The sequence below is a fragment of the Mizuhopecten yessoensis genome, unplaced genomic scaffold, assembly GCF_002113885.1.
Source record: "Mizuhopecten yessoensis strain PY_sf001 unplaced genomic scaffold, ASM211388v2 scaffold9157, whole genome shotgun sequence".
Classification (NCBI taxonomy): domain Eukaryota; kingdom Metazoa; phylum Mollusca; class Bivalvia; order Pectinida; family Pectinidae; genus Mizuhopecten; species Mizuhopecten yessoensis.
Window position 1 is genome coordinate 1,620,700 of NW_018407907.1, and position 72,089 is coordinate 1,692,788.

Consider the following 72,089-nt stretch of genomic DNA (forward strand, 5'->3'; position numbering starts at 1 on the left):
CTGTCTTTTGTTACATACATGGAGGAGACTGGGCCATGCTCGGGTATGTACGATAGATGTACACATATCGGTCATATAAAGGGGGACGTCATGTTAACAAAACAATTGAAAATTAATATTTTTAATATTTTTCTTATAGATATGGTTTTGAATTTAATGTTCGTGAATAATGTCATATCGTGGTAATTTAATGTTTGCCAAATTTAATGTGGAAAGCAAAACGAGAGTTATGATAATCCGTGAAAAGTTGAAAAGATGAACAATATATCGTGTATAAATCGTTTTAAGTACTTTTATTACAAACAAAAGTTTGCGAAGATTTAAGGTATAACGATAAAGGTTACGTCAAAATATTTCAATTGTTGTATGAAAAGAGCTCTTGTTCTATCATCACAATGCACTCTTTATTGTTCTTTACTATTTTTTATGCCAGGATTTAAAATATTTCTTAATCTTTTATTAGACTTTTTCAGCTTTCTGATTAAATATCTATTCTTTGTTTTCTTTAAATTGGATGATTAAAGTATAATTTCTGATGTTTAAATTTCGATAAGGTTTGAGGTTTTTACCTATTCACTACGACATCCGACATCCAGCGTTATTGTTGTTTGGTATTTGTTGTTGTTGTTGTTAAGATTTGCTTATTTTTAGATGAAACACTAATTATGCTTTTTACTTCGCGAAATCTCGCTGATAAGGCTAGCAGGCAAGAGAACACAATAGACCAATGAAATGTATTTGTTGAATGAATTTAAAAGTAAAAGGTAAACATTCCTTGTTCTTACCTCCATTTATTATTGAAACGTTCGTACCATCCGTGTAAAGGCATCTAGTTAGATCCGAAATCAAATGAAACATTTCACATGTGTCGTATGAATTTACACAAAACTCTTCACAAATCTATACAAATAATCACCGTGTCTATACTGGCGATTATAACATGAAATCGGTCTCGAGTTCAAACCAAATTCCATGTTCTAATCGACAGTATAGCCACTCAAAACAACGTATTATCCCCTAAATAGTATATTAACATGACAACAGAATTCATAACGTACACATAATATATATGTATATCGCCGTGACTCGTTACACTTTATCGTTGAGTGTATGTGTTTTAATGCTTTAGGAGAGAGTCTTCAAGTTTTATGGCTCCTTACTTGGTAGAGAGTGGAATCGTAGTGATCCCAATCGGATATCAAAAGGCACCGGAAGGTAGGGAGATTCGTTAATCTGAACAGCTTTCTATCCTTATTAAATGTCCACACTAATTAAGTGAACGAACTAATGGAACAGGATATGAGAGTGATGAGTATTCTAAATTTTTGACTCCGTGGTGTAAAGCCTCATTAGCCAATAAATTGGTAAACAAATAAAAATAAATAAATAAGAATAGAGTTTTGTTTGGTTTGGTTTTATGGAGTTTAACGTCCTTTCAACAGTTCATGTCATTTAAGGACGTGCCTCTATATGTATAATGTATGCGTGTGTGCCAGAGGCAAGGTATTTTGGTGCATTTGCCTCCTTGTGAAAGCGCGAATCTGATGCCGACATGATAGTTTTACCGAAAGCGATTTTGTATTCTGTTATTCAATTAGGATTTAAAGAAAACTGTAACTGTATCCTTCTCTTGCAGTGGACATGCCGGAAATTGTAACAGAAATCAAGAAAGCTGTGTCATTCATTTTAAAGTGGGCCAAAAACCGTGGAACACGGTAGGTAACAATCAAATATTCAAATTGTAAAGCTTGATAATATTTATAAATAGTTCATTTCTTTTTTTATCATTTCTTCAATATTGCAATATTGCAAAGTACTGTTTCGACTTTATATTGACAAGATTATTGATACAAAGCTCCAGAGAAGAGTTAAAGGTAGTAGTGTCTACATGAGAATAATCGGATACATTTTAATTCCAATAGTTCCTATGTTAACACACGGAGACCAAGTTCACTATATATTTATATAGCCTGTACATTCTTATACACAGGGATAATATGAACATTTTTCATCATATTGGATACATTGTGACAAATGTCACTGGTCCGTTTGTCATGAATACTATATGACCTCTACCTTAACTTTATCTTTCGTACATTTGACAGATCTGTATATATAGGAGGTCACTGTGCCGGTGGACATCTTGCTGCTATGATGCTGGGGATTGACTGGACAAAAGAATGTGATATATCCAATGATTTACTTAAAGGTATAAATTGACATATCCGAATGGGTTCGTCTAACTTACTAACTCATCGTCCATTTACATTACCCCCTTGTCCCCCTACCATTTCCTTGCCCTGCACCCGCTCCTAAATGAATCCACTCCGAAAATAGGCTAACTTTTACCCTGGAGGTGATTTCAGATTTAAAAAAATAAAATAAAATACACATGTTTATAGTTGAACACTCATGTTGTTTGGTTTTGTTTTTGTGTTTTACGTCCTATTAACACCTATGGTCATTTAATTACGTACCAGGTTTTAATGGTGGAGGAAAGTCGGAAGTCCCGGAGAAGAACCACCAACCTACGGCAAGTACCTGGCGACAGCCCCACGTAGGCCTCGGACCCGCGACCCAGTGGTTGAGGGCTAGTGGCAGCAGAATGTCAGACGCCTTAACATACACTGAGAAAGCTCTAGAAACTCTGTCTTATAGTTTGTTAACATTCTACTTGTGATACTATTTTACCTACTTGCTGTATCCAACAGGTGGGATTCTGATATCGGGGATATTTGACGTTCGTCCGTTAGTTGACACTTATATCGGTGATCCGCTCAACCTGACACGGTAAGTGTTTTTAGAGAAACGTAAATAAAAGTAAGAAGGTAGCACAAAGAAATATCTTTAAGCAGATGCCTTGCGAAATAAAATGGAATTTAGTTTAAGCAGATTTTATTGCATATTACAACAAAAGGATTAAGCGCAAGTTATCACAACTTATTGATGCCTTTTCCCGATTGAATTACAAAACAATGCATGATAACGCAATAATCTAGCTGTAGATATAATTGACAAATTTTATAGAAGTAGAAATACTTGGAAGTAGGGCGTAGAATATTTTAGTAGATGGTTTTAGTATAGTCATATACACATGTATATATAATGACTTAACAATAGAATTGCGCCTCTGGCTTGCTCCTCACTTAGCACTGTTCACATACTTTCAATAAACAAATGTCCGGTCTCATTCCTGTGTCCATCACTGTAGTGACCACTCATGTCAGCCTGTAGATCATTCCTCGAATCACAGTATACTTTCTGTCAGGCAAGAGTTGCGCTATTTTGATATCATTATTTACTGTGAACATACGATTTTGAATTGTTAATATTCTACAAATGAACATCAAACAGAGAGAGAGAGAGATAGACTTTTTTTGTCCTGTCGCTTCGGAAGATGGTGAGTGTTTTTTTAAAAAAAAGAAAACGTTTACTTTCGAGAATATATAATTGCACCGCTTGACATATTTGTATATTTGAGTGCAAGTTAAGATTGTTGTCACCAAAAAGTAAGTGATTAGCAGATATATTTGGATACCAGTTCAGTTTGTTTATCATTTCTGTTCTTTTGTCCTGATATAGGGGGTTGAATCTAGCTATGGAGTTCACTAAGATATATTGACCATACACTACGTATTTCGTTTTATGCATGCTCTATTTTAGCGAGGTTGCGTGGGAGTGCAGTCCTTGCAAACACGTGGACACCATAGCTTCTCTAAGTAGAAATAGGACCTTAATTATTGTGATGGGAGGGAAGGACACACCTACCTTCAGACAACAAAGTAGTCAGTTCGCGGAGGTAAGTACCAAGAATGAACAGCATTACGGATAATCAAGGATTTTCATTTTGAAGCTTGTTCCTCAAATGATTTGTTTAGAATAGAAAATATGTTGTAGTTTACTATCTTTCACCTTGACTATGTATTCGTACTTTTATTTTTATTTTACGTCAAAATGTCACTTCACTGCTGTTTTGTTTTTTCGGGTATTTATTTTCATTTTTATTATTCGTTTTGTCTTGAAAAAAAACAATATAGCTTGGATTTCTTCAAGCACAGTTCATAATTAATAACAATTGAAAAAATGAATTAGTTGATACAACCAAACATGTAACATTTGCAGGATATCCACACCACTTTCAAAAACGCTCTAAATATAGATAATTAACTTGGTTAAAAGCATGACAATGGTATTAATGAATCATTTCTGGAAAAAAGCGAGGAAATTCTTTATAAAATAAATATATGACGAGATATATGAATAAATGAATAATTGTTCTGAGAGAGAAAACAAATTGCCACGCTCTTCACGGATTTGAACCAAGAATGCAGTCAACGTTTTTTTTGTTTGGCTTGCTGTGTTGTTGTCCCTTTTTAAAGTTTTTCTCACGTTTTTCTAGTAATTAGTTCATTCATTTCTTTGACTGTCTGGCTGGTATCTCATTTCATCACGTGACACTATCATATTAGTTCCAACTATCAAATATATTACCGATATAATATTATTGTTACAGCAACAATAATACAAGGTAAATTAACAAAAACATATATTATCATTAAATCATATGACAAACTCCCATCGTTTATATTATTATTGAATGACAAAACATGTTCACAGGCAATGAGGAAAAGGAAGGTGTCAGTAATTGTGAAGGACTTTGAGGAGTACGACCACTTCCAAATCAGCGAAAAATCTTGGTTTGAATATAAGGTATTGGGCAGAGCCATATAAGTGCATGCATACTGTAATTTTCTTGACTATCGCGAATCATTTATTTATTTTGTATTCGAGATCAAAGGCCATCGCTCGGTATCATACTTTGCAAATATTCTTGACACAGTCAAACAAGTGTATCAACTGAAGACTATAATGGATGATTTATTATACATATTTGCCCCACTGAGCATAACCGTATAAATCTAGATTTGTGCCCATACCTTCATGCAAGTTGATAAAGTAGACGTTCGGTGGCATCCCGCTTCATAATCATGAGAGGCGACTAATGTTGGAATCCCAGCAGGATATTTGCAATCCTTATCTTTTTCCTTTTCTACCTTTTTTACAATGCCCTTTTTGATCTACGTGTAGCCCTGTGTGACCTGAATGTTTTATTTAACCATTATAGTAAATAGGCCGTCAAGTTAAGATATAAAATTAAGTTCCCTGTCGCTTCTTCTTCATCTTCATCAAAATTTCACAAAAACATATATACAATTTCAAAATTAAATTAAATCGTTAGGTTTATGCACCTAAAAATATACATAAATTACTTGATATTTTCGTTTTATTTTGATTTCGTTAATGTCATCTCTGTTTCAGGAAATCACCAATGTAATGATGGCATAAAAGGGAAACCATGTTAACTTAAACCATTGGCAAACGTTGACAGAACATTTATATTCAAGTAGCGTGGAGAAGGTGATTCACTCCATTGCAAAACAAAATTTAAAAAAGCTGTTCCTTCATTACATTGAACATGCTTTTTTTGCTTGACAAAATGTTTGTGGTATTCAACATGAATATAGAATGTGTAGCTAGAACATGTATTGTTTATATATGTATTTATCATGACTGTTGCAATACTTAAAAGAGAGGTTGCCATCTAGGTGATTCTTATATTATTTTGATAAAGTAACAGGTAAAACCCTAATAAACAGCATACAGTAGCTTCATATAAATAATCATATTAGAAATATGCAAGTCCCGATTCAATTCTGTAATTCTACCTCATATATTGTTATTATATGTGTAGTTTTAGCTCTTTATCTCTTTGCATATTGCAAATAAATATCATGAACTTGCAAAAGTCTGTTTAAAGTTTCATTTTTTTTGTGCCTAGCACGCAACAACCCATTAATTATATCACCAGTCTGTCAAATTGTTAACAATGGATCTAACACTAAAATATATACTATTTTCTGATTATTGTTTTAATGGAGTTTGTTATCCCACAAGAGGACATTAACCAAACATATTCACACTTTCTGAGTATTGTTTTAATGGAGTTTGTTACCCATAATGGACATTGACCAAACATTTAGTTTTGTTTGGGAGGTAAATAAAATACAATTACAAAATAGTCATAAAGTGTGTTTTGCAGCGAATATGATAAGTAGTAAAAGAACTTTTGTTAACTTTGAAATTTACTACACGTCTTTTATTAGGTGTCGCAGAGAACACTTTTTTAGTTGCGCGGATATGACTTAAACATAAAAAATATATTTATACTACAATACCATTCACAAATGGACGCCCATAGTTTATACTCAGTAAAAGTTAACACACAAGACCCGCCCCCACCCCAAAAACAAATGAATACCATTACGTCAGAAAAAATAGACTTATAAAAAACATATGGATACAAAAAGACAAAAACAGGAATTGAGAAAAAAATGCACTCAACAAAATAGGTAGAGGTAAAACCAATTCCTATGGAGACACAGTGACTTACATTTCTTGCACATCAGACTTGAATATCACATATCGTACAAATTATATCCCGTGCTCGATCTGTCGATCTCGTCTGCTCGGTCTTGCACCGTTTCGTGCCATTTTACATCACATTTTACACGGTGGTATATTCATCTTAAGATACAGTCAAAAATTAACTTCACTGCATCATAAGACTGTTTATACCTTCTAAGACTCGTCTATGATGCTAGGGGTTGGAGCAGAAAAGATTGAACTCCGAATTGTCTTAACTACTGATAGAACAGAGGGGCAGATGCGTTATTATGAATTAAACGGTTAAGAGCAGTACTGCTTTTTTATTAACCAAATAATCTTGAAAGTGTGTAACAAATAGCGATAGTATTGTCCTACATCACACTGAACACAAGTACATATTTTAGATAAACATGAAAAAAGTTTTCTCGAAATGAACATCGTCTCTATTTACAAAATGACTTAGCTAAAGTACAGGCGATATGTTGTTTTAAGTCTGATCCAATATATTCAAGAGAAAGGTGAGTGTTTGAAACATTTATGCAAAATCGATTGTTTAACATATATTTCAAAACTTACCTTTATCCATAACAATTGAATTGTTTCAAATGAAACAAAGCTTTGTTTTATTTGCATGAATTTGCAAGTTGTAATACATTATTCATAGGAGTAAAACTCTAAAAAGATGTCAAAACAGAGTGAAATGCAATCGTGTTATACCCACCAATAGAAAGCATGAAAGACACTTTTACAATAACAGGGGTAAAGGTCAAGTTATAAATATAGACAATTAGAAGGTTGGCTGCACCAAATCAGAACAGCTTATAACACGACAGCCGGAGCTAAAGACCCATATATACGTACGTAAGTGGCCCATGTACGTATTAGAGGTCTGTCTGTTTGTTGCTGTTTAAGAAGAGCAGTGTGTCTATTATTCAGATAGGGAGCGGAAAATACTGCTCATTTTAAAACTAAATTACTTCATTTTGCACGTATACAAGAAATCAGTTTGTTAAATCCTTTATTTTTATATCATATTGTAGAACCTGTTTATAATTGCTATAAAAAAAGGTTTTTGCACATTGCGCCGTGAATTCGATATTGTTAGGGGGGTGACATTTTTTGCGTTTTTAACCTTAATTGCCTGGTGCTAAGTTTTTGCGATAACAGTTTTAAGATTCCTGAGTTCTTTAGAAAGGTCTTATATTCGTTAAACACGTTGAGAATATGTATTAACTTTTAGCAATCGTACATGATTAAATTGTACACAACATGAAGTAGTTCAATATTTATGGTTCAACCTTTTTTTATAGAATCATTTCCATTATTAAATTTAGCGAAAAAAACACAGAAGAGAGAGGGAGATAGGACTTAAAATTGTTTATGAAAAATCTGAAATGTAATTTCAGTTGTTATTTGTAAAACCGCCTTTCGACCACAAGTTTTAGAACATTTTGCTGGCATAGTGTCTGAATGGGACTAAGTTATCCTACTAGCATTAATATGGTTTATGTTCAGTCTATATGGTATAACAATTAACAAACGCGATATATTCAATTGAAATAGGAATTGTGAAAATATACCTGAATTTATGGTTCTTGCCATAGATTTTGATAAAATTGATGAAAACATCTATTAATGTAATGGTGATACAAAGATATATAATAAACTGTCTGTCATGATATTGGTCAAAAAGTTTAAATCTAACAGGGGAGGTAACTCCTTTACCCCAACTCCAATGTGCAGTGTCTGCAGTTTTGGTTTCAGCACCAAAAATGGGCGGGGGAAGTTGTGGAGTGGGTTCGGCTTGATGCTTTAGTGGTTTTGAAGGGTTTGAGTATAAATGTAGTTCAAGACACTGGAAACGGTTTGAAGGAGACGAGCTAGAACGGATATTTGAAAGTAATGGGTACCATGATACATTGTTTAGTCATAATACATGAAATGGTTAAGTTTCATAACAAAATATGCAGACGTTTTTGTACCAAAACATCTTAGAATAGTTCAACTTTGACCCCATTCTATTTTTGGGGTAATATGAACACGACATTGTCGTATAACACAATGCTTATTTATGACGAGACATCGGACTTGCAATGGATGAACGTTCACCCTTACTCATGACGTCGGATTGTTTATTGTATTTGTGTACTAATCTCAGAACCCGATGAAAGTATAAATTAATATTATATATAACATGGTTGATGTTTAAGCAAGAAACTCTTTACAATGGTTCTAAAATATGACACAATGTCTACAATATGACATTTTAATGACCCTAAGAGAATAATGTATCTACCTCTTTCAGATAGACGCTTCGTATGAAGTCCTAAAAAGTAATGAATTATTTGTTATGAGTGGTATTATGGAATTTTCAAAATCCAATGAGTTCAATTAAAATATAGTATCAAACTAATAATTCACAGATTATTCAATACCTGTCTATCACATAATTTTTTGATGACCTATCAGTGTGGCTAATACAAAAACTCTTTATTGACCTCGGTTTGTCTATCACAATACCTCAGGGTGTGAATCACATTATATAAATACTACATTCATTATAGGGTAACAGTGATATCACTGTCACACTCTAATGAATGTTGTTTTTATTTTATTATACCGAAAGTTAATATGATTAAGAAATATTCAAATTTGTAACAAATATAGTTATTTCTTCAACAAATTTAACAGCGAACTATTTAAGCTTTAACAATAAAGTTATTGTATGAACATTGTGAATTGCCATGGCCGTTAGATAACAATGTAGTTATTGAAATCGACGATTAGGTTACCAAACAGCTTCGGCCGATTGTTCATCCTGACTACCACGTGAATGGAGCGCTTGTAAATCTCACTCATCTCAGCGTTACGTCGGCGTTATAATCACTGGTAAGATATACACGTTAGCGACATGGAGTGCCTTTGGACCTACATGGACGATGATTTGCAACGCAAAACCATTGCGGCTAAAACGAACCGTATGCTCATCTTCTTTACGCGGTCACTATTTAGCACTGTCACTCGTTGCTAGGGCGTTGGGAAGCACCCTCCGATTGACTCAATGTTAAAGCGAATATGACAGTGTGAATTGAACAATGTACATGTATCTCTACCAATCAGATTACTGGATTTTCACTAGAGGTTTAATATGACCCTTTAAAGTGACTATTTAGTCAAATGACAACCTGAAAATCGAGTGGATACTGAAAATATGTATCTCCTAACGAACGTTTAAGTGGTTAATAATGACAGGACCTGAAGCCAACGTCCAGTGTGGTCAGTTTCATCTTTTGGGAAAGCCGGTGATAAAAATAGCTACGACCGTAATAGCGCAATATCCGGGCCTTTCTCTGAGAATTAAATATGTACAATGCCACGTTGTCGAACGACAACACAGCGTCAGTTATGAGTCTTATTTCACACGTTACACATATATCGCAAGCAAGAGTTATAAGTATAATACTATACAAATATAATCTGATATTTCCATTAACAATTGACTTTGAATACAAACAAACATGTTTAATTACAGTATGCAAGCACTGAGAGGGTACCGCAGGGCGAGTTTCAAACAACAGTAAGAACGATGTCAATAGGTTTAAACGTAAAATAGATTACTAATTTATAACGATGATTGGTGGTTGGAAGTTGCTTTCGATTAAGAATAAAAACATTTTTGTAAGCTAGAATTCACCGACAGCGGCCGCTAAAACGTATTGTTGTGCGGTTTAGAATTTGTTCATTACTGATTCAAAACGCAACGAAAACGTTGTCTTTTATCAATTTTTCGACATGAATTGTTCATAAGGAATATCAAACTATATTATTACGAAGACTTTTCTGACGGGATTGAAAAAACGTACTTCATTAAATTGTCCCTTATAATGACTTCAGAGTGTGTATCATTCTTATGACTTGAGTGTGTCTATAACATAATCCTTTCAGGAGCTCAGCTCTCTCTCTCTCTCTCTCTCTCTCTCTCTCTCTCTCTCTCTCTCTCTCTCTCTCAAATCTACATACACACACACGTAGATCTATTGTTGTTAAATGTATTAACTTCAATCTTTGTTATCACACTTACATCACCTACATACACTTATATATATCGGCATACAAGGACAGGAGATGTAAAGTCCGGCCTAATATATGTCGAGCTGTTTTACTAGTGCACAAATAAACAAGATATCATATTTGAAGATGAACGTAAAAAACGTTGGTCGGGTAGATACAAGTCTCGTGCCGACTATGTTTGTCCACCATTAGACACTTTGAAGCATCGACAGATAAGACGATTCACCTCATCAACAGTATAGGTAAGATTAATGATGTTGAAATGATGTTGAATTATGTTTGAGTAACTGTGAATGCTCTGAAAATTACAATTCCGTATTTGGCAGCAAAAATTAACCCGTATAAGATATTATATCCATGGCTTAAAGATGTTGGGACATGTAACTAATTGTCTACAATAGCCTTTAATTTAGCTTTTATTGATTTAGAAGTCTGGAACATTTTGACCATAAGGTATTTATCCTTAAACGATTTGGGATACCTATCACATGTTCATATAATCATCTGGGATGTCTATCACATGTCCATTTAATGATTTGGGGTGTCTATCATATGACCATTTAATGATTTGGGGTGTCTATCACATGACCCTTTGATGATTTGGGGTGTCTATCACATGACCCTTTGATGATTTGGGGTGTCTATCACATAACTGTTTAATGATTTGGGGTGTCTATCACATGACCATTTAATGATTTGGGGTGTCTATCACATGACCATTTAATGATTTGGGGTGTCTATCACATGACCATTTGATGATTTGGGGTGTCTATCACATGACTATTTGATGAATTCGTATGTCTATCACACGACTCTGTAATGATCTTGCAATTGGGTGTTTATCACATGACCCTTTAATGACCACAAGGTGTATAACATCAAAAAACCTCCATATTGATCCATTATATGCCGTTTAATAAAGCTCGTTTTATGGTCTATTAGATGAAGTCGTATACACTTATTAAATATAATGTCATTCAAAATACATTTCAATTTAATATGTGATCCGATTTATTTATCTAAAATACCCTAGATTGCCTAAATCAAACTGTAAGCCCTGGGTATACTATAAATGTAGAAACACAACAATCATACAGTGGGCTGAAAATAAACCCAGTTTAAATTCATATATATTCTTATTGGTGTCAACTAAATTAGTTGTATCTTTAAACAGGCAATTTCAAATATTACTTGTTAAAATAGCGTGTCGCAAAAGTAAATAAAACCTAAATTGATTTTTTTAAATGTATTAAGAGAAATGTGGGGTGAGTCATCAATGACCAACACCACAGGTCCAGGTCCAAAGCTGTTGCTATCCAAACTTTTCCGGTGGTCACCTTCCACCCAAATATGTCCCTGCAGTAATCGAACCACTTTCTTCATGCTGCGGGTCCACACGCCATCTCCCTCCAACGCCACGACCCTCTTGATTAATTTGACACCGTGATCAACTGGTGAAAAAAGGGACACAATTTCGCCTCTCTCAAACTTGTAACTCCGCACTCTCCATTTATTGAGAAATGGGTTCAAACACGGCTCCATTGATATGCCTTGAACCTCTGCAACATAACCGACAGTGCTGAGGGTGTCTGTCACATAACCATTCAATGACCTCAGGGTGTCTGTCACATAACCATTCAATGACCTCAGGGTGTCTGTCACATGACCCATTCAATGACCTCAGGGTGTCTGTCACATGACCCTTTAATGACTTCACTGTGATGATCACATAACCTGTTAAACATATGTTACGATAAAAACAATTGTAAACGAAATGCAATAACCCTTTAATAGCCTCATTGTGTCTATCACATGACCTTTTGACCTCAGTGTATCACATGAAGCTTAAGTAACCTAAGGGCACATCACGTGATACTTAAATGGCCATATGGGTATATTATCTGTACATTTGATGAAATAAATTTTAATTTTGTGTTGACCTCAATAGAGCACAAAGTACAACAGCTGATAAAGAGTCCTGTTAGAGTTACCTTGCAAATACGTGGCTTCGGTATGATTTCTCTCACCACTTAGTTATTTCGTTCACTTTTCAGGACAACGTTATATATTTATTTGCTATACTCGTAGGTCTCTATAATACCAAATACATGTGTACACGCTTGGTTCTAAAATGATACTACAGTCATGTTATGAACATTGTGTTCTTTCATACATCAAAGAATACAATTTGACATATACAACTTTATTGTTGCTTTCATGGCCATTCTTGATCCGAAAGGTCACCAACTTCAAGGCTTGGTGGACAATTAGCTAAAAGATTTTCTAAAACAATGCGTTTCTGTTGTGGTGCAAAAAAAATGTTAGTCTCACTGTGCTATTTTCAGATACCGGAGAACGCCATTTCCTAGGCAAAACATTATGAATCGGGCCATTTATTGATATATTTGCAATATAACATTATTTTTGCCTTTTTACCGTGACAGATCCCAAAGGACACCATTATCCAGGTATGGCGGACAGACAACTACCTAAGGAGGGTGCTGTTAGAAGGATACCGAGTTATATATTCTTCCTGCTGGTACCTAGACCGAATAGATCCCGGCGTCCACTGGCGCAAGTTCTACCAGTGTGACCCTTACGGTAGGTATCTTACCCAGTAAATATTATCGTAGAAACACAAAAATATATACAGCATAAATAATTCTGGTTTTAGAATTACGCGGTTTTTGTAGTAATATCCAATCCTCTCCTGTGTACATGTCACATGAAATGTACATGTCACATGAAGTGTACATGTCACAGCTAGTTCCCCCTCTTCATAGCCTTATTACTGTGTCTGGATTTATCTGTCTCCAGTTTTATGAACGTTTCTTACTTTGCGGCAATTCCTTAGCTTAGTTAGTCCATAGTAAAGCATTGTTAAAGTTAAGAATATTTATCTTTTTTTCGTAAATTAAAAAGTGCATTCCTTGGGGAAAAATGAAGGTAAGGAGAGTTCATGAAAATGGGAGCTGGCTAGATGCATCCTGTTGACCAATAAACTACTCAGTTTTTTCTAACTAACAGAAAGGTCGCAATTAACACTGAAGAAATGTTACGCCATCATCATGACGTAAATTCCAACCCTGTCATCGACAGAAACTGAAGTGTATCTGGACTAAGTTTATGTGTGCCTGATTTAATTCTGCCATCGCTCCTTCCACAAATCCTTACCATTTTAGATATAAAGAAATAAAGAAATATTATACTTTGTCCTTTTTTAAAATAGTCACGAAAATATTATTTTGACTCCTGTGTTATGTTACCCAACTTTATCATCAGATGGTGGCCGCTACGCGAATGACAAGGCCATACTTGGAGGAGAAGTATGCATGTGGGGAGAATACATGTCAAGCGAGATGTTGATGAANCTCCTTCCCGTGTACAATCCGGGGGGGGGGGCGGATGGGGGGCGGGGGATTCAAGGGACATTGAAGAAACCAATGATAGTGTGTAGCTGTATCCCCCGGCATGTGTATCGAAAGAGACGACTAATGTGAGCTCCGTGCATGTTTTCTTTCCTGTCTTCTACTAAAAAGACATTGGATACACCAAAATTGCTGCTGACCCCATGTTCGTTTCTTATCTTTCATGTTTCCTTTTCTTATTAGTTTTTCCGGCGGTGTCTTTATTTTTTGATACATACGTTTGTGCAAAGGTGGTGAACTATGTGTTGCTCGTTATACTTTGCCTTGTTTTGCTTTATGTATAATCCCATAAAATACTTTAAACACGGAAGTCATAATCAAATAATAGATGCATTGGCCTTTTTATATTATCAGGCCTCGCGGTTCTGCAGCAGCAGAGCGACTTTGGAGCAGACGAGAGGATACCTTGGATTTGTTTGACGCTGCCAGACGATTAGCAGAGCAGAGGTGTCGCATGCTGAGGTAATATATGGCTACTGTATGCTCAGATATATAACGTATGTTGAAGTTGTATGATTGGATAAAATGCTAGCGTCGAATGCTGAGGTAAATTTCAAGTGTTGTAAGTTAAGGAAACAAAAACTGGTACATGTATAACATCTCGAAGTAAAAAGTATATCTCGCATCCTCTGGTAAATTGTAAGTGTCGTTTGCTGTGTTATCTCGTATGCGCCCAGGTTATCTATTGAAATTTATAAGTTATCAATACGAAATCAATAAATAAATCAATTAATATGCAAACAATCAATCAATTAATTAATATGCAAACAAGCAATCAATCAGTCAATCATACCCTAAGCAACCTTTATCGTATACATCGATATATAAACAATATATTATGAGAAATTAGAATCATATCTAATTTACAAATTGTCTTTCAGAGCACTTAAACACACAAACTATGGAAATTGGGCTTTGGTCGTTTTAATTTTCAATAACCTAAATGTAAATATGATGATATATGGACAATAGTTACGTTTTTCGAAGATTTACCATTAATTCATTGACAATGCATCCCTATTATTCTCAATATCACCACTTAAGATGCAGTGTCATTTATTTGTTGGCATACTGTATATATTATCAAATGTTAAAGGTGTACACTCTGCCAGTAGATGTTTTAGTCCCCGTTGGTTTGCCATAACCTTGATGGTCAATTATCTCTGTTGAGTAGTGGCATGGTTAAGAATATACACACTTTAGGGATGATGTTATTGGAAATCAGTACTCCTCTTCATTTTACAATTCATGCGTTAAGGGATGTTTTACAGTTATTTAGACAATCCAGATTTAATCTGTTTGGTCCCTCGCATCACCAATGAGTCCTAGAAGGACGAATCAGCTGTAAAATGCAGTGTAATTTATTTTTCGGCAAATTGTATTGTTTACCAAATTTTTAAGGTGCACTTACCTGTGTGTGTAACATGTACGTATATCTTGTTATACATTTTAGGAGAGGCCTTGATCCCGGGTTTGCCAACGGACCTGAATTTTGTCTGAGGAAGAATGTCAGCAGACGCAAATCACATTCCCGAAACCATGTGACAGATCTGTCAGCCAATCACAACTCTGTGTTCCAATACCCAATCATCGACAAGAAACAGACAGTACCATGTGAATCAGACAAAGAGGTAAATCTCTGAAGACTATAGAAAGAAACATATTTTAAGTGCATCTGTTCCACTGCAGTGAACAAAATACAGAAGAATTCTAGCATACGTTTTCATAAATACTGTTAATTTCCCTTAATTTACAGAACAGAAGTGGAACGATCTGTTAGCTCAGTGTTGGTAAGGGCAACACTATTTTGATCGAAAGTCGAAGGGGGGAGGGGGGGGGGGTGGAGATATAACTCAACAGGGAGGAAGACAGGGTTGTTTGTTTGTAAATGATTCCAGAAAAGATCCGAAACTATCTCCAAAACCTTAAGTATAAGTTTAAATTTTTGGCAAAGGTCAAACTCACTGATCTAGTCCTTTATCTATTTAGAATTGTTCTTACATAAAAATGAAACGCAAGAGTTATTACATATATTAAGTCCATATGATCGGGCTATGAAGAAGCATATTTTTCAAAATTCCTGCTGAATTTATACAGGTATTTGCTGATATTTATGGGTAGTTCTAACATTAAGGCTATGCTTTTGACTGAAGCGCCATCTGTAGGCAAAATGAGGAATACTTTAATAAATGAGAATTTTTGAGAATTTTTTTATGTTTGATAAATCAATCATACTTACCGGAAAAGCTCTGTGGGTAAAATCCTAATATGCATGTAACTGCATCTTTTACTTTTCATTGTATTTTTCTTGTGTTTCAGAACAATTTGAACATGATTGGCCATTTATTTACCTTTACCTTTAGTACAACTGGTCATATGGTGAAGTAAAATGTAAGCTTTGTTCGATTCCATAGATAGACGAACCAAATTTTATATCGGTGCTTTCTTACATCGTATAGCTAGTAAATGGCCGAGTCAATCAATTCACATTTAAAACAGTGACTGGATTAAGATAGCACATTGCTGTACCATGTTTTCAAGCATAACATAGACAATTAATAGGTTTGAGTTGTTTTTGGATGCTGTGTACAGCATTCGTTGTGGTCTTCGCCAAGCCTGGGCAAATCAAAACCAAACAACAGACTTTCTGCTTCCGCGGAAGATCTTTAAATGCTGTGTAGATTATTTTATGGTATGATTAATGCTATAAAATGAGAAAATACATATGAAAACGATCAATAAATCAAAGAGAAAATGTTCAGTGAGCATCATGAACTATATCAATCTCAGATTACTACGCTTTTTGAACCGAATAATTTCTTCACAAAAAAACAACAACACTTTATCTCCTTACGCGAAAGATCTTTAGATAATGTGTTCATTATTTCATGATACGATCAATGGTATAATATGGTAAAATATATCTGTATAAGACAAAAAATCAAAGAAAATATGTAAAGATCTTTAACAGTGGCGTTTTTAATCAGTGAAAGTTCCGAACTATATTTGGTTCAAATTACTACGCCTCGTATTCCAATACTCTTAAGTGTGTGTGTTAAAGTTTTCTCCCCTTGTCCATCATTGCGTAGTTTCATGCTCGCGACCTGTTGAACGACTGTTTGATAATTGACCTTGATAATGTAGGCTTCGTGTTTTCTTTGTCTCAATGGAAAGTCTCCAAGTGAAAGAGAATGTTGACGTATACTAAAGTAGCCGTCAGCAGCTGTGCCTAACGAGTTTATAGATAGCTTCCCAATGCGACAGCAGCTGTGCCTAATGAGTTTGTAGATAGCTTCCCAATACAGTCTCTAGATAATGGCCCGATTAGTATAATACAAGTGCTTCGCGAATATAGCATATTGAACATCAAAAATTAAAACCGTATATACATATTATTCACATTTACCAGAAACTGAATAATTATATAGGTCTTTAACCTTCGTTACAATATCGAGAGAAGGAGAGATACACAAGCGGCTTGCATTAGTCCGTGATTACACGCACTGGGAAAAGATCATTGTCTGTGCTCTGTAGCAGCTTCATTACACTAATTAAGGACCAGAATATCAGACAACTTTCAATTTCAGGGCTGTTGGGTCAAGGTCATCGTTTCTTATTTTTATACTGCTAATGGTAGCCAGTAAGGGATCTATATTGTTTTAGCAATACTCTGCTTGTTTTTTATATTTTTATTGAAAATTATAATTAAGGGATGGGCTATTTTGACCCTTACTTAACAACATGTTCTTTATTATTTACTGCCATTCTGTACTGATATACCATCTCCTTTATTCCATTATTTGAATCCTTCATACACAGCATCCCTGAGTGCCCTCGGCACTTTGATTAGATAAGTTGCGAATGCAAATTAAAGAAATACTTGAATAATGTTAAGGTGGTTGTAATCGTGGGATGAGACATAACGTCTCTAGTGCCGGGTTTAATATTGCTATACACAGATAATAGTTATAGACAGTTTGTGACAAAAGCAGGGTAGCCACTGCAGTAGATTGTTATCGACTGTAAACACGCGTCTTTATGGTTACTCGAATGCAGCCCTCACGTGATTATTTTTATCCTTTTCCTCTTTAAAATGTACTGCTATCCGATAAATGAATTGGAAGACAAAAACCTACACCGACAGGCGGAGACTAAGCCTAAACGGAAGCTCGAGAACTCACACATGTTATACACAAAAGCTAACTCAGAAATTATCATCCCCTACCAAACCGTCAGAGGCGAACAAAGGGAAGTCATTTGCCACATCCTGCCACATTTAACACTGTCAACCATTGTCCCTGTTAGTCCCACAAACTAACATGATTTTATAATTATTATTACAGATTATGTATTGATTTTCATAGTATCAATCAGTAAAGGAAATCACTTCATAATGTCCGTCAATTCTGCAAGGTAGAGTACAAATCCTTTGGTGGAAAATCCTTGCTTCGCTAACAAAACTTTGTTATTTATTCTACTTTAGGTTTTGTTCCTGTGCTTCATGACTCCAGTGTCCGTCTTCGTTGAGATATTCCTAATATGTTTGCACAGAAAGAGACGAATGTTACGGTGCTGACGATGCTGAACTTGTTATTTGGATTTGGACTACAATTCTATAAATGTTATAACTGTTATTTATGAAATATGTATATGTATAGATCCATTAATGTAAAAATCGCATGGCTTGATAATAATTTTGTTTTTGATAAACTTATAATGCAATAAAATATTTGAATTATATATAGTTTGAATATTTCATTGTGTTTTTTTTGGTTTCTTTATATTTTCTACGTAGTCAATTCTATTATGATTTCCCGTTGATGAATCTTGTTAATAATACAGTTACAAGATTAATCAAGACAAACAGAAGCCTTAAAAATGTTAACCAAATAAAAATATATACAATTTCTAAATAACCCAATTATACATGTGTATCGTTTTAACTGGCTGGATGTTGATATGTAAAGATAAGATTAATATAATGTAATAATGTTATCAACTTTCCATAATAGCTCGTAATATCTTTTGATATTTTGAAATAGCTAATAACATATACATACAAGATATTTCGTTGATATGGTCTGTTTTTAAAGGGTTTCACGTCCTATCAACATCTAAAATCATTTAAGGACGTGCCTCTCTATGTGCATTACAAAATGTATTATCAGTTCATGCTTATGTGTATGTATGCTGGAGGCAGAGTATGTTGGTGTGCTTGCCTCCTTGTAATAGTGCAGATCTTATGCCGACTTCATAGCGCTACCTCACTGAAATACCAGGACGAAGGCACCTAGGACAGCATTTTCGTGGGACCCAAATGTCGAGGTTTACCGACAAAACACCATTTCGAGGGGACATGAGCTCTTGGATTACGGGCACCCACTCAAATGGAGAATCGCTTTATATCAAACTTGAAACTACATCGTTGACCTACGAGTTCGTGGAGGAAAATTACCCACAACATAAACGAAATTTAAAAACAAACTACGAAAATATGGTGATTTCACAGTTTTCATGCTGGCTAAAATGGATGCGAGCAAATGCTTTAAAAAAAAGAAGAAAGAGTAAACGGAGAAAACTCATGAGACTTGATGATCCATTATACAGTTTCTTGTCAGATCAGATCATTGTTTCCGGACCCATTGTTATGAATCTATCGACTTCATGTTTTTACAGACTGTGATGAAAGTTTAACAAATGCCAAATGGTCCTCTTAAGTGTTCGAAATATAGGGTAATAAGGTCAACGCTGGGGTCACTATTGGTATTTATATGTCCACAACGAGGCAAGAAGGCAATGACATTTTCTAGTTTATTCAAATAACAATGGCAATAATTTTCATTGCATTTCAATAATATTTGCAGATGACGTGTCATTATGTATGTTCATGAAACTTGATTAGGTATTTCGAAACAATTTTAACTCGGATGAAAATTAAATCGAAACAGTGGCTAACATCAAAATATGTTATTTGTCCTACGTTTTAGCTCAGATTGTAAATGGAAAGCACATTCAATAAAATATATAAATCTTGTGTAAAGAGCTATGTATCAGTCTTCCCTACAATGCACAATGTGTTAGATAAGAAAATAAAGTATTTAAGATGTTAGCGGGGTCATGTATCCTTTTACTAGAACACAACTGTAAATTGTAGTTTGACACTCTAAAAGTGGTTTTAACCATATGGAAAATATATTTTGAAATACCGTCGCATGCTACTCATCTAATGTAATGCCGACTTTCTATGTATAAGAAACTTAAGGAGGATGTTTTTACTAATCTATATAATGTATAATATACATCATCTCAATAATTTGCTTCCACAACAATTATTAAAGGATCGAATCATGTTCTGTTGAAATATAATTTGGTATAAACCTCGAGCAGTCTTGAGACATTTTGATATGATCTACGAGGATTCAGTACAACTATTTAAATTCAATGCTTTTTTTTATATAACTCCAAAACATTGGACGTGTGCAAGTCTATGCCACAAAAGGTACCAACGCATGTGACGTCATCAATCTCCGTGTGAAAATTGAAATAATGTATAACAAGAAGTGGTTCTCGAACTAATTTGCTGACGTATTCGTTAGCTTACTGGAATGTTGAAGCGGAGGAAACAATATATTCTTGTAGGTATACTGAGTCTAAATTCAGTAGAAATAAAAATATTTATATTTAATAAATATAATTCAAGACAAGATAAAACTACCTGCTTAGAAAATGTAGACCAATTTCAACAATGTATTCAGGTATTCGACTAGCTTGAGAAAACACATTTTAAAATTGTTTCAAACTAGATATAAATATACCATATTATTTTGTCAGTAGACCATGGACAAATCTGTGTTGTCAAGATAGCTCTCCTCTAAGCTGATACAATTTTGCTTACTCGTTATGGAACCGTGGAAACTTGTGTTAAACATTTTTTATTACTATTTTAGAAAGGGAAATTAAACTAATATTCGAAGAAAGGGACATTTTTTAACTAGTTAATGTCTAAGGTTTTAGGTATGGAAATGGATAGCTGTCGAATCATCTCACACATTGAGTATAAAGAGAATTTTGGGTTCTGAAAAAAAGTGCCAGCTTAGGTGTAATGAAGCTTGATGCATCTCAGTTGTTACATGTAACGCAATAAATTCATTTTCAGTTTAATTATTGATAAAATGTCATCATTACAAATAAATCCCAGCTTAAATCATAGTTTGTATCTTACATGTCTTCTAACCACACCGCTGTCATTAAAGTAACTCGTGTTTGTGCGGCGATATGGCAATAGGTCACGTCACAGCGTAATGCCTGACGCAAATAACACACCCATGTAGTAAAATCAATCTGCTATGATAATGAGATATCAAACAGCACCTCCAAAAAAATGCCAATATGCAATCATTTTAATCCAAATAACTAAATAAGTGTCACTGATGAATTGAAGCTTTTAATCTAGCTGTGACATCCTGGCATTTATCAGTGCAACATTTTAATAACAAGTTAATTCACGACTTGATTATCACGTACAGTTCCCATGGTTGGTATGCATATTAATTAACCGGAAGTGCGACTTAATTGATTCGCTGCTCACACCATTATCTAGCATCCCTATAAATTAGCTCGCTTATCTGTCTTTGCTGCAAACTTTGACAGAAAACATATCAACTACAGACTGTAGACACCAGGTCCATCAGTACAAAACGATGCAGACGATACTTTTGTACGTGTTTTTGGCGGGAATTCTGTTCACCGGAGCCAAGAGTCTTTCCTTGTTAGAAGCACACAACAAGTATCGAAAGATAGAGGGCGTTCCGTTAATGGTATGTAACAATGCATCGAGTTTTGATTAATTTGGTTTAAATAACATATTTTTTATTCGGTGTGAAAAACTGTAAGATCAAACATAAAATGACGGGACATCCATTAGTAAATTGATACCATCATGACCATTTTGTTTCTCTTCCAAAACAAGGTGCAACATCGAAATCTTTTCATTTAAAGATCATTCATTTATGATAAGCAGACTAAGTAAATGGGACAAAATGAGTGTGCTGTTAAATGCGGGAGTTTAAGTACGATATGAATTAGAATGCTAACTCGTTGATTAATAGAATTTATGTATAATAATATGTTTTTATATAATATACATATTGTTTCGGCAATTCTGCACGTTTCATTTTCCAGAGATATGACGAGACGATCGCACAGAATGCTGCCAAATACGCAAGTAAATGTATATTTGGTCATAGCGCCTATTCAGAGAGACAAAACATTGCAAGTTACAGTTCAGTTGGAGAAAATTTATTTCTGGGCACAGGTAAGAATTCGAATAGGTTGTTAGTCTCATGAGTCATATTTTTCTGATATTTTCATATATTCTTAAAATAGTTCAATGATATCTAACATATTAATGAAAATTTACAACACTTTTCAAAACTTAAAAAAAATCTGTTTGATATCCATAATATAACAATATATAATAAATGACATGGGGAGCATAACCGATCGATTGTAAACAAAAGTCGATGTTTCATTATAACATGGATGGTAAATATATATATATTACTGAAATAAAACAACAAATCATTGTAACAATGGTTAGATAGCAATGTCCAAATCTTGATCACGTAGAGAAACAATCGGGCGCAGGGGCGTCATAATAGTTTAGTGTGACGTCATGTGATTTAACTTATCCACAAAACACACTGTTATATGAAAGGTATTATGTTTGTTTATTTGTTTGGGGTTTAACGTCCCCGCAACAGCCAGGATCATATATGGACAGGTTCCAGGCTGTGGTACACTTCGGAAAGAAAATAGCAAAGTGAGAATAGGAAATATTTAGATCTGAAATGTGCGTTGAGGCTGCAGATAAAAAATATCCCCGATTCTGCAGGAGGTCCCCCATTAGTCGCCTCTTACAAACAATATGCGAACGAATACAGCAGTTTTGTTCTTTACATTTGCCTACAAAGAATACATGGAATAGACATTATAATAGAATATTTACTTTCAAAAACAAACATAATGCGAGCGCGTCAATGACGCAAAATACACTTACCCTTCCGGAACGCCCAATTTTATTTTCCTTGGGATATTCCAAGGGTCTCCGTGTATATCTTCCTTTCGTTTATATAAGCTTCATTGTTTTTGTTTTTATTTCGAATCACGATTTTGTTGATACTTTGATATTTTCGTTTGAATTAGGTAATCCTAATTTAGAAGACGTCGTGAGCAACTGGTACAAAGAGAAGAGCGATTATAACAGATCTAACCTGTCCTGTACACCTGGAAAACAATGTGGCCATTACACACAGGTATTGTAATCCATCACACTATTCAATCTTTAGCAACACGACTTAAAGTAACTTAGTGACGTCACGCAAATTCAATTGTATGTATAGCAAACAATTCAGCATGATACATAAGTGAGACAGGCACGTGACTGAAAAATTTGTAAGCAACACAAAGTTTACTATTGAGTGTGCTAAATGTTTTCCCCTTCAAAAACAAATTTTTCTTCACCATTGTTGACAAATATTGGCAGATCAGTTGTCATACATTTTTCGTTCGGAGTTTTTTTCTCGCTTTTTGATTAATTCAATATATTTAAAAAGTATCGAATCGTGTTATGATTTCAACGAATCAATTTGTATTATTCCATATGAGTAAAGCACAATTATATCAGGGCAGATTCTTTTCCTTAAGTATTTTGATATTGAACAGAAATGTTGTTTATGATTTCAACGAATCAATTTGTATTATTCCATTTGAGTGAAGCAAAATTATATTAGGGCAGATTCATTTTCTTAAGTATTTTGATATTGAACTGAAATGTTGTTTATGATTTCAACGAATCAATTTGTATAACAAATATTGGCAGTTCAGTTTTTATGCATTTTTCGTTCAGAGTTTTCTTTCTCGCTTTTTATTTAATTCAATATATATTAAAAAGTATCGAACCATGTATATTTATTTTTGTATTTATTAATTTATATATTCCTTATGATTTCAACGAATCAATTTGTATTATTCCATATGAGTGAAGCAAAATTATATTGGGGCAGATTCATTTCCTTAAGTATTTTGATATTGAAAAGAAACGTTGTTTACGGGATACAATCCAATATATTACTTGACTGATATGTATGAGCCAATGTATATGAATATGTATCACTGAAATGCTGCTCTCTGATATCAAAATAATTTGTATTGCTTTGATCACAAGATGCATTTACAAATAGTATCTGTCACTCATATGTGTTAAGTAAAAAAGTCGAAATATTTGGGCAAATATTCAGTCAGAGCTTAATATTTTTCGAGGAATCAGATCCTTCTCCTCATTAAAATGATTGTTAAGAAAACATATCAGCTTTGCTGTAGCTTCCAGTCCCCCAAAAACTAATCTGTACACGAAACAGGACTTCTGTTTTAATACATAAATATTTTTTAATGCATTTTAAAACCATTGTGGGGGGCGAGAGTATCTTAAGAATACGAAAATATGTTTAGACACACTTAAATCATCATTAATGCTTCTGAATTTCTGGATAGATCTTGATTAGACCCCGGGAATACATATCGTTCTAACCGATGGAGCTTCCTAGGCAACGGAAGTATGCTGGCCGAAATGTACAAGTTACATCCAAAACGAAATTAAGGGGAGATAACTGCATTAAAAATAAAAACAACAAAACAGTGCAGTGGGATAGGGATCCCTTGTACTTCTATTTATAGTAATATATCTTAAACGTATAGTATATGCATGTAGATGTTTGGGTTGAAAATAAGTTCAAAATAAGATTTCAAAAATAATTTAAGTCGTAGGTAAAGAAAAACTCATTTCATTTTGTGTTGTCATATAGAGAGTGTGTTACGATGCGCCTCCAACAACAACAACAGGGGTTTTAGCGATAATACCCGGTAATATCGGAAGGACCGGTAGATACTGTAATATACATATTTGTGGTTATTAACTCTTTATTTGAGACTTTTCACTGTAATATACCAAATGAACAGGTGATATGGTCTAAGTCCACGGCACTAGGATGTGGTACTCAGAGGTGTGCATCGATAGAAGCTGGAGGGATAATCTTCGAGAATGCATTATACGTTGTGTGTCAGTACGGACCTGCGTAAGAATCCCATTTTATTTATTTATTTCTTTATTTACGTTTTTCCATAAATCCCTAATATTAACAAGTTTTCCATTTACAAGATTAAGATAGGATTGTGATGTTTTGACTGGTGAAATAAATCAAAGCATTTCCTAAATGTTTGAATATGTTTTAATTTTGCAATCAAAGTAAACAAAACGCCAATATGAAGTATTCAGCTTCCTCTAAAACCTTTTAGTTTATATTCTATGGTTGATGCAGCAAGCAAATTTTACTTTGTAAATATTGATACGCAATAAATGCCCAATTTGCAAATTTTAGTTTGTATTAATATTTAATCATCTATTTATTCATTCATATATATTTATATATTCATCATTAACAAATTTATATATTTATTGCTTTATATTAAGTTTAATTTATTTTAATAACTCTTGTTTGACGGATGTTAGCGCGTGGGGTCTTAATGTGTTAGGAAAAAGGAGTCCACGGAGAAAGTCCAGGAGGTCGGGAAGGTGATACCATATCTTATCACGTCCGATCGTGCAATCGTCTAGGTGAAAGGCGAGTGCGCTATCAATTGCGGCATCCAACCACCCATATTTGTCACATGTTATAGTATATGTAGTTTTATTCAGTCATTTTTATTTAAATCTTCAGTGGAAATTACGCTGGTCAAAGCCCATTTCAGAGTATAAGCCGTAGGAGAGGACCCAGTGCGGCGGCGGCATTGATCCGTAAGATTGCTGACCAGCTGCAAAGTGAAACAGAGAAAAGTAACGGAATAGGTGAAGCGGAAGACCACGACGAAAATGTTGTTGAGTTAACAGACGAGCCATTATCACCGCCAAAACAAATCCCTTCTCTTGATTCCACCATGGTATGGGCAATTCATATGAATCACCTGTATTACCCAAAAACATAAAAGAGCGCTTGAAGCTTTTTAATCCTTTCATTTAGAATATTTATCATACATGTGTATCGTACCTATCATTTCAAAAAAAAAAATCTCTTTCGTGCTGTGAGTTTTGCAAAGCTAGTTATTAATCTTATATACAAGAAAGTAATTAAATTTCTTCAGTCGGCTGGAAAACCTAGGTTAGGTCGTAATACCTGAAGCACACATATTTTGTTTTTGCTAAGCATAAGTTAAAACTCTTGGATTCGAAATGAACAATCGCATACTATACATTTGTATAATCAAAAACATTTCTATTAAAACACATCATTTTTTAAAACCCTTGATTTTGAAAAATTAAGCATACCAGTGTATAGTTAAGCTGATTTAAATTGAGGAATTAATATAGTAATAATCAGCATGTTTTTATTGTCCATTTGTTTTGTTTTCGTTGACACAGGTCCTGTAATGAACTGTCAGACGCGGTCTGCCCGAGTGTTTCCTGCCGATAAACAGCTTGTTCCTATCAACCTCATTTTACCTCTCTTTGCTCTGCTTGTCTTCAAATAATAATAAATACAGCAAATTAAAATTAGTTGTCACTGTCATTGTTTTTTTTTTAATAATAGATATATTTGATCACGCCGACCAACTACTATATTGTCAAAGGCGGGAATGCGCATTACACACTATATTAAATTTATCAGTTTTAAAGAAACCCCATAACAGTTACATTATACTTGTACAAACGATTGCACTTTATCAAAGAATAAATTGGTTATATACCTTCTTTAACTGCGCTTGGCGTATCGTCCTAGTAAACTCAAACAATGCTACATATGTAGTTTGGTAGTGAGCGAAATGGAAAATACTGCTTATTTTGACACTCAATTACTTTATTTTGCATGTATCAAACGAGATCAGTCTGTTAAAACCCTTTATTTTTTATATCATATTGTAAAACATGGTCATAAATGCTATAAAATAACATTTTTTTGTCACATTGTGCCGTTAATTCGATACTGTTACGGGGTGAACATTATTGCGTTGTTAACCTCAATTACCTGGTGCTAAGTTTTTGCAATAATAGTTTTAAAATTCCTGAGTTCTTTAGAAAGGCCTTTTATTCGTAAAACACTTTGAGAATATGTATTTACTTTTAGCAATTTTACATGATTAAATTTTACACAACATCATGTAGTTCAATACTGACAGTTCAACCATTTTTTTATAGAATCATTTCCATTATTAAATTAAGCGAAAAAAACCACAGAAGAATTTGTGGTTCTTGCCATAGGTTTTGATAAAATTGATAAAAACATCTATTAATGTGATGGTGATACAAAGACATATAATAAACTGTCTGTCATGATATTGGTCAAAAAGTTTAAATCTAACAGGGGAGGTAACTCCTTTACCCCAACTCCAATGTCCGGTGAGTACAGTTTTTGTTTCAGCACCAAAAATGGGCGGGGGAAGTTGTGGAATGGGTAGGGCTTGATGCTTTAGTGGTTTTCGATGGGTTTGAGTCTAAATGTAGTTCAAGACACTGGAAGCGGTTTGCAGGAGACGAGCCAGAACGGATATTTTAAAATAATGGGTACCATGATACATTGTTTAGTCATAATACATGAAATGGTTAAGTTTCATAACAAAATATGCAGACGTTTTTGTACCAAAACATCTTAGAATAGTTCAACTTTGACCCCATTCTATTTTTGGGGTAATATGAACACGACATTGTCGTATAACACAATGCTTATTTATGACGAGACATCGGACTTGCAATGGATGAACGTTCACCCTTTATCATGACGTCGAATTGTTTATTGTATCTGTGTTCTTATCTCAGGGCTGGATGAAAGTATAAATTAATATTATATATAGCATGGTTGATAATTAAGCAAGAAACTCTTTACAATGGTTCTAAAATATGACACAATGTCTACAACATGACATTTTAATGACCCTAAGAGAGTAATGTATCTACATATTTCAGATGGACGCTTCGTATGAAGTCCTAAAAAGTAATGAATTATTTGTTATGAGTAGAATTATTGAATTTTCAAAATCCAATGGGTTCAATGAAAATATTGTATCAAACTAATAATTCACAGATTATTCAAACACGGTAACATGGATAAGAGGTGTCTATCAATCGAACTTTAATGACCTTGAAATGATACAAAGATGTCACAATACCTTTTAATGACCTCAATGTGTCGGTCATATTTTACACTTGACGTCAATGTGTCTATTAAAGTGTTTGACCTCGGAGTGTCTATCACATAACTTGTTGATGACCTATCAGTGTGGCTTATACAAAAACTCTTTATTGACCTCGGCTTGTCTCTCACAATACCTCAGGGTGTGAATCACATTATATAAATACTACATTCATTATAGGGTAACAGTGATATCACTGTCACACTCTAATGAATGTTGTTTTTATCTTATTATACCGAAAGTTAATATAATTAAGAAATATTCAAATTTGTAACAAATATAGTTATTTCTTCAACAAATTTAACAGCGAACTATTTAAGCTTTAACAATAAAGTTATTGTATGAACATTGTGAATTGCCATGGCCGTTAGATAACAATGTAGTTATTGAAATCGACGATTAGGTTACCAAACAGCTTCGGCCGATTGTTCATCCTGACTACCACGTGAATGGAGCGCTTGTAAATCTCACCCATCTCATCGTTACGTCGGCGTTATAATCACTGGTAAGATATACACGTTAGCGACATGGAGTGCCTGTGGACCTACATGGACGATGATTTGCAACGCAAAACCATTGCGGCCAAAACGCTCATCTTCATTTGCGCGGTCACTATAATGCACTGCCACACACACACACTGTCACTCGTTCCTAGGGCGTTGGGAAGCACCCTCCGATTGACCCAATGTTAAAGCGAATATGACAGTGTGAATTGAACAATGTTCATGTATCTCTACCAATCAGATTACTGGATTTTCACTGGAGGTTTAATATGACCCTTTAAAGTGACTATTTAGTCAAATGACAACCTGAAAATCGAGTCGATACTGAAAATATGTATCTCCTAACGAAAGTTTAAGTGGTTAATAATGACATGACCTGAAGCCAACGTCCAGTGTGGTCAGTTTCATCTTTTGGGAAAGCCGGTGATAAAAATAGCTACGACCGTAATAGCGCAATATCCGGGCCTTTCTCTGAGAATTAAACATGTGCAATGCCACGCTGTCGAACGACAACACAGCGTCAGTTATGAGTCTTATTTCACACGTAACACATATATCGCAAGCAAGAGTTATAAGTATAATACTATATAAATATAATCTGATATTTCCATTAACAATTGGCTTTGAATACAAACAAAGATGTTTCATTAGAGTATGCAAGCACTGAGAGGGTACCGCAGGGCGAGTTTCAAACCGCAGTAAGAACGATATCAATAGGTTTAAACGTAAAATAAATTACTCATTTATAACGATGATTGAGACAACGGCCGCTAAAACGTATTGTTGTGCGGTTTAGAATTTGTTCATTACTGATTAAAAACGCAACGAAAACGTTGTCTTTTATCAATTTTTCGACATGAATTGTTCATAAGGAATATCAAACTATATTATTACGAAGAATTTTGTGACAAGATTGAAAAAACGTACTTCATTTAATTGTCCCTTTTAATGACTTCAGAGTGTGTATCATTCTTATGACTTGAGTGTGTTTATAACATAATCCTTTCAGGAGCTCTCTCTCTCTCTCTCTCTCTCTCTCTCTCTCTCTCTCTCTCTCTCTTAGCACATATAACAACACGACAGTCTTTTAGGAACCCACATCAAATCTACATAAAAAGATACGTAGATCTATTATTGTTAAATGTATTTACTTCAATCTTTGTTATCACACTTACATCACCTACATACACTTATATATATCGGTATACAACAAGGATAGCAAATGTAAAGTCCGGCCTAATATGTGTCGAGCTGTTTTACTAGTGCACAAATGAACAAGATATCATATCTGAAGATGAATGTAAAAAACGTTGGTCGGGTAGACACAGGTCTCGTGCCGACTATGTTTGTCCACCATTAGACTATTTGAAGCATCGACAGATAGGACGATTCACCTCATCAACAGAATAGGTAAGATTATTGTTGTTGAAATGATGTTGAATTATGTCTCAGTTACTGTTGATGCTCTAATAATTATAACTCATTTGGCAGCAGAAATTGACACATATAAGATATTGTATTAATGGCTTAAATATGTAGGGACATGTAACTAATTGTCTACAATAGCCTTTAATTAAGCTTTGACCGATTTGGAAGTCTGAAACATGATGACCATAAGGTATTTATCCTTAAACGATTTGGGATACCTATCACATGTTCATATAATCATCTGAGATGTCTATCACATGTCCATTTAATGATTTGGGGTGTCTATCACACATGGCCATTTAATATTTTGGGGTGTCTATCACATGGCCATTTAATATTTTGGGGTGTCTGTCACATGACCCTTTAATGATTTGGGATGTCTATCACATGACGATTTAATAATTTAGGGTGTCTATCACATGTCCATTTAATGATTTGGGATGTCTATCACATGACCATTTAATAATTTGGGGTGTCTATCACATGTCCATTAAATGATTTGGGGTGTCTATCACATGACCATTTAATAATTTGGGGTGTCTATCATTTGGGATGTCTATCACATGACCATTTAATGATTTGGGATGTCTATCACATGACCCTTTAATGATTTGGGATGTCTATCACATGACCCTTTGATGATTTGGGGTGGCTATCGCATGACCCTTTAATAATTTCGTATGTCTATTACACGACCCTGTAATGATCTTGCAATTGGGTGTCTAGCACATGACATGTTAATGGTTTGTGGTGTCTATCACATAACCCTGTGATGATGCGGTGTATCTATTTCATGACACCTTCATTATTCAGTGTGTCTATATCACATGACCCTTTAACCACCTTATGGTGTTTATCACATGACCTTTTAATGACCAAAAGGTGTATAACATCAAAAAACCTCCATATTGATCCATTATATGCCGTTTAATAGAGCTCGTTTTATGGTCTATTAGATGAAGTCGTATACACTTATTAAATATAATGTCATTCAAAATACATTTCAATTTAATATGTGATCTGATTTACTTATATAAAATACCCTAGATTGCCTAAATTAAACTGTCAGAACTGGGTATACTATAAATGTAGAAACACAACAATCCTCCAGAGAGTTGCAAACAAATCCAGTTTAAACTCATATGAATTATTTTTGGTGTCGACTAAATTCGTTGTATCTTTATACTGGCAATTTCAAATAATACTTGTTAAAATAGTGCGTATTTCAAATAATACTTGTTAAAATAGTGCGTCGTTAATAAAACCTAATTTGATTTGTTTAAACGAATGGAGAGAATTGTGCAGTGAGTGTTCAATGTTAATTTAGATATTTATTGATTTTTTTTGAGGTTTAAATAGCGATTGAAAATGCGAATATACATCGGTATTTCTTGTCTAACATCGATTTAAAATAGTCACAGAGATCAATAACACTATCTTGTCAACATATTATGCAGATGTTTATACACAGAAAAACATCCGAAGAACTTAACATTTAATCCCTTTGGGTATGAACCTGAAATTGATATATAACAAACTGTTTAGTCATGTTACGTCTTTGAATTTGCAATGAGTGCCGTGTAACTCCGTGTAATAAGCTCACCTATCAGCTAATCAAAACGTATCGTCGAGGCAAGCTTTGACTTTTGTCCCCTCACCTTAACCTTTAACCCTGCAGTCCAGTGGTGATGCATTTAGGATTGAACAGATTATGTTTAACATTCAAGCCTTATGAATACAAATCTATACATATTACATACATAAAACAAAATACCTGTTATGTTGCCCTTCAAAATAGCAGGTAGTAACATTAGGGTTAATTTGAAATTGAATTATTATCAAATGACCATTTAATGACCTCTGGGTGTCTGTCACATGACCATTCAATGACCTCTGGGTGTCTGTCACATGACCATTCAATGACCTCAGGGTGTCTGTCACATGACCATTTAATGACCTCAGGGTGTCTATCACATGACCATTCAATGACCTCAGGATGTCTATCACATGACCATTCAATGACCTCGGGATGTCTATCACATGACCCTTTAATGACTTCACTGTGATGATAACATAACTTGTTAAACATATGTTTGACCTCAGTGTAGCACATGAAGCTTTAGTAACCTAAGGGTACATCACGTGACCTTATGGGTCCATTGTCTGTACGTTTTATGAAATTAATTTTAATGATGTGTTGACCTCAAATAACACATGAATACTGGTCAACTTATTACATATTTTGTCATTAAAATATATATTATCGAAACCTGTGACATTACTTTTTTTATTTTCAAAACAGATATTGAAATATACTGCATTGCCTTACATGACCCTGTAATCCTTTTGTATACTCTAAATATAGCACACAATGGTCATTCAAAGGACCGCAGTAAGTCTAAAAATGTACATGTAAATGATTGTTTTCTGTGTCAGCCGAATTCTTTGATTTCACGCTCTTCAAATACTAACTAACATACTTTGATTCCGATTTTAACATATCTTACTTGCAAAAACACGAATGGGATCAGATACAAGTTGGGAAAACCTAAAATCCACCTTATTCTTTGAAACGATAATGATAAAACCGCAAAGAAGAAAAGGTGTGATAGTGAAATAATTCACTAATAATAAACTAGGTTAGCGTTAAATTATATAAATCAAATATGCTATCATGCATTTTTGTACCCATATATGTACATACAGTATTGTACACAATATTATTAATACTTGCATAAAAAAATATCTTTTAAGTTGAAATCGTTATCAATTATATTTCATTAAAATGTAGTTAGGTATATAGGGACAGGAGACGTAAGATACATCCGGCTATATGTTTCTGATTTATTACTGCGTAAATAAAGTAGATAACATGTCTTTGCTGGACTTCAAACTCGAACGAGTAGATAAAGATCTCACACATATTAAAAAGAAATAACACTGCATCATACAACTGGTTTGTCCTCTTCAAACTTATCTGTGATGCTAGGGGCCACAAAGCTGGAAGTTCAATGCTCTCAACTACTGTTGAAAGAGAGAAATACAAGCAGATCATATAATCCCTAAATATATTTATTTGAAAAGTTAAAGGAGGACTGGTTACAGAAGGCCTCAGATATAAAAATGACATTAATGATTTACATTGGTGGCGTTTCAGACAAAGTAACACATGAAAGTCATTTTCAACAATAGTTTTAAATTAAGACCTGTATTGAAGTGTAAGTCTGCAACATGATGACCATAGGATATTCCTTACTTGACCTAGAACGAACTTTTCAGTCTCGTGTGAATAATTTCACAATTTTATAAAGGCTGTTTTTAATTTGTCTATTTTATTTGTCTATATGCCGTTTTAACGACTTTAAAATGGCATATAGACCAATGATATAATATCAATAATGATAAAAATCTGGCGACGCAATTATGCAATTAGTCACCAGATTGTTACATTTTAAGAAACTAAACAATTCAGTTCGAAAAACGACCCTCTGCTGGTTGCATAACCCTTAATGTTTGTCTTTTTAGCCTCTTTGTGTCTGTTTTGGGATCTTACGTTGTGTGCCTATTTACTCCGTGTATTTACTCAAAACCCTTTCAACAACATAGCTAAGAAATAGCTGACATGTGATTTAGAATATTCTAAGAAAGGTTTTAAAATAAAATTGTAGATTTTTTTACAATTAAAAATAAATGAGAGTTTGTCTCATGACTCGTAGTTAGATAAAACACAGTTAAAGTGCCTTTTGCATGATCAAGGCTACATGATACGAACCAATTTGAATAAGCCAAGAATTCCTGACAATGAAATGTATATGGATTACCAAATATTGTGAAATGTGTACTTGTACTTCTACTCACTTTGGACTAATCTCTCCATCGCGTGCCTATTTGTACGGTTGAGAAAGCTGTTATAATTGTAGTTTCTTTATTCATCAGCAGGTGAAATGGAAGGAAATGCGATCTCTTGCTTTAATGGACAAATATCTTTCCGGGGTCATGGTCAAACTACATGTTTACACCACAAAGGGAAGAATGTGGACTGGTTCTGTGAGACATGTCATGCCGTCATATGTGATAATTGCATTTCTACTTCACACAAAGGTCATGCCATTGTCCCGTTGAGTGAACTCACTCCAAACAACAAACATAAGATAAAACATTCATCAATGAAACAGAGCAAAACGAACTGATTCAAACACAAAAGGAAATCCAATCTACCTAGGATAGTCTGGAAAAACACATTAGCCATTTCAAGGATGTGACAAAAGAAGTGAAAAACCAAGGAATGAAACTGAAAGAAGACATTGATGCTCTTATAGCCGAAACACTTTAACAATTGAAACATTTAGAAGATGAAAATACCCAACTCCTCACCAGTTACAAGTCAGAACGCGAGAGGACACTTGCAGATTTGAAAAAACAACTAACACATTGTAAGGAAACCCTTCAGAATGGCATAGATATCAAGGTATTAGACGTTACCAGTAGACTACATACAGACATCACTTTACCTAAACGACCCGTCCTAGAGACTGCCAAGTTCAGTCAAAACAAAAATCCTTACGAATTGTTGACGTCTGCATTGGGGAAAATTACCTTGACTTCATCTGGAAAAACTGAGGATCACGTCTCTACTAAAGTCGACATATCAGCTAGATCACCGGATCTTCAGCCATCAATACCTTCAGAAAAAACGCCAGATGAGATTACCGATTCAGCAAAACTGGCCTCACCTCTACCAACGATTGAGGTTTTGTCAGAATGGAATTGTCTATGTGACATCAAAACTATTTGTCCTGCTAACAATTGTTGTGCTTGGACATGCGGAATAAATAGAAAAACTTTGACATACCTGACCAGTGAGGGAAGAGTACAGCAGCAGATTAAGAGTCCTGTTAGAGTAACCAACATCTGTATGTCTCCCTCTACACAAAAAGTCTGGGCATGCTCTCTGGAAGATAATAGTGTCATGAAGCTGAAATCAGGTACGTTATTGACATCAGATAAATTGGTCCGTAAATTCAACACAGAGGAGAAACCTTTGTGCCTGTGTGTTACTAAAGATAGTCATGTCCTTGTGGTGACGAACAACAGAATCATCAAGTACTCTCCAGGAGGGAAGCCAAGCCAAAGAAAGAAAGAAAGAAAGGAAGATGAATAAATAAATAGATTATTAATAAAAAAAATGTATAGGTTCATATCAAGACAAAAGCCTGTTGTGGCAGAGATGACTGACCTCCAAAATCATGACGTCTCAGTCCCTCCTCGGGAAATCCTCCTTCAGCAATCTATAATGTACCATCAGTGACAGTCAGAGCACTCTCTTTGTTGTTCTATGTCCATTTGACCATCTAACCACAATACGCCCATAATTATCCTCCCTAGTCCATGCCCCCCTCCCCCTCAACACTCTACATGGGTGTATATTTCCATCATAGTATCCTCCTGCAGCTAATTTACCCTCTAAATTCTGCCAAAATACATCCATGATTAGATTCACATCCAGAAATCTGCTGATGGGTACCATCATCTGGTGTACAGGGACGCTGAATGGTGTAAAGCGTCATATCCTGTGTCTTCCTAAAGGGATCGCAGAACCAAATGATTTTCCATAGACGATAATGTTTACGTTTACCACTGTCCTGGTTAAATGGGATTATCCACACTAGTTCACCTGCCCTTATTTTGAAGTATGTCATCTCACACACCTATAAAAAAGAAGTTTAAAAATTGTACCTATTTGAACGTTTTTTTTATATAGGGGCCGCCATTTTGTATTGAATTCGGCACCAAGAATTGACCAAAACTTACAACAAATTACACACTTAATAAACTCCCCCAGACAAAAACAGACTTGAACAGTATTTTTTTTATACATTTCACATCTATATATATTGCCCAACCCACACATAAAACTTTTGAAACTTCTTCCACCTAAATATCCAACCAGCAGGTCCCGAGGCATTCACCTTCCTATCACATCTTCTGCCCAAAAGAGAAAAACCCACAATCTATTTTTGATTTGGTTCCTTGGACTCTATATTGACCTAACTCTGTCCAAAAGATAAAAATAAAAGACCAAACTCAAATAGAACCAATGAAGATTTTATGATGATGGACAGCTTTTTATAATTCAACCATCTAAGAAAATTAAACTTTCATTTGTACCATAATTAATCAATATGGTTTCTGTCGTTATACACACTCAAAGGTTTTCATTATCTTATCTTTACAGTAAAAAATACCTACGATACAAGCCGAGTTTGTGGAGTGTGTTACCACAGAATACTGAACATTGACTACATAAAGTACATAAGTTACCACAGGTAATTGACTATCACAGGTTTGTATTGTGTTACCACAAAACATTGGTTACCATAAATAGAGAGAACAGAATGCTACCACACATATGAAGTGTCTCCATTACTTGAATATTTCTACGTTCGAGGAAACATTTATGATCTTGTAACGTCATTCTTAACCAGGTAAAATGGCAGGAAATGCGATTTCCTTCTATAAGGGACAGATAGCTGTCCGGGGTCAAGGTCATACGACATGCGTACATCACAAAGGGAATACTTTGGACTGGTTCTGTGAGAAATGTCATGAATGCATATGTGCCAATTGTATTTCAACATTACACAAAGGTCATGGCATTGTCCCGTTGAGTGAAATTACTCCACACAACAAACGTAAAGTACAAACGTTCATCAATGAAACAGAAAATAAAGAGCTGATTCAAATACAACAGGAAATCAATTCAGCCCAGGAGAGTCTCGAAAAACACCTCAGCCATTTCAAAGATGTATCAGAAGAAGTCAAAAACCAGGGAATGAAACTAACAGAACACGTTGATGTTTTAATTGATGAAACACTTTCACAATTGAAACATTTAGAAGATGAAAATACACAACTCCTCACCAGTTACAAGACAGAACTCGAAAAGAAACTTGCAGAATTGAAGGATCAACTAACACATTGTAAGGAAACCCTTCAGAACGGCACAGATATCCAAGTGTTTGACGTGACCAGTAGACTTCATACAGACATCACATTACCTAGAAGACCCGTCCTGGGGACCGCAAAGTTCAGTCAAAGCAAACATCCCAACGAAGCTTTGACGTCTGCATTAGGGAAAATGACCTTGACTTCATCTGGTCGAACAGATGATCACGTCAATGCTAAAGTCGGCACATCAGCTGGTTCGTCAGATCAACAGCTAACTCGACCTTCAGCAAAACTGGCCTCACCTCGTCCAAAGATCCAAGTTCTGTCAGAATGGGATTATCCCTGTGACATCATAAAGATCTGTCCTGCTAGCGATGATGGTGTTTGGGCATATGGAGTTGATGAAAAGTAACAAACGTCTCTATATCACTCTCTACACAAACAGTTTGGGCATGCTCTCAGGAAGATAACAGTGTCATGGGGCTGAAATCAGCGACATGGCTAACGTCAAGTACATCGGTCCGTAAATTCAACACAAAGGATGAACCAGCGTGTCTGTGTGTCACTAAAGATGACCATGTCCTTGTGGGGATAAAACACGGAATCATCAAGTACAATCAAGGAGGGATGCCAAGCCTCAGGTCAACATCACATTCAAAGAAACCACTAGTGATTTCACCAAGAATGATATCGGAGTGTCCGGTCAGTGGGAATGTTGCTGTACTTGATGGAGATTGGTCAATTGATGTTGGAGAAAATCCACCTCTTATTGTAGTGATAAGCAAACATCTACAGGAGATATACAGGTACGGACCACACCAACACGGCAGTAGGCCTGAATCTCTGCCTTTCCACCCCCGGGATGTATCGTACGATAGATTTGGACAATTGGTGGTGGCTGACTATAACAACAACTGTCTTCATCTGCTGAGTGGTGATGGACAATACCTTGGACTGATGTATCCTGAAGAAGACAGACCACTTGCTGTGTGTGTGGACAGGCAGGACGTTCTGTGGGTGGTGCTTGGAAGTATAAATGGAACTGATAAAGTAAAACGACTTCAGTACCACAGGGAGTAAATCAAACTGTATGACCGTCATTTTTGACTCATACTTGAGATATATACAAGGACTACGGATGTTGATCCTGACTTTCCATATATTTACATAGTGAATCAATTTGACTTTCTCTAGAAAAACCTAAAAAGCTAGTCAAAAGTTTAGGAATATAGAGTTGTAAAATTAAGCTAGAAAATTGTGTTTGCAGTATGCTGGAAAATGCCTTTGAGAACATACATTCCATTAGCAGTTCAATATACTTCAACAATGTCTTTGCTATTTATTGAAGCTATATTTACATTACAAACCATCATTGAATTTGCATATACAAATTACAACAAATAGGCAAAATGTCATGACAAAATCGAAGGCTCTTTACGTGATCCCTTGCGGTATCCTGATTCAAGGTCTTTGAAGAAGATCAAAAGAATCGCTTTGGATGCTATAACCGTAAAGTTGACAGACCTACAAGTTAACTGTAACCTTATCGTTAACGGACAGTATTAATCTGGCTAGATCCTTAATTAAAATCAACCTTATAGTTTACTGACATGATGCCTTCGACTTTGACATGGCAGATTCCAAGGTCAGCCCTATCGGGAATGTATCAATTGGATTCGAAGGTAGTATACAAGGTTTAGGGGGTAACGCATGTGTTGACCTGTTTCGATTGAAACTTCGTTAGTTTGGGAGTTTCAGTAGGTAAAACATTTTTATTTTGATTGAATTGTTAGTGTAATCTATAGTTTTTGTTTGACCGAAACTTTAAAAAAATATTATGTGAATGTTTTTAAATATGTAAAATGTTTCTTAAATCACTTTTATAAAATTAGCAATGCCCAATATATAATTCCTGTCAACAACTGATCGAGTCTAATATCTGGTCATAATGAGTAACAACATTTTCAGCATTCAAAATATTGAACAACCAAAAAAACAATCTATAATACCTTTGATAATTTCTGCTGATATTATGCAATTATGCAAACATCATTGTGAGAATACATGTAAATTGTTATGTGACAACAACACGTTATTGGTTGTTGTACTTCTGTTGGGTATCAAAAATATAATGTGTGACGATCATTTCAACAACTATCATGTAAGATAAGATTATGCTGGTCATGTTGCTGAATTTCTAGTGAAAACAATGACCCATCTATATAATAACTTTCATCTGGTAATGAACTGTATTATTTGGTGTGACCAAACACATTCTCTATGAGTAGACAGGTGTGATTTAATATTTTGATTTTTGAAAGAGTTATCTCCCTTGGGTTTCAGGGATGCTCGTAATCCATAGATGCCTTTGTGTGTTCCTTTGGAACTTGTCATTAAGACATATAATCATTTCATTATAGAATATATCCAATTAAGCTATTGTTTTAGATTGCCATGTGACTAATAATTAGAATTGCACATCGTCAACTAATAATTACATATGCTTCCAGATCGGATAACAGCTGTGCAAGTATAAATATATACACTACGTGACACCTCTACAAATTTTCTCGGAAAATCGCGAAAATAAAAACCTGCGAAAATTACAACTTAAACAGTATGACCCTAATGCGTCGATTAACAGTCAAGACACCGGTATCAAAGTACTGCATCATTAACTTAACACTGAGAATACATCAACAATTTTGTTATCTTGTTTTTAATACAATTTCTGTTTCAGGAAATCACCAACATTAAATAAGATACAAGATCGTTGGAAAATCCTTATACATTAAGCGTTGACAAACGATGACAGTACGTTTATATATAAAGTTCCTTGAAAGTGATTCAGTTTATAACAAAAGAAAAGTTGAAGAAGAGCTGTTCCCTTCATTTTCACATTAAAAACGCATTTTTACTTTGTAAAATGTTTGTTTAATTTTACATATACATACAAATATAATTAGTATAATTGTATTTATTGATATATGAATTTAACATTTTTTTTCTTTTATTTTATATCTGAAATTCTAAGTTAGTTATTATTTTGTTTGTGGGTGTATGGTACGAATTCCGGTCATACCTCATACATCTTTACTTTCATAATATTTTTTTAATAATTCGTCTTCATTATTTTTTCTTTATTTATAGGTGTTTTTTTTCAGAAATAATTTGTAAAAAAAAAGTATGATCAGTTAGCAAATTCCCAATTATAGTCCCTGTTATGGGCAATGATACAAAGATCCTACAGTCAGAACTCTGATATATAATATGCTTATTGTAGAAGAAAAAAACCGCATACTATTTGAGGACCCTGAGGGAGATAAGCCTTTGGCTAAATCAGGGTGGTTTTTTGTATCCTTAATAATTAAAATTTATGTTTATTATTATCGTCATTAAACTACGTGGCCCTCATATGAGAAAACAATGACAGCAAGAACATACATAACAACACATTTGTGGGGTTTTGTTATCTTATTTGAAAAGTAAAAGTTCTGGAGATGTTGTATGGTCCAAATATAAATTTATTAGAATAACTTTCTCTGGGTCGCGGATCGGTGGGTGTTTTCTGGAGTATCCAAAAACACACCCGTACAGTCCGATGCCTAGGTCCTAACTCCTCTTACAAGTCGTTATCATGTCCTTAGTACATTACACAGTTAATCCTGTTACGTAATATAATCAAGTTGAAAGATATAGGGTATAAGATGGACAGTAAATACATGAGCTAATCTGACAACAATGACACATGTCGACTTTAAAGGAAACGCTTCATAAGTTAAGGAGAAACTAATTTAAATCCGTGGTGACATCAAGGGTTGACGGAAGTTTCGTCGTCGGTAATCCTTTAAGGAACATAGTCTAGAAAAGTGTCCAATTTTTCCACACTTAAAACACTGGGCTGATATTGCGGGGCATATTCTGAGATGGCCGTTGTGAAAAGTTAAGCCGCATCGGGTGCAATGTCTATTGGTCGGCAATACCCAGCTGTTTCGTCCGGTTCCGGTGTTATTCCAGAAACGTTGAGGAGTCTGATGAGACGAGTTGATAGCTCTGTTGAAACATGGTCGATCTTATCCACGTAACTTCGGGTTGTTATTTTGATGGTTGTAGGTAAGGGTAAATCTCGCTTGGCAGTGAAGGTTCGGGATTTTGTATGTAAATTGACTTACACAAATGAATGAGGCAAATTACTCCGGATTATTCCACCAATTAAAACAACACGTTTGTGGGGTGCATTGTTATCTAATTTGAAAAGTAAAAGTTTTGGAGATGTTGTATGGTCCAAATATAAATTTATTAGAATAACTTTCTCTAAGTCGGTCGGTGATTTCTGGAGTATCCAAAAACACACCCGTACAGTCGGTGGGTGATTTCTGGAGTATCCAAAAACACACCCGTACAGTCCGATGCCTAGGTTCTAACTCCTCTTACAATCTTTTTACACAACCAATAAAATGTTCTATGTGACGTTTCGATGACTAGTACGATATGTACACTGTCACTCTACAAAATGACCAATGAAACGTATGCACACAAAGGTTTAAAATGTGTACGAGTTGTCCTTTGTGTGCATACGCTTCATTGGTCATTTGTCTAATGAAGGTGACAGTGTACATACATATCGTACTAATCATCGAAACGTCACATAGAAAATGTTATTGGTTGTGTCAAAAGAACTTCTCCTAATCCATACTTACCAACCTGAAGAAAATGTTTAGAAATATCCTCTTACAAGTCGTACATTTACACCGTTAATCCCGTTACGTAATATAATTAAGTTGAAAGATATATGGTATAAGCTGGACAGTAAATACATGAGTTAATCTGACAACAATGACACATGTCGACTTTAAAGGAAATGCTTCATAAATAGAGCTTATCTAAATTGACACAAGTTAAGGAGAAACAATTTACACAAATAGTTCCAGGAGATCAATTATATTTATGTCACACGATGGAATAAATCAAATGAAAGTTTGTTGTTTAAAATACGCCAAATAACGAATATAAAGAGGTATTAAATTAAAGTTCAAATTTAGCACTTTTATCATAAAACTCTTTATGATACAGACAACAACCATGATATATGCAGGTAGCTACTCGGCCGATAGCCAAGCGCTATAAAGTTTGAAGCATTGGCACATAATTTTTAGTTTAAATCAATTTTATTGCAACAAAAGACAAATGGATTGGACAAAAGTTATTGCAACTAACTTACGTCCTTTCTGTAACAGAATATATATATACAAAATCAATGTGTCACGTAATAACCTAAAACAAATTTATATATGTATATATATAAATAAGATGTTAAAGATGGGTTACAGCAAAAGAGGTAATGACAGGATTAGGGACACCAACGTGTAGTTTTTTAAATGTGTATTCAGAGAGTTTACTTGAGATCGCGAGTGTGATTTTCCTAATCGAGTCGGCGTAAATAGTATACCTAATCTTGAACTTGAACTTGAATACACACATACATGTATCCTTCTGCTTTTCTAAAGTTCAATCACATTCCGTGCCGCATTTGCCTTTTTCCTGTGTCACTCCAAGTCCTTCTGTGAATTCCTGCCTTACATACTTAGCCGACTAGATTAGGAAAACCGGACAAGCGCTCTTGGCACATAAGAGCATATCACGAGAATAACTAAGTACAAATGCGCACTAGCATTTTGAAGAAACACATCAGCACATTACAACAGCACGTACGCACCTCTCAAGAGCATTTAAGCGTATAATTACTCATTGAAAGAGCGCATTAGCAAATTACAAAGAGTCTATAAGCATAGTATAAGTAGATATCGGACAAAGGGTCGACGGATACAATAACAGTGTACCGATCCCTTAAATAAATTTGCTTTAAAAAGATATAACAAATCGAACATGAATCCGGGAATAGAGAAGCATCATACAATATGCAGTAGAAGGCGTCAACCTTGATATTTAAAAAAAAACTCGTTCAATGATAACCAGGTCAATATGAATATGAAGAAAGTGAAAAATATACCAACAATGATATTACATAATTACAAAATAGTTGCAGGATTATGTGACTAAAGAGGTCTAGATCTGTAGCAATTGAGTTGAGTTCATATCTAACAACATCCTTGATACTCCAGGGGTAAGCTCACAGTCACTTACGCTCAGTGCACCCCCGAAATAAATCCTAGCAAAATTGAAGGTAAGCGGCTAGCTGTTTGATTGGTCTCAGGTAGAAAAATAAATGACCAATCGCTAGGCTGCTACTTGTCCTTTTGAGATTACAAAGGAGCGACACCCGACTTCAAAGCCAGTCAATTTTATCATCACGTGAACGATAGAAGTTTCTTTTGATGTACATCAAAGGAACAAACTAGTCTTCTCGTCTCATCCACAAGGTGCTGCACACTGAGTCTTCGACGTTTCCATAACATATTCCCAAGGATTCAAAGAGCGAAAGTGGGCGTAACCTCTGGAGTATCGAGGATGGTAATCTTAGATCAAATATCCATATTTCAAAATAGACAAACTGGAAACAACCTCTGATTTTTTCACGAAAGATTTGTTCATGACTTGAAGATCTTTGACAATTTTCTCATTTCGCCGGGGGGATCCGCCCCTGACTTCCAGTGGTTAGATATATGCTTACAGATTGTATAGAGATTTATAAAGCAGGACCACCACCTGATGAAGGTGACCGCTAGAGCACAGATCGTTTATCATCGAAACGTCACACATAAACACGTAACTGGTTGTGCTATATGAACCTCTGCTCCATCTATACTTACTTACATGAAGAAAATGTTTAGAAAGATGCTTACTACTCTGGGCCTATCGAAAACACTTCCTTTGCTAATTTGGACACAGCAAAGGTGATATTAGAATCTAAAGAAAGCGTTCAAGTCACTGGTAGTGAAAACTGCGCAAAATACATACTTGTAGAACTAGTGGTCCCCGTGTTTTTTTGGTGTTTAATATGGACGATCATATTACAGATTCTTGTAACATGGTTAAACACAACAGAGTTAAAACATGCAAATGGTCACTTTGATAGGCATATGTGTAGCTTTCTACCGAAAGCAAATAAGATTTTCAGTACTGAAGAAAAGACATCGAAATATCAAGAATATCAAGTCGGGGTTCATCAGACATAAAACTGAACTCTGATGCTTCAAAAAATGAGGAGGCGAAGAGTATTCCATCAGTACAATTCGATTTGTGAAAGACGGCTAAACGTGAATATTGTCCGAAAGCATGTTGGAATTGGGTAAATATTGAGGCGCATCAACAGATGAATCTGTTCTTGGGCGTCAATATTTATTGAGAGTTGAAAACAGCACAACTGTATTATAAGTCTGGGCTGCCTTTGGTGAACTGGACCAGAAACCAAAGATTGCCGAACAAGTTATTCGCACTCAAAATTGATGAAGACATTGTGCATTATGAAAGGAAAGATTTACAAGAAGACCCTTGAAAAAGTACAGGAGAATATTGTATCAATTTGCTGGGTCAATATTTCGCTGTTTCGTATTCAGTACATATTAGCGGGGGTTAAATTTCGCTGTGCATCCGAATCACATGTCGTGCAAAAAATTTCGAGTGTCATCATTTAAGGGTTAAACCTCGAAATACAGGTAAACCATTAGAAAGCATTGAACCCGAGCGTCATTATCCGCCAGTGACTTCACTCGAAAGAAAATCAAATGTGTATAACGTATGTACCTTTGTAGTTAGTCAATTGTTTTCTGGAAAGGTACATGTCTTCTGTTTTATCGACGACATTTGTCTTGTAAATATAGGTCAAATACTAGCAATGTGATGTCCTCAAAGTAACAGGCGGGGTAGAGACAACTAAACCACAAAGTGAATTAAAGTTTTAAAAATGTCGTCATTCATACTGCCCAAGGAACTACACATTGGTAATGGCGACCGTAAAACTTGCAGTCTTTAGCAGTTTGATATTTTTTTAAACCCACTTGTTGTAATTTTGTTCCGTCAGCATTGGACATCTATCACAGAAATCGTATTATCAAATAACTGACCCATTTTACTATAACATAGATATGGTATTACACACACATAATAAAAGCTGAAGGTGCTGCGGTTGGTGAAAACCGTGGGAACATATTCCTACGCCATCACTACAGGTACTACTTCTTTTCACTGTACCACATGCTACATTTACAGTTATTTTAAAGAATTTGAAATGTTTGTTTTGTCATTATAGTTTTAATTACACTTGAAATTATTTATCAAAAATGAGGTGTATGGGCCTTAACGGTCACCTGATTTAGGTAAAAACTGATGTTATCGATGTTGCCAAATGAAAGGGAAACAATTTTGTAACAAAGGTAACTTGAACTACATGTAATGCAAAAGTAGTGTGAAAGATCTGGGTAGTATATGTACTATGTACAAATAGAGGTTCTGTCAGTCAGCTGAGTTTTGGTACTGCACTTTAAGACTCTTCCATAGATATGAAGAGGATTTGGTTCTACCATATCAGGATCTTGAGAAGAAGATTTTTGAAATTTTAATCAATTTGACCCTTTTTGGCCCCGCCACTCAGGCCCCTGGGGGTCAGTCAGGGCTGATTTGTGCATACCATCAAACTGCTATCCAATACAGATAATGCTAACCAAGTTTGAATTAATTCCAATGGAAATTAAACAAATGCTGGTCCAAAATGTGATTTCCCTATATAATCTAAAGTAAAGTTTACCCCCTCCCCAGGGGGATAACGTGAGACCCCAGGGTCATGAAATTCACAATTTTGGTAAAGCACCTTAAGACCCTTCCATCTATGAAGAGTATTTGATTCTACCATATCTGTGTCTTCAGAAGAAGATTTTTGAAATTTCAGTCAATTCAACCCTTTTTGGCCACACCCATCAGCCCCGGGGGGTCAGTCACGGCTGATTTGTGCATACCATCAAACTGCTATCCAATACTGATAATGCTTACCAAGTTTGAATTAATTCCTCATGCCCCTGGGGGCTGTGGACCGTATAATTCACAATTTTGGTTGACCTTTGGCCATGGTAGGTTTCTACAAAATTTCATTGAAATTGGTTCAGGGGTTGTGGAGAAGTGGAAAATGTAAATTGTTTATGGACGCAAGACGGACAAAAGGCGATCGCAATAGGTCACTTGAGACTTTGTCTTAGGTGACCTACAAAGTAGGTGCCGACCCAGAGGATTTATTCGAGCAGGTTAGAATTAGACCCATTTAAAACATTAAGACGGACTTCAAAATGCATTGAGTTAACAAAATTTAGTGGGTTGGTCTGGAGCTGATGTAATTGGCAGTGGCTTTATTTGTATCCTTCTTCCGGTCAGGTGTGGTGCTGCTATCGACTAGCGTCTTAAGGTCAAACAGCGTTAGGATACTGCAAACATTAGAACAAGGAGTCGTCTTACAAAATAGGTAAATGTCGGATAGACAGCTCCTTAAATCTCTCCTCACTCATCCTTTTTTATTCCTTCACTATATGCTTTGTCCTTTCTACTCGTTTTCCTGTCTTTTCTTCGTCTGATTGCACCGGAACTACTCGGTAGTGAATCGAAGCGGATGTAAAACCAATCCATCAATCAATCAATCACATTATTGTGTTGAAAGTTATTTTTCAAATTATGAATATTATGTGATAAATTGAATCTTACACGAGTACTGTCCATGTGATATTAAATTTATCAAATAAGTTCGATAATTAAATACCGTCCTCTTTATGTTAGTGTGCCCATGGGCCAGCACCTGTGGTTAATTCTTGAAATTTGTACGTTTCCGCTCTTAATACAAACATCTTCTCAGCACCAAAGATATACCACTTGAATTCGAGTATGTGCAGGGTCTTACATTTACTCCGTATAAGATACATATACTTGTATTGAGCACGGTTTAAGTATTCTCTCAACCACAGACTTCCTTGTCTCAACAGCTTTAAAGAATGACTGTTGTAAAGTGCATGCGTGCAAATAATTAGATTCATTTGTAAAATTGAAAGTGATGGCATAGTTAGTTATGATATTACAAAGTAATTTAAGTAATTATTTAAAAAAGCTGAATCTGAATATCAAAGTTCTTATCTCAGTTTGGTCGTTTCAGTAGAAAGGGAAATCTACTTCCCGAACATTAAATTTTGTTTCAGTACATCATAACCTAGTTCACCTTATTCAGAGGATTTCAATAGAACAGTAAACACTTTACAAACCATTTGTGTGGAAAATCTTTCACAAATGGGCTGCAAAATGGGGTTCACACATATTCATATCTTGTAACTCTTTAGAATTGCACAACTGCCTTTAGGGATTTGAATCAAGAAAATTGAAGTAATTTGGCACACAATTCGGAGTGGAAGTATATTGGCAATATCCTGACTGAAGGTGATACATATCTGATCATATTGATAGATAATAGAACTTTCATCATCTGTGTTAATGCTGATGGCTACAAGCTTAAGTCGAACTGCAATCAATCATTCTAGCTAGCTTTCAACAATTAATCTCCAATTCATAAAATCATTTAATAATTCATTCATACTTAGACAAACACACATACATATATTCAAAATGCATATATTCAACTATGTACAATAAATGAACATTAAGAATTAAGATAAGGGAGTGACAATTAAACATAAACATATGCTTCTCTTTCATTTCTTTATCTGATGACAGTGATATGTACATTTGTATGTTGTCGGACAGCAGAATGTACTAAGTAAAAACAAAAGTACAGGTTTATATAGCACCTTCTGGAAAAGATGGCTGCGACATTGATGGAAAATATAATGTCCCAAAGGAAAATGAGACCCAAATATAGTTGACTTAGACTATTTATAATGCTGAAAATCAGATGTCTTTTTCCGAGTGCGGAGTTCAATTGGCAAATATCAATGTTTCCATGTCCTTGAATTTAATGCTTCACAGGTGTCCAGTGACATGTGCCAGTGCTTGCATTCCCAAAAGATGCCATTAATAGTGTATAAATCAATTTGTTGAGATGATGAATTACACGACAGCATCAAAGCATAGAGGCCAACAAAAATTATATGCATGTTTCAGGTATCATGACTGAAAAAAATATGGAAGGTCGATCTGTCCAATTTTTTTTTCATATGTATTTTTTGGTTGGGTGCTAATATTTAAAAAAAAATCACAAAAATCACCAAAGATATTTTTTGGTCTTTTAAATAATATTAAATATGGGGTTTAAATTTGGTTTTGATATCAAGAAGCATGTTTGTAAATCAATTTGTTTGCATCCGGTTGACAAGTTGCATAACCCAACACTTGTCAGTGCATGTGATTGTGCATTCGTACTAGATAAAATTGTCAAAGGGTATATTGGAAAAGTATGGTCGGGGTATAGTAGTACTTGAAACATACATATATAATTTTGTTTGCCTGATCTTTGAATCTCAAATCCTAATTGGGGAATTACAAATTTCTAGTTCTACCATATAGTGACCACCTTAAGCTTCAACTAATTGAAGATTTTGTCACGAAGTTGGGTTTATGCAGCACAAATGACAGACTTTATATATTACATAATAGTTAATAAATAATCACTTAGTTAAAGTTAAGAGAAGGAGAATTTAGTTCGAGGAGAGTCCAAGTGAGAGGTCCGAGCAAGTCAAAGCTTGTTCGGAAAAGGGGGAAAAGAAGAGAAGTGGTAAATTATCATGTAAAGCCTGTTGAAGTAACTAATTACTCTGCATCTTCAATTTTATAGGTGTGCCTTGAAAGTGATGTTTTGAAAGTGGGTGCATTAACGATGTCCGATGGTAATTTGTTCCAGTCTAGTATGGTACAAGGAAAAAAAGATTGTCTAGTTAGTGTAAATTGTCAGATAACATTACATCGTTTGATAGTTTTTAGTTCTGTCATTGACTTAAATAGTCTAATGTAATTCCATGGTTCTGTGTTGCATCCTAGCAGACGACTGGACAATTTCAGATTGCAAACGGAGATATAACTCTTTCCTTTGAAAGTGGACACACAGATAACCTTTGCCATCGACTTGGTGGCCAAACTATGTGTGTGGCGCGACCATTGACCAACGCCACAGGGACAGGCCCAAAGCTGTTGCTATCCAAACTTTTCCGGTGGTCACCTTCCACCCAAATATGTCCCTGCGGTACTGTAACAACTTTTTTCATGTTTCGTGTCCACACGCCGTCTCCCTCTAACGCCACGACCCTCTTGATTAATTTTTCACCGGGATTAACTGGTGAAAGAAGGGACACAATTTCGCCTCTCTCAAACTTGTAACTCCGCACTCCCCATTTATTGAGATGAACATAGTCTGAAACTGAATACTTTCCAAGAAATGGGTTCAAACACGGCTTCATTGATATGCCTCGAACCTCTGCAACATAACCGACAGTGTTTAGGAACGTTGCCGTTGCTGGCACGACGAAGGTGACTGTCCCCACGATATACCTTGTCCAACTCATCATTTCTTCGATTTATGATTAGACCTAACGTAAAATATTGCATTGCATCACGTTATGGTTACATGTCACGTTGCACGTCCATCGGTCATTTGAGGAGGCATCAATGTCTGCATTGTATAAAATGCGAGTTACTTCCCCTACAATGTCGTTAAAAGTACAAGGTTATGAGCTTAGAAAAAAACACACTTTAATTATTTTAATTTCCTGCTGTGTGCGAAGAATCATTCCCTTGTCATTGATATATGTCTTTTATAAATTGATGAACCAAATAGAGTAATGTAATTATTGCATCAACACTCTAAACCAATCAAATTACGACAACTATGCGTTCCGTGTCCAACTCGTGACGTCACCATCAACCCCGTCACCATTGAGTGTTTTGGTTTGGGTGTCATTCAGACATTAATAACCATTTTCGGGGAATTCAAGACCACAAAAGAACATTTTACGTCATTGTAGGACTTAATGTATTTTTTAAGACCAGGAAAAAGTATTCAGGAATTTTCGATGCTATGTAATACCAAATCAGGTTAATCAACAGGATTCGTCGTGGGGTTCACTTCAGCATCAGTTTCGTTTTTGTTTTCCTATGATGCGTCGATTACAGTAGAGCTACTGTACACATTACTTCAAAAGATTCGACGAACAGTTGTTATAAATTCAGTGAATTTTTCAATTTCTACCTATCAAAAAAGGTATAGGATTTCTGTTTTTCATAAAAATGGACTTGGTGGATAGCCCTATCACGTTAGTTATCAAAGCACCTAACCAGAGACTTGAAGATCAGACTGTAGAATGTATGTTAGGATGGACGGTGAGGAAGCTGAAGAGACATCTTGAAAATGTCTATCCCAGTAAACCAGTAAGTGTGAGGTGTACGCTATTGTACTGATTGTATATTGCCGAACTTAACTGGGTCGATCATTGGCAACCAGGTAAGAGTGTCCTCTAGAGTTCAGAGGGTCCTATAATTTTAACCCTGGTGTGGCCATTTCTTTATCTTTCTCCTGTTACATATGGTATGAGTATGTAACAGAAGAAAAGGTAAGGTATACTTAGTTGGTAAAAGAAAGTTAAATGTATGTTATTGTAACAACCTAGGGCGAACGAGATTTAGGGCGAAACAACCCGGAACCCAGATTATACCACTTAACATTAGCAAATGACACCTCATGGTACCTCATGGTTATATTTTCAAAAATGAAATTTGACCTTTTAAATAAAGAGAAAGACTCATCTAAACAGCTATGTTTTATTGGTTTTGCCCCACCATGTCCTTAGAAAAAATGACACTGCTGTATCTGGTTGGTAAAAAGAGGTTTTAAATATAACTAAGATTTTGTAAGTGGCATTTAATGCCCAGCCATGGTCGCTATATATACCCTTTCTTTTCTTAAGTTTTTCCTATCTGGGTTTTTAAGTCCTCACAACAGCCTGGGCCGTCCAAAGGTGGTTGTCAAAGAAGACATTGCTGTAAAAAGAGTATATATAAGTAGATAGGCGATAATTAAAGAGTATACATTGTACGTACATTTGTAGTAACATATATGTATTACCATCTATCTAAAAGAAATTAATCCTGTGACAACAAATCAGGGGTCTCAATTTGGTAACTATGGCATGCAGTCAAGTGTTTTCAAACTTGACCAATTGAGGCTTGCAGAGACCTGATACCCTTATGTATGTCCCAATAATTAGACTTCTAAGAAAAGGTCTCCATTTCGTTACCATGGCAACCATGGATTTCTGAACTAGAATACCAGATTTCAGCACCATGTATGCCTTAGTTATTGTTTAAAATACCTGCTGTTATAAACAACTAAAAACTAAGTATATTCAAGCTAGACTTGTGGGGGCTATTATAAGTTTTATTAGCAAATCATAACAATGTCACAGCCTACATATATGCCAATACTTTTCCAGCAAGAAGCCAATATGCCATGCCATGCCTTCCCATATCTATTCAGGGATTTTTCGGACTCCTATAATTGAATCTTGGACTATTGTTTTTCCTTTTGGACTCACAAACTTTTAGATGATCATGATCTACTTTATTTATTTGAAATGGACTCAGTTGTTTTTTTCAAAAATAGATCAAGAACTCTTACTCTAACTTTTTTTGACATTGGTGATTTTATGATGTGTTTATAGATTATTCATTGAAAATGTCTTTATTTTTTAACAGAAAGAAACACAGCAAAAGTTGATCTATTCAGGCAAGCTTCTACCCGATGATGCCACATTGAAAGAGGTGTTGAGACAATCACAGGTAAAAACTATCAAATTCAGGTAGTTAGTGAGCATGCCTGCATGTTGAGAGAGTCTCAGGTAAAAATAATCAAATTCAGGTAGTTAGTGAGCATGCCTGCATGTTGAGAGAGTCGACTCAAGCAAAAAAATCAAATTCAGGTAGTTAGTGCGCATGCCTGCATGTTGAGAGAGTCTCAGGTAAAAACAATCAAATTCAGGTAGTTAAAGACCTGCATGCGGAAAAATCTACCTTGTCGTTAGACTTGCTAAAGATTATTTATTGAAGTAAACAATGTATTTGTTAATTTATAATAACACTAATCAAATATTGAGATGTAATAGCATATACCTATGTTTTAAAAAAAAAGGTTGTTTTGTGCATAATTCCTATTATGGTATAAATATATATACTGGAATCTGTCTGTCTGTTACTTGACACAACATTGAGTGCCCTACTCTTAAAGTACTGCACCAATTTTAATCTTCGCCAGTCAAGGTATGGTCTGGTATTATCTTAAGAAGGTAGACCGGATCGTAACCCTTGGCTAGCGAAGATGACAGTTCTATGGACATGTGTGAAGTGGGTGCATATACACATGTTAGTCTGCCGTTCTGGCAACAGATTTAGTTTTGACTGGAAAAAAACCTACACATGTATTTATGAATTAAAGCTACCACATTTCAGGGAAATGAAATGACTGGGTCATAATGGAGTTGATCTGTACCTATATATTGCTGTTCTGATAGAGTTATGAATATTGTTTTACAGGGATGTCCGTCCCAGCATACAGTTCATCTGGTGTGTTCAGCGGGCATGGATTTTAACGCGACAAGTTTACTAGACAACAAGGTAAACATTGCTAGTGTTTTGCATTTTTCCCCCAGTAATTACCATAAAACATGATCATGATCACAAACTGTTGAATTGTACAGACAAGAAAATGTACATCTAAACCCATTCACCCCTGCAGTCACATTTGAACCTTACTAAATCAAAGACTGGGCAAGTCCAGTTTAAATATGTAGGGGTAAATGAATTAACTGAATTTCTTCCAAAATGTCATTTAATCTAGAAAAAAAATTGCTGATGTAAGTATGACATTAATCTAAAAGGAGTAAATCAGTGAAGATGCTTCCATTCTTCATTTCCTTGCTCTTTGCAATTGGTTGTGGTTCTTTTATTTTTCATCCTGGTTTAACTAAACCTTTTCTCCTCTACAGCCTAATGGAAATTCATACCGCCTGCCAGATACAAATTACACCTTGAATGCACCACCAAATATGACAAACATGATGCCACCTGGTACTGAAGGTCTGCGTCACAGAGGACACGGCAACACAGATACAACAACACCTGGATTGTCGCAAGGGTAGGTAACTCCATTCGTTGCTCACATCCAATCCCTTCGTATCTTTGATCAATAAAATATGTTTAACTTTAATACTATAATATATAGCTCACATTCATTTCGGCACTGTCCCTAAAAACAAACTGAAGCAAACAAAATTTGCAAGGCATCCCGATCTTTTTGAAGTACATGTATCTGTCTATATCAATGTTATTTCCTGCTTGCACACACTATGTGCGTTTATATTTAAGCGACCGTGACTATAAAACAAAAGATGAATATAGTTGTCATCCTAAATTTGGCTATATCCATCTCTATTGACACGTCGAAATTCGACTCCTCATGATCTTTTGTACTTCTGCCTGCTGTATTTCAATTAATGCATGTTTATTATTTCATTTCAGTATACAATTACTTATCTTTCCTAGATGGCTAATAATTATTACTTTGTACACATTTTCTGCAAGTTGTCTGTATATGATTTAATAGATATTTTAGCGTACTGGTATGTGAAAAACTTCTCAATTACATAATTAATATGTAGTGTTAAATTGACAGCTTTGCGATGACAAATATGACATGTATTGGGCAACTTCTTTTGACAAGTGTACTTAATTGGAACACACAATGTTACAATCCCAAACAACAGATCACAAAAATTAGGCCTTGTGTTAAAATTATTCACCACAAAACATAATTATAGCTATATATAGGTTCAGTGTAGGCTTTTTAGCCAGATGCAGTTCACTGTTATTTGATTGGAATTATTGTTTATTTCAGCGGTATACCCCAAGCAAACTTGCAGATGCCCCAGATGCCTCAAATGCAGCAAATGCCTCAAATGATGATGCCCCCTGGTGCCGAAGCCTTGTACACACAGGAGCAGATGATGATGATGATGCAGAACTACTACTATCAGATGGCAACCGCACAGTACATGCAATAGTAAGCCATTAGTATCATCTGATCACTTCCTACCATAAAAATGTTTTGCTTTTTTGGACTTAGTTCAGGCCAAACAAAACAATAGCTGTGTTTCCCATTTTCAAACTACCCTATTTTTGACACATGCATTAAGTAACGTAGGTGTCTAGGGGATCGAGTATACTACGACATTTGTCTGACATAGAATCACATTTTCGACTCTAATTTAACTCCGACCCTTAAACATTTGTTTGACCAAGGAATAAAAAAGGGACTCAAACCAGGTAGAATAACTATATTATTTTTGACCGTACTAATCATTGACACATTTGAAAACAAAAATCCGAGAAAAAAGATCACCAAACCTTGTGATGGTTATAACTGTAACCAGTTGAACTACCTTATTACTGATAGTCAACATACCTACAGTGGGACAGGGATCTTTAAACTTAAAGAGAAAAGTTTGTACTTTTATATGTCAGAAAAGGAGGCAACGGGTAAACGAGGATTTGCTATAGGTGATATGTGGATAACAAAGTGGTATTATTTTTTGTACAGTTACCAGACTGGGGTATACCCCACGCCTCCCAACACGCCCACAACACCAGTTGAGGACGCAACACCCAATCAGAACGATCCTAACAATCAGGCGCCAGCCAATGTTGGCGAGGGTAACGGAAACAACTTGGTGATGAACGCCCAGGGTGGCATGATGGCTGCAGATGATGACGATGATGATTTCGGACAACGGGATTGGCTCGATTATGTGCACACCATCGCGCGCTTTGCTGTCCTCATCAGCATCGTGTACTTCTACTCAAATTTGACACGTTTCCTTTTCGTCTTCGCTTTCTTTTTCCTAATCTATTTGTAAGTTGAGTTTTTCAATTTTTGACCAAAAAGTTTGTTTAGCTACATGTAATTTTTATCTGATGATAATTGTAGGTTTTAGATGTAGTTCCCCCAAACATTCTTGAAGTACAGATGTATGTATATTTTAATGATTTATGAGAATGTATGTTTAAAAGATATATTAAATCGAGAATATCAAATGGTTTCCCATATGTATTTTACAAGTTTGACCGAAATTTCTGATATTTTCACAAGTGCAAAGCCCTATTACATATACAAAAAAATCTCACATTCTTGTGAAATATTTCTGATATTCAAATGGAAATTGTTTTTTTGTTTTCCTTCTGTTTATTCAATGTTTCAAAGAGAATTGTCGAAAATTTCTGAATATGACATTATGCGAATTCATTTCATTGGACAATGCAATCACATGTCTCCTTTATTATGTGATGTCATAATCAACTTAGATTTATATCATTAACACATTTTTATGTCCCATCTATGAAATGCTATGTACATCTGTCGCCCTTCTTATCATCATTATAGTATGTTGTGTCATTATTTTCGCTGTTCATAAATTTGCCCTCATTACAGATGGCTAAAAAGGTCATTTTTTTTCCGATATACAGTGTCATATTTCTTCTGCAGATATCAGACTGGCTGGTTCCAGCTTGCAAGGAGAGTTCCAGAAAATCGTCAAGAAGCAAATGCCCAACCACAGGAACAACCCCGAACAGAACCTCAGGAGGAACAGCAACAACAGCAACAACAACAACAACAACAGCAACAGCAGCAACAGGTTAGATTTAGTACTGAGCCACAGGTTAGCTATTCCGTCTTTTCGTATTGCAGAGTTATCTGCTCTTGTGAGCAGGTATTGAGTGTTATGTCATTAGTTTGTGTGGGAAAATTACATCTTTTTCTCAAACATTTATGACGTTACGCTCACAAATATATGACGTAAGAATCAATACCTGCTCACAAGAGCAGATAACTCTGCAATACGAAAAGACGGAATAGCACCCTAGTCTCACAGCTGGGTGTTGTCAATGTTCTTGAAAAATATCCCGTCTGAAAATCTTGCCAATATGTAGTGCAACCTATCAGATGCATGTTGAAGTAAAATCTAGTATTTCAAAATGGTGGGGTAAAATAATGTGTTGCTACAAATGTACAAAAAGAATATTGGTACCAAAAGTGTATCTGAGTACATATGGAGGGAAATCTGTTATACCCAGGAATGTTCTCTTCCCGGACACTTGATTTTACCTTAGTTAACCTTTCATTTATTGTGTGATATACCATGTCTTATCATTGAGAATCATTTCAGTTGCACTCATAAGTACTTTAAAATCTTGTAATCATTGAATTAATAAATTCTATTAACCATTTGTAAAAGATGTTTTACAAGATTCTTATCATAGAACTCTCCTGGAAAGGAGGTTTTTGTTAAGGCTAGCTATAGGTGACATTCATTCTTAAATGGTCAATACAGAAAACCATACATGCCAACTTTTTGAAATTTCCATGGGGGAGATTACTCGTGCTCAAGAATTAAAAGCATAAATAAAATGTGAATATGTACACCCTAGGGTTTTAAATGGCATCTTTGGAGCTGTTGTTTCAAATGAAATCATCAGATCTTAGAAAATGGGAACACTTTTGCAAATTCACTGGATGAAAATGCGTAATTTTAGGGTCCAAAATTGGGAGTCTCCTTCCAAAATAGGGAGATTTGGCAAGTCTGGAAAACTTAATATTGTAGGCTATTTTTCCAAAAAACAGTATTTCAAGACTAACACGGTTTTGCTTATTTTTAACACAGCCAAATCCAGAAACAAATGAATCACCTGCTGGAGAGAGTCAACAAGAAGAGGAGAGCCCAGCCCCTCCCGAACAACCTCCTCCCCGGCCAAGTGCTTTATCTCTTATCTGGTGCTTCATATCAACATTCTTTACGTCCTTAATACCACAGCAGCCACAGGCCGTCAATGCAAATTAACGTCAACTTTCTATACTGACTTCAAATCACAGACCACATAAGTGTAACAACTGTGAGCACCCTGTGGAAATATATTTGTAAAACTGTATACGCCGACCAGAGTTATTTTCGCAGTAAAGGAGGAGAATGCACGAGAGAATTAAACAGCGAGTGTTTTTAATCAAGTGACACCATATACCTACCAATTGCGAAATCACTAATTAAACACTGCACAACTGTGTATTTTTTCCTCACAAACATGAGAATTATATTTGTGAAATCCAACATGTATGCAGTATCACTGCGAAAATTAATTTTTGAAATTGTCATTGCTCTGATTGGTATTAGCTCATTGACCCCTGAAGTTCCATAGTGAACTATTCCAACCTTTGAATTGGAAGGGTTCAAATGTGTCTTCAGGGGTGAATGAGTTTATGAATTGAACACAGATTTTTAAGATCTGCCTATTTTGATCTTACATGATGTCATGTAGACCTCATCTTCAGATGATTTCATTTTTAGATGATTTCATTTGATAGCTGACAATTTTTGATATTTTTTTTTTTCATGATGTTTAAATCAATATTGAGTTGAAAATCATTCTTGACTTTGTCAAATCTATTTTATCACCTGCTTGGGGAACAGCCATATTCAAATAAGGTTTTCTTTTTGGTAAAGAAAAAAAACGAGATTTTTGTGAGGTCGTGTTATTTTTACTATAACATAAATGTTACAATATGTAATACCTAGGTACATTAAACAGATTCTATTTGCCTGAAATTTGGAAATATACTGGTACATGAATAATTTTGAGCTTCATGGACTAGGCTTGATCGAGTAAGCAGGTTTTACCGTGAAATGAGGCGGCTTAAGGTAGGATAACTACCTATGCCAGCTAACACTAGTCTGTATACACCCCATTTCTATTTGAAGTATTCAGGGCTGAATGATTCCAAACCGTCACTTCCCAACTTCTAGCGGCAGACGAGAAAACACTGTCTGGGGTATGGGTTGAAAACTGTCTGTACCGTTATCTTTAGGTTATCGTCGTTGTGTGGTAGTCACTTAATTGAACTCCGAGGATTTGGTTGTATCATGTTCCGATCAACAATTATCAGTCACGGTATATTTACAATCATAGATGATGTCCATATTTCATTTTCCTGGAACTTCATTCCTCAAGACTGCGCAATGTAGTCTCCAGTAAACCACACTAATAATAATTTCATTGATATCCATACTTCAATTCTGCAAAGAGACTGCTTATTTCTATGAATAATACAATGTGATTTGAATATTCACGAGCCAAAATATAAGGATGAAATCGACGATGCCTATAATGACCCATTTTTCTGTGGTTGTATGAAAGTATTCCTGTTGTTTGTTTGTTTTTATTTTTTTGTCTTCCAAGAGATCGTAGTATTCCTTATTTCCATTGTTGATTTGTTATTGTACTGTTATTTTGAGTTTGTTTTTTGCTTTGCTTATCCTAACCCTTTCACCCCTATGTAACTGTAGCTGACTCTACTTACATTGGTCTGGATGAGTCCATTATGGTCTACAGTGGTGAAAGGGTTGAAGAAATATGTTTATCTTTTTATTAGTTCATAATTACAACTGCAAAGTCTGGAATGAAAGTGATGTTTTTGATGATAAGTAAAACAAAAATATTTGTACAATTTATAACATTTGGAAATTGTATTAATGTCTACACATATGATTGAGTGACTGTATAAAACTACTTTTTCAAAGGATCGAACTTCCACAGCGTTTATATCGATAAAATTACCTGTGTTTCTATTTTGCAACATTAGTATCTTGCATGTCTATATATATATATGTCTTCAATAAGATTCATCAGTTTAGAAATACATGTTTGTGATATCAAATTTTTTCTTTCTACACAAACAATGTACGAATTAAACGTGTCGTAACGCAACAACACATATCGCTCACTCAGTCATAGCTTGACGAAGGGACCAGTAGGTCTTGAAAAGTTGCGACACGTTTAATACGTACAGTATTTGTGTAGAAAATAAAACTTTGATATCCCTAAATAATGGATCTTGTATTTTTGAAAATTATTTTATATAAATCTGTGAACCTATGAAAAATTAGTTTTACGATATATGAAGTTTATAAGTGTTGTTATACGGTCATCAGAGTAGGCTTGTTTTTTTGTTTCATGTTTGGACGTATTTATCCACAAAGTATGTTTATTCTATATGGTGATATATATGAGATATATACATATATATACATATTAATAATTCAATATGTCCTGTGTTGTGAAATACTCAAATTGCACAAGCTGTTACAGATGCCACCAAGTTTATACAAATGATAACTTACAACCAAATTCAAAGAAATGTATAACGAAATGTTGACCTCCTTCATGGTTTGAAGCCATTTAGATCGTTTCGTGGTTCAAACTTTCGTGGATATCCTATATTAAAAAACAATAAACACATTTTTTTTTTAATTGTACAAAATAAAAAACATGTAACATTATCTTATTTTTTTGCACAGGTATCATTGTTGGCATTAGATAAAAACTAAATGAATTACAAATTCACCAAAAGGTCAGTAAAAACTCTGCTGTACACACGTGTTGTGTATCTATCACTGTGAAAGGATTGTAATTCACAAAAAAATAATATTTGAAAAACAAAACAAAAAGAGAGCATATTGTCGTAGGCATTTTATGAACAAAATAAGAATTCGTAATACTTTTCAATCCTGAGAAAAGAGTTAATTAAAAAAAAAATGATATTGTTTGAACTTTATGTAAGAATTTTTCTGGCCAGTGGAATGGACAAAAAATAAAAAATGTGTTTTAATTTTCATTATGCATGCCAAGAGACTAAATGCCTATCAAAATATTGTCCTTTCCGTGTTAATAAAAAAATCAGTTTTAATTTGAAAACATATAATTGGTGAATAACATTGAGTAGAGATATCTTAATGATGAATTTGCTGTCAGTACAGAGAAAAAATTCAAACAAAAAATTTCCATTTTAATCTCAAATTTAAATTGTTTAAAAACCGAAATATTGTTATTGAAAACAAAAAAACATACTGATTTCTGTGATAGTACTGTATTTCTTCACATGGTGACATTGATTTGGAATTTTGTGAAGAATTCATTTTATTTTCTGGTGGTGATTTATTTTGGTTAACATGTATATTAGATACTACTATTGACTTGAATGGCATTTTGTGTGTGTATATGAATGAGAAATCAGAAGTGAGAGGGAATGAGAGAGAAATAGACAGAGAGATAGAGAGAAAGGGAATTGGAGAAAATATTGAATGCATAAGCTGTATATATGTGGGTGTCTGTGGACCCAGACTTTTCATTTTAATTTTAATCATTGTTATGATAATCTAACTGATTGAACTTTAAATTTATGATATTTCATTATAATAAGGGGGTAAATTGCATTTTTTTCCCTGTAAGACATTGATTATTTTAAACATTCAACTGTCTTTAATTCTATTTGTGCGTTACTTATCACTGTTACACAGATTGAAGATATAAAAGTCAGCACTTCCAACTCAAAATTCAGGGGGATAATCGGTTTGAAAAAGTACTTGATTTTGTAGTGCCGTCTCAAACGTTTATCCCAAAATGTATGGAACAGTTTTATTATTATTATTTTTTTCCATCAATAGACACATATTTACTTTCACTGAAAGTGCTTCTTGGAAATCCTGGTCTGGAATGGGGTTGTACAATGTTATATAGCTATATCTTGCAGTATTGTTGACAAATGAAATGTCTATGTTTTCTTACCCATTTACGGGTAGGTAGAAGTACTGGGTCGTTTTCGTTTAAACGGTCAAACCGGCCGGACCACTGTTGTTCGTTTATTAAATAAGGTCGGACCTAGTAATCTGATGCTGCTTTCAGGCGAGCCTTGACAAAGCCTTGCAAGGCCTGCATAAACATTTGCAAGTCTGCCAGGATTTATTTATACCCGAAATTGTTACATTTATAAACGGTCCAACCGGTTGTTCCGCAACAGGCCCCAGGACAAGAAGTCTGTATGGAAATTTCATTGGGGACGATGATGTAGGATTATTTCACTACTTTTAGTTGACATCGGCTATTCATTGTCAATATCATTATCAAACATAAGTATTGCTTTCTGAATTCATTTGTTGCGGAAACTAAAAAAAAACAATCTGAGCAACGTGAAGAAGCTTGTCTGTATGCAGTTGTGTGAATGTTTCATTGCTATACATAGATCATTCATTACATATATACAATATGTTAATCCAGATAGGGTTCGGAGGGGACGTCGTAATTCTGTGGTTATGGAAAGTCTCTCGTAGGACAGTGTAATTCCGTGTTATTTTTATATTGTTTTACGTGTACTGTGCTCTCTCACTGCCAAAATACATTTTACAGTCTATCCCGATTCTTTTACTTTCTCCGTTTCTCAAATTGTGAAGGAAATACCGATTTTCGCGAATCTTCCCTACTTTGATTTTGCTTGCCGAGCCATCCCACGACAATCATTTTTTAAGGAAAATCTCCCTAAACCACGATAGTAAAAATAAGTAAACACCATCAACAATACAGTTCCAGTAATGTTTTAGTTACCGATTATTAAGAAATTGAAATTCCTTTATTTGGTCCCCTTGAAATGAGTTGGTGGTTAGAGTTAAGAATTGTGAAATGATTTGAGTTCATTTGCAATTTCAAAAATTGAGAAAATCCAGAGAAAATCGAGAAATGAAATCATGAGATAGACTGTAATAATTTTGTGTGTGTTTTATTGTTTGAAATCCATTTTTGTCCTACTGTATGATCTATATGTAGGTTATTTCAACTTTATGTTTATTGTTTCCAAAGAATGGTGATGGGTTATATGTAAATCGATGCGTAAAACTGGACCCAATTCATTCGTCTGAGCTTTTGTCCATCGCTCCATTTTTACATAAAATTTTCACAACGATATGTTTACAAATCTACATATTTACACATACAGTCAATTTTTGATGTTTCGAACTTTGCAGGACCATCGGAAAAAAAAAATGGAACATCAAAAGTTAAACTTTGAACATCTTAAAAATCTGCATAAGATGGAATATGATTGTTAAATGTCAGAACACAAAGCAAAAAAGTTAATACGAAATCTATAGAAACTTGATTTAATGTATAATTAGAAAAATATGTTTGATGTATTTGTGCACTGAAATTTGTTGTTTAATTGTTTAAATTTTAGTGTTCTCGACAGGTATTTGTTTAACTTCGATTTGTAAGTTGTAAGTTTCAACGTTTTACCAACAATAAGGCCTTGATTTACAGATTATAGTTTGAAACAGCGAGATATTAGACTTGTAAAAGTTTGGTACATCAATGGAATATAAGTAGTTTTATACAAGAAAAAAAATCTGGTGCTTGTCGCAAAGTTCCAGATATTCAAATTAAGGAATTTCGATTTATGGAAATTGGACTGAACACATATTTACACATATTCATATTAACACATATTACACTGTAAAAAAAATCACGTCTTTTACTTCAAACAACTTATTCGTGAGGATTTTGATATTCACAAAGTAAAAAAAAAACACCACTTAATACTAATACACTCCCCTGTTCCTCTCGTTAAAATAGGCTCAAATAATATTGAGTTGTTTAAGAAATATTTTGATTTGCTATTGTCTCTCCTTGCAAATTGACAAAAAAATATGTATTGTCGAGAAAAATTAGTTTGTTTTTCCTCCATTATTTATGATTTAGGGAGGAAATTAGTTAAAAATAGAATCTACAAGTTAAGGAACCTATTGTAGGAAATACAGGTTATTTTCTTCATATATTATGCAATACTTGAATACAGATTATGGATACCAAGTGTGAAATGGCAGATGGCAGAGGAAGGCCAGGTATAAAAGGGGTATTATTGACGATGTGAGTGTACAGTGGAACCTGTTTTTAATGAACTCTGTCTAATCTGGGGATAAGTCTAAGAGAATTGTTTGCTCAAAACTTAACTGTGTTATCAGAAAACCTGTCTTATCACAAAAAACTGACTAATCTGAGACCTTGTCTAATAAGAAAACCTGCCTTATTCTGAACAGAAATACTGGTCCTGGTGGAGTTCAGTTTAAACAGGTTTTATTGTACATTATGAACCTTGAAATGACTTAATTAAAAATATATGAATATTAAACAACTGTTAAGGATACTTTCTCCCAAGAAATGACTATTTGGGAGTTAGACATGACAGATTTGTTTTAACTCTTTCACCTCTAAAGTCACATTTGGACCTTACCAAACCATTGACTGGGCAGTTTATAAATGTAGGGGTAAATAAGTTAATACCACACTTGTAGCCTCCCCTTCCCTCTGCCATCTGTCCTAGGCACGTTACATTATAGTATATGAAATCGGCTGTGTTCAAGAAGTTATACATTATATCTGCGGGATCGTGTTTGTAAATCCACATACAGAAATCCATACATGTATACTTGTGCTGAGCACACTGAGTGTGTCTTTGTTGACTATATAGACTGATTAAATCTATATTGGTAAAGATTACCTACTGTTTATATCTTGTCTATCATTAACCCAGTAATACTGTGCATTGCTTTATTTCCACCGGGTCAAAAGTTCAAACTTTTGTTTCTGTAGATTATATTTCAGCACAACACTATTAATTAATGTTGAATGATTCTTACTAACTCTATCAGAAGGATTTCCAAGGATTTTTTTTCCAGCTTATTTATATAGACCTCCCTGTATACATTTTCCTAGATACACGATCAAACATTAATAATGAAAGAACAAAAATAATGAAAAAAATCATACACCTGTCAATGATGTACAAATGATGTATTTTTCAACCTGCCTCAAATTTTTTAATGAGAGGATGAATTTGCATGTTTTGTGACATGTTTTAAGCTCATCTGGACTGAATGACCATGGTTTACTAATACAGTACTGTGGTGTCTGTCCTTCAATCTACAATTTCTTCAAACGACTTCTTTCTGAATCCCTGGTCAGAATACAACCAAATTTGGCTAGAATCGCTGCGGGTAGTTGGGATTCAAAATTATAGAAATGGTTGGGCTAACCTCCTGAGGAGTGAGGTCGAGAAGATGTTATTTGACAATATTACTTTTAAACAACTTCTCTAGAACTATTTGGTAGATTTCAACCATATTCTGTTGGAAGCAATCTTGGGAGGTTGGTATACAAAATTGTACAAAAGGAAGGGCTGAACAATCAACACCCACGAGAGGGCTGAGTTATTTATGGAAAATGGGCCAATGATTAAAAAGTTAATTCTTCACTGAAACTAAGAGATGGGTATCAACTTTATTTCATTGGAAGCATTCTCATGTTACAGAAAGGGAGCTGTGGACACTCCAGGGTAGTGCCAAAAACGGGGCCTTTTGGGACATATTAAAGTGACTCTCTTTTCTGGAACTGAGAGATGGATATCGTTCACATTTGGATGAAAGAATAATTAGGAGATTGGGATTAAAAATCGTTCAAATAGAGAGGCTGAGGGGCAAGGCCAGAAAGGGTAATGAGGACCATATTGCTATAAGTGGTTTCATTTCTCTAACCAAGACCACCAGATTTGGTTGGAAGATTTTCGGGTATTTCCACAAATGGAGGAGCTGACCCCCAAAGGGATGACGGTTGGGGCCACATGGGTAAATTAATTATATATATTCATGTAAGGGATCACACTTCTTCGATATTAAGAAAAGTATCTAAGATACAATTTGGTTTAACACATCCTGAGGTGGTGGGTATTTAAAATTGTACCAACGGAGGGGCAGGATCAAAAAGCCGTTATAGCTTGGAAATGGTCGAGATCACCTGTCATGTTGCTAAAATATTCAGATGAGTGATACAGGCTCTGTAGGTCTCATGTCTCGCAAGGGATCAGTAATTTATATGAAATACACTATTAAGTCCTTTGTTACTCCTATAACTGTAGAAAACATAGTTTGCTGGAGGAGAAAAAAACACTTAATTATGATATTGACTCACGGAGGGAGAGTTTTTGTGCTAAACAATACAATCAATATTTTCAATACCGCATTTGAACTTTGACCTATTTTAAAGACCTTTACCTTTGTTTCTCAAAATATCTCCATGCTACAACGATCCGACAAGGGAAAACAATGTATCTTAATTTTTGTCTTTTTAAACTGTCCATCGGCACGAACGGTTATGCAGGTCCACACGCACGGTAGTCATAACGGCCCATCAATAAAATAAGGTCACACAGGGCCACACGGTAGTCGTAACGGTCCATCAACAAAATAAGGTCACACAGGGCCACACGCACGGTGGTCGTAACGATCTATCAACAAAATAAGGTTACACGGTAGTCGTAACGGTCCATCAACAAAATAAGGTCACACAGGGCCACACGGTAGTCGTAACGGTCCATCAACAAAATAAGGTCACACAGGGCCACGTGCTAGTCTTAACGGTCCATCAATAAACTAAGGTCACACAGAGCACCACGGTAGTCGTAACGGTCCATCAATACAATAAGGTCATAGAGGGGGGGGGGGGGGGGGGTCAAAAGGAAGTCTATGCAGGGCCAAGCGTTGGTCTTAACGGTCCATCAACACATGAAGTTCATACAAGGACCACGCGGTGGTCAACACAATATTGTTACGCAGGGCTACATGGTGGTTGTAACGGCCTAGATAGTAAGTTTACAAAGAAAGACAAAGTAAACAAGAAAGTAGAAAAGTGGTTGAAACTGTAAAAAATGGAGAATTCCTTCTATTGCAGCAGATTTTGAGTTTCTTGAATGGACAAAGATAAAAAGCAGCACAAATTCGCTATATCGTATAAGGTGAAGCAGTAGGGACAGTACCTATTATATAGTTGCAGGCACTTTCCCCGAACGACGTGTCAAAATAGCTGGGCATGTTGTATAGTGCATTAGCTGTCTATAACTGTTTTTCCCGGATCTTTCCAACTCCTATCATTCCTTTTCTCATTCTTATTTGCTGGAAACTGATATATAGTACAAATGCAATGCATGCTTTTTTGTCTTTTGTTGAGAATTTTAAAATGCAGTTAAATTGTGTGTCACACCATACAAACAGTGTGTTCCAACTCACAGGGACCGGAGAATTTGTTACAACTATATTTGGACCTGAACATATATTAGTTTAGGTCCAAATATAGCTGTAACAAATTATCATGTCCCTGTGGTCCAACTTTGACGCAATACATTAAACGATATGTAAAGGTTTAATTTTCCTCTACACCCACGTGAGATTGTAAATATAGATCGATGCGTGATCTCGCATTATTTTCAAAATCTAAAGTTTCCATGGTAATAATATACCGGAAGTACATTAAATTCATTACGCCAATTCACAATGATAAGCCAGACAACCACTTAATGTTGTTGAAAAAGTAAATTTTATTTAAAGATCATCTACAAAGTACATGGAACTGTCCATGCTTCTAGAATTTCTGTTGAATGTAAAGTGGAACAACTATTCCGTTGGAATTATAGAATCTATGGTTGCTAATGGCGACGCTATATCCAATGCTTCGGTCTTGCATAGGGCCACAGAACCACATGGATGTATAAATTCCGTTGATTCAGCTGCATTTGGCTTGTACTTCCTGTACCAGGGGTCAAATCGAACGTTTCCCAATGGAATCCGATCTTGGGATTTTGTGAGCATTTTCAAAATTAAAATTCGACAAGGTTCACTCACTTCCGGTTTCGACGGAAATGAAACCCGACTCTGAACTTGCTTCAGCAGTTTCTTGTGATTTGAGTCATCGTAGGGGAGACGGCCATATAGCTGTGAACAGAAAAATAAATAATTTAAAGAAACTTTAATTGGAGAGTTTAAATTATAATAAAAAGACATTTTTTTAATCCAAGTCTGCACGTTTAACTAGAAATTGTTAACATTATTTTATTGAAGAAAAATCCCCTATTTGTTTTACAAGTTTTAACAGCCAAAATTCAAGATATCCACGAACAATTTAATATTCATCATTCAGAAAACTGGAACAGCGTTATAAGTCCGGTATCTCGGTAAAATAAATACGACTAGTCTTTCCAAGGTTAAATGCATACTCCAGTTTTTGAGATTGCGGGGTAAAATCTAAACAAATATTACAATTCATACTTCGTTGAAATCAAATCAATGAGTATACCAGAAATCTCAGACAAATCGATAATAAAAACGCATTATTTAAATTTAAAATGGGTTTTTATTTAAAATTCCCCCGGGAGGAGTCGAACCCGGGAACTCTGGTTAGGTCAAGAAAAATGTTCCCTAACTGAGTCGGAGGAAGCGACTTGTATTTTGTGCAATGGTGACCTACTCCCTCTCCAGGAAGGAACTCGTCCGGAGTTTTCCAGGGATCATAGTGATTCTTTTGCAAGTATCGCCGTGTATTTTTGTCATTCTCCCGGGTCCATCCCTTTGGCGTCAACTAAACATTCATCATTGAAGTTGACACCTTTGTAAACGTTGAATTACTTCTTGGTGTGCTTCTAAATGCAATCTACTCCACATCGGTTGCGATTGGAGGCGTTTTGAGTAGACATTCAATACTTATATATATATGTTTGTTAAGTTTGGCTTCTTACTGTTTAACGTAAGGGATACTTGTGTGCTTTGAGTCTGTATGTTAGTGTATTTCATTACTCCAGATAGCTTCCATCTAATGCCGATTTTATAGTGCTCTCTCACTGAAATACCATGCTGAAGGCACACAGCACAGTATTCAACCCGGTGATATTATAATTACAGCGGGTAAACAAGTTTTTACGCTTAACCTAAATGCTGAACATTTGACAGGGAGGGACAACTACCAGTTTTAAGGACTTTAGTATGTCCAGGCCTTGGGACAGAACTATTGACTTCCTCATATTGGCAAATGTTTTGCAATGTATTTTTCTGTATCTGTATGTGTACGCTGCTAGATCCCAAAAGTTTCGTACATGAAATAAGATAAAAAATAAAACGTTACAAGGGATACCTTTGGGAACGTCATTATGTTCTTGAAAAGAATAAGCACATTGGTTTACTTACCATTGTAAATAGAACGACCCCGATGCTCCACACATCAGCCAAGAAGGGGTCGTACGCCTGTCCCTTGAGAATTTCGGGAGGAGCATATGCGTAGCTTCCGCAGTAAGTCTCACTAAGTTTCACTTCTCCAGACTTGCTCTTTATCATCTTCTTAGCAAATCCGAAATCGGTGACCTTTAGGTCTTTTTTGAAGTCCAAGAGAAGGTTTTCGCATTTGATGTCTCTATGGACAATGCCTTTGTTATGCATATACAGCATGCCGTCTTGGAGTTGATAGAACCATACCCCTGCAACATCCTCTTCAATGCTCTTCTCCTCGCGTATCGTGTCCAAAAGATCAACACAACCTAATTCCATGATTAGAAAGTATCGTGTGGTCGTCTCGATGACCTGGTAGAACGCGACCAGGGACGGGTGTTTCAGAACCTTGATCACATCTATTTCGCGTGGAAGAAACTTTGTCAGGTAGTCTTCAGGCGCCTTTCTCTTGGAAATTATCTTGACCGCCACTTTGTGTTTTCGATTGACGTCGTACGCTGATCTGACACAGGCGTAAGACCCCGTGCCGAGAATCTTGCCAACTATGAACCCCTGAGACTCCAAAACTTGGAACCGCCGACTTGTTCGGCTGACTCGAGCCGAGGTTGTGGACGTGTTTAAAACACTGGACTGTTTATCGTCCTGATCTTGTATATCAAATGTGGAATCTCGTTCCGCCATTATTGCGTGTGGTTAACTTTGGATGGAGGCATCGCGAAATGTGTCTCGGCGGTGGCCCCCCTCATCCAAGGTAAACAAAGATCTGAACCGATGACGTCACAATTATTGGCAACCCATGTGGATAATCCACTTGTGACGTCACAATGGACTATGTCTCTAACTCAGACTAACGCTTTATTCGTTGACGTCTTTGTAAGATTTATTTTAGCAAATCAGTTCGATAAAATTCAAAGATTCATTTTGTTTAAATTTTGTTTTATACTCTTTTCAGGATTGACTCATTCTTGATATCCATGGGTCACGCTCACCTACGTTCACCTACGGTCTCTACATCGTAGGTGAGCGTTTCCCGTGGATATCGAGGATGTAAGCATAGGTGGAAGTAACCCCTGGATATCGAGGATTGGATTGACTCGAATGAAGTTTCTCTAAACTTGTTAGTATGGACACCTGTGAGAAACGAATTTTCCGAAACTAATTTTTCAATGTAAACTTTAGTTATATATTTATTTTTTTCAATTACGAAACGAAGGATTGGTAAACGGGGGCGCTTCTATCCAGAAAAGACTGATACTCGGAAAAAAACTAATTATTATATTGATTTATCGCTTCATCCTAGTGTATTAGTTGTGTGAAAGAATGCAATTAGGATTACGTTCGCCTTATAGCTTCGCGCTATAGAGAATGTCCCTTTAGCTTAGTGGTAGAGCGTCCGAATGGGGACTCTGGGTCCATATTCATGGACTCGTTCTCATGCTCAACCACTGATTCTGTGCTCCAACCAAATTTCTTGAAACTCACTAAAATCATGTAAAACAATAAAAAAAGTCAAATGTAAACATTAAAAACAGGATCTTTTCATTTTTTTTTCTAAATCATTGATTTTTTTTTATTAATTTATAATTGAAACAAGAAATTAGGTTTGAGTACAAAATCCATGCTTGAGCATGTTAACGGGTTCATGAATACGGGCCAAGGAGTTGCTGGTTCGATTCCCCATGAAATGAATGTTAACGGCTCACGCCGCGCCGTTCATTATGGCTCAACAGTACCCTTCACCGTAATTTGTAACATATCCGCATTACTTAAGTATAAAGCTGCATTAGATTGCGTTCAGAGTTTTAGCCATATACATGTAGTTCTAAAACGTATTGCAGACATATCGAAAAACGCGTGTCATACTTGTTTTTTCCATTCCATTGATTTTTACAATAAATTGGCATGAACATAATTTTTTTCAATTTCTTTTCAGAATTAAGAGTTGTTTTTCAATATATGGAACAGACAAAAACCAGTATCGGCCAACTATCTCCAACGTTATGGTTATGACGTCACAGTAGTAATGACGTCATAATGATCCCCCAGATTCATGGGGTCATAAATCACAACTGACTTTGTTACATATGTGGGTTTGTAGGGCAAAAGTAAATGTAGTTATATTGTTTTGGGTTTTTTAGCATACAAAATGTCTTGCAATGTATTTCGTTGATTTTGCACAATGAATGTCTAATATCACTCTTATCACGGATTCAAATTAGATTATCCAAGTCCGTGCTCTTACCTACGTCGCAAATACCCAGTGCCACTCCGATTTCAAATCGAAAAATGTGTGAAAATGTTTTATGGTCAGCCCCCACCCCCTCCTACCCAACTTGAAAAATATCAAGAATCATTGATCCAAACTGGCTCTTTATATATTAGATAGTTATATAAAACATGTATGGTAACGACAGATACGTATACATGTACGTAGCCCATGTGAAAAAAACATTGACTAATAAAGATATTTTTTTTAAAAACGAAACATGATTGTGATTACCATGCAATAACAACGTTAACGGAATAATAAAAAAAGGTGTTTTGATCAAATGCTGTTCATATTTGTTTCGTTATATCTGTATGATTTTATACGTCTTTGATGTGACGCGCGCGCATATGAGTACCTGTTTCTCCATTTCCAGATCCGGTTCCCGTTCCATAATTAGTTTGAACGAAATGCAACAACTGCACGTGCAGATTTAGAGGACGCTGCCCATCAGGAAATGGACATTGATAGTTGTGTGTAAGTGTGGTTCCCCAAGATATTTAAGTAGAAGTAGCTCGTCGACTTAGCTGCTTTCAATTCCATAATCATGTAGAATCATTCTGTTTCATAGGCCTGTCCTGAGTTTCGTTTCCGTCGTTTTTTTAATAAGCAAAATATCGGACCTCTGTTTTTATTTTTTGATCACTCTAAGTCCTCATGCTGCTTTTCATTTTGTTTTGTTTTGATCTTGTATTTGAAAAATCGAATCGCATAGGTCAAATATGTTGAAATCTTTCAAAAGGTTCCGGGTAATGATATTTGGCCAGAAGCATTTTATGGGCTACCAAGTTATTTTGCCAGTAGCTACTGGGATGAAAGACTACCAACTTTGTTCAAATGAACGATCTTCACCCATATTAAAGGTCACAGGGGTCGAATTGTTGAACATTTTTAGCAACTTCTCCTGAACAAAAAATGGCTAGAATGATGCCATTAAGCCAGTAACATATAGATTGTTCAAAAGAATGGCCTTGATTTATATTCAAGGTCACAGGGATCAACCATGTCAAAAACTTTAAACGACTTCTTCTGAATAACCAAAATGCAAAGGATGGTGATATGTGGCCTGTAGCATGCTCAGATGATCAAGAGCTATCTAGTTTGTGCATCTAAATGACCTTGACACTTTCAAGGTCACACCTTATCAAGTGTGTATAAATCTTTAAAAGTTCTCTTCTCAACAAACAAATGGTACAGGGTGGTAATATTTGGCAAGTTGCATTCTTGTATGAAGGGCTTTAAATTTTGTTCAACTGTATGTCCTTGTTTAACTTTCAAGGTCACAGGGTTCAAATGTGTGTGAATTTCAACAGGTTCTTTTGAATGACTCTGAGTCGAGACACTGACATTTTGCCTGTAGCTTTTTTTTGGTCCACTTTTCTGGTTACATTTGTGAGATTTATAGCCCATTGGGCCTCTTGTTGTTTTTTTTTGGGGGGGGGGGGGGAGTAGTTCTTTGTTTTGGGAAGGTAGCAGTCTATATTTGGTTGTAAAATTATAAACAGTCGCTGCTCTGCTTTTTTCAATTGCCAAATTTTGTATGTATGTACCTCTTGGGATGGTGGAATTTGTATGAAACAGGGGCTTCATGACTCCCATGTATGCAGTATATACATGTTTTACCCCTTTGTTCGTTTTTGATACGTATTAGCAGAGACGTATAATACAGAGATTGGCAACTCACGCTGATCTCACAAAAACACGCATGATCTATGAGTGTTTGTTTTTGACAGCTTATCGATCCTGGTGACGATAGTCTGGTCAGTGAGTTACCTGTGTGAGAATTCGATCGTGTATTCGTTAGTTCGTGTCAACATGTCACATATCCTAGATATGTGGATCATATAAAGAAGCTGGTTAGAAA

General features: G+C 35.3%; 6 protein-coding genes across 6 annotated transcripts in view; 5 read left to right on the forward strand and 1 right to left on the reverse strand.

Annotated features, from left to right (window-relative positions):
- LOC110457494 (kynurenine formamidase-like) overlaps nucleotides 1–5,800 on the forward strand; it is a 21,154-nt gene extending 15,354 nt beyond the window's left edge. Inside the window, exons 5-12 of the mRNA XM_021508802.1 lie at nucleotides 1–43; nucleotides 1,130–1,215; nucleotides 1,637–1,715; nucleotides 2,106–2,209; nucleotides 2,712–2,790; nucleotides 3,664–3,799; nucleotides 4,618–4,710; nucleotides 5,320–5,800. The exon at nucleotides 1–43 is cut by the window's left edge and continues 6 nt beyond it. Of these exons, the coding sequence (XP_021364477.1) occupies nucleotides 1–43; nucleotides 1,130–1,215; nucleotides 1,637–1,715; nucleotides 2,106–2,209; nucleotides 2,712–2,790; nucleotides 3,664–3,799; nucleotides 4,618–4,710; nucleotides 5,320–5,346 (647 nt within the window). The 3' untranslated portion in view covers nucleotides 5,347–5,800. The remainder of the gene's footprint in view (nucleotides 44–1,129; nucleotides 1,216–1,636; nucleotides 1,716–2,105; nucleotides 2,210–2,711; nucleotides 2,791–3,663; nucleotides 3,800–4,617; nucleotides 4,711–5,319) is intronic.
- An 8,474-nt stretch (nucleotides 5,801–14,274) lies between these two features.
- Nucleotides 14,275–18,569, forward strand: LOC110457480. The gene is made up of 3 exons (XM_021508777.1): nucleotides 14,275–14,408; nucleotides 15,400–15,577; nucleotides 18,430–18,569. Exons 1-3 carry the CDS (start codon nucleotides 14,275–14,277, stop codon nucleotides 18,520–18,522), a joined length of 405 nt encoding a protein of 134 aa, XP_021364452.1. The 3' UTR covers nucleotides 18,523–18,569.
- A 3,024-nt stretch (nucleotides 18,570–21,593) lies between these two features.
- On the forward strand, nucleotides 21,594–26,553 carry LOC110457501 (peptidase inhibitor 16-like). The gene is made up of 6 exons (XM_021508813.1): nucleotides 21,594–21,763; nucleotides 22,128–22,260; nucleotides 23,151–23,260; nucleotides 24,963–25,078; nucleotides 25,721–25,940; nucleotides 26,419–26,553. The coding sequence occupies exons 1-6, from the start codon at nucleotides 21,647–21,649 to the stop codon at nucleotides 26,425–26,427; spliced, it is 705 nt and encodes a 234-aa protein (XP_021364488.1). The 5' UTR covers nucleotides 21,594–21,646; the 3' UTR covers nucleotides 26,428–26,553.
- Nucleotides 26,554–35,012: 8,459 nt separating this feature from the next.
- LOC110457453 (tripartite motif-containing protein 2-like) lies at nucleotides 35,013–37,519 on the forward strand. Its single transcript, XM_021508740.1, has 2 exons — nucleotides 35,013–35,100; nucleotides 36,351–37,519. Exon 2 carries the CDS (start codon nucleotides 36,606–36,608, stop codon nucleotides 37,473–37,475), a length of 870 nt encoding a protein of 289 aa, XP_021364415.1. The 5' UTR covers nucleotides 35,013–35,100; nucleotides 36,351–36,605; the 3' UTR covers nucleotides 37,476–37,519.
- A 12,325-nt stretch (nucleotides 37,520–49,844) lies between these two features.
- On the forward strand, nucleotides 49,845–60,760 carry LOC110457450 (homocysteine-responsive endoplasmic reticulum-resident ubiquitin-like domain member 2 protein). The gene is made up of 8 exons (XM_021508736.1): nucleotides 49,845–50,365; nucleotides 51,689–51,772; nucleotides 52,523–52,603; nucleotides 52,975–53,123; nucleotides 53,883–54,047; nucleotides 54,585–54,896; nucleotides 55,527–55,677; nucleotides 56,704–60,760. Exons 1-8 carry the CDS (start codon nucleotides 50,225–50,227, stop codon nucleotides 56,878–56,880), a joined length of 1,260 nt encoding a protein of 419 aa, XP_021364411.1. The 5' UTR covers nucleotides 49,845–50,224; the 3' UTR covers nucleotides 56,881–60,760.
- Nucleotides 60,761–66,257: 5,497 nt separating this feature from the next.
- Nucleotides 66,258–68,738, reverse strand: LOC110457492 (testis-specific serine/threonine-protein kinase 4-like). Its single transcript, XM_021508799.1, has 2 exons — nucleotides 67,921–68,738; nucleotides 66,258–66,675 (listed from the first exon to the last, which is right to left on the reverse strand). Exons 1-2 carry the CDS (start codon nucleotides 68,638–68,640, stop codon nucleotides 66,358–66,360), a joined length of 1,038 nt encoding a protein of 345 aa, XP_021364474.1. The 5' UTR covers nucleotides 68,641–68,738; the 3' UTR covers nucleotides 66,258–66,357.
- Between the last annotated feature and the right edge of the window lie 3,351 nt (nucleotides 68,739–72,089).

What these genes read in the sequence shown, in the direction of transcription:
- LOC110457480 (XM_021508777.1), top strand. Translation starts at nt 14,275, where the DNA reads ATGCATTGGCCTTTTTATATTATCAGGCCTCGCGGTTCTGCAGCAGCA. An exon ending in CAGAGGTGTCGCATGCTGAG is followed by an intron (nt 14,409 to 15,399) that starts GTAATATATGGC and finishes TATACATTTTAG; the next exon opens with GAGAGGCCTTGATCCCGGGT. An exon ending in CATGTGAATCAGACAAAGAG is followed by an intron (nt 15,578 to 18,429) that starts GTAAATCTCTGA and finishes ATTCTACTTTAG; the next exon opens with GTTTTGTTCCTGTGCTTCAT.
- LOC110457501 (XM_021508813.1), top strand. Translation starts at nt 21,647, where the DNA reads ATGCAGACGATACTTTTGTACGTGTTTTTGGCGGGAATTCTGTTCACC. An exon ending in TAGAGGGCGTTCCGTTAATG is followed by an intron (nt 21,764 to 22,127) that starts GTATGTAACAAT and finishes TTCATTTTCCAG; the next exon opens with AGATATGACGAGACGATCGC. An exon ending in AATGTGGCCATTACACACAG is followed by an intron (nt 23,261 to 24,962) that starts GTATTGTAATCC and finishes CCAAATGAACAG; the next exon opens with GTGATATGGTCTAAGTCCAC.
- LOC110457453 (XM_021508740.1), top strand. Translation starts at nt 36,606, where the DNA reads ATGGCAGGAAATGCGATTTCCTTCTATAAGGGACAGATAGCTGTCCGG.
- LOC110457450 (XM_021508736.1), top strand. Translation starts at nt 50,225, where the DNA reads ATGGACTTGGTGGATAGCCCTATCACGTTAGTTATCAAAGCACCTAAC. An exon ending in ACCGCACAGTACATGCAATA is followed by an intron (nt 54,048 to 54,584) that starts GTAAGCCATTAG and finishes TTTTTTGTACAG; the next exon opens with TTACCAGACTGGGGTATACC. An exon ending in TTCTTTTTCCTAATCTATTT is followed by an intron (nt 54,897 to 55,526) that starts GTAAGTTGAGTT and finishes TTTCTTCTGCAG; the next exon opens with ATATCAGACTGGCTGGTTCC.
- LOC110457492 (XM_021508799.1), bottom strand. Translation starts at nt 68,640, where the DNA reads ATGGCGGAACGAGATTCCACATTTGATATACAAGATCAGGACGATAAA. An exon ending in GGGTCGTTCTATTTACAATG is followed by an intron (nt 66,676 to 67,920) that starts GTAAGTAAACCA and finishes TTCTGTTCACAG; the next exon opens with CTATATGGCCGTCTCCCCTA.